Source organism: Oryza glaberrima, chromosome 8, assembly GCF_000147395.1.
Source record: "Oryza glaberrima chromosome 8, OglaRS2, whole genome shotgun sequence".
Lineage (NCBI taxonomy): Eukaryota > Viridiplantae > Streptophyta > Magnoliopsida > Poales > Poaceae > Oryza > Oryza glaberrima.
The window spans coordinates 18,754,167-18,824,511 of record NC_068333.1 but is presented as its reverse complement, the minus strand read 5'-3'; the positions used below and the strand labels follow the sequence as shown (position 1 = coordinate 18,824,511).

General features: G+C 41.5%; 5 protein-coding genes, 1 long non-coding RNA gene and 1 pseudogene across 8 annotated transcripts; 4 read left to right on the top strand and 3 right to left on the bottom strand.

Annotated features, from left to right (window-relative positions):
- Positions 1-4,249: 4,249 nt before the first annotated feature.
- Positions 4,250-9,563, bottom strand: LOC127782958 (uncharacterized). 2 transcript variants are annotated; one of them, XM_052310252.1, is made up of 11 exons: positions 9,307-9,563; positions 8,243-8,323; positions 7,618-7,702; positions 6,433-6,507; positions 6,313-6,349; positions 6,130-6,213; positions 5,801-5,861; positions 5,615-5,721; positions 5,455-5,520; positions 5,166-5,316; positions 4,250-4,648 (listed from the first exon to the last, which is right to left on the bottom strand). In XM_052310252.1, the coding sequence occupies exons 1-10, from the start codon at positions 9,356-9,358 to the stop codon at positions 5,221-5,223; spliced, it is 744 nt and encodes a 247-aa protein (XP_052166212.1). In that variant the 5' UTR covers positions 9,359-9,563; the 3' UTR covers positions 4,250-4,648; positions 5,166-5,220. The 2 variants fall into 2 exon arrangements, with proteins under 2 accessions (XP_052166212.1, XP_052166213.1); XM_052310253.1 differs by lacking the exon at positions 8,243-8,323.
- Positions 9,564-12,213: 2,650 nt separating this feature from the next.
- On the bottom strand, positions 12,214-27,914 carry LOC127781784 (protein ENHANCED DISEASE RESISTANCE 2-like). Its single transcript, XM_052308827.1, has 22 exons — positions 27,584-27,914; positions 26,547-26,621; positions 26,328-26,381; positions 26,176-26,241; positions 25,031-25,089; positions 24,845-24,921; positions 24,026-24,151; positions 23,379-23,413; positions 22,484-22,584; positions 22,287-22,382; positions 21,723-21,787; positions 20,451-20,522; positions 19,368-19,535; positions 19,082-19,284; positions 18,911-18,977; positions 17,825-18,000; positions 17,202-17,303; positions 16,402-16,449; positions 14,428-14,571; positions 14,225-14,320; positions 13,394-13,495; positions 12,214-12,536 (listed from the first exon to the last, which is right to left on the bottom strand). The coding sequence occupies exons 1-22, from the start codon at positions 27,854-27,856 to the stop codon at positions 12,450-12,452; spliced, it is 2,292 nt and encodes a 763-aa protein (XP_052164787.1). The 5' UTR covers positions 27,857-27,914; the 3' UTR covers positions 12,214-12,449.
- An 8,722-nt stretch (positions 27,915-36,636) lies between these two features.
- Positions 36,637-42,193, top strand: LOC127783292 (ATP-dependent 6-phosphofructokinase 5, chloroplastic-like). Its single transcript, XM_052310533.1, has 14 exons — positions 36,637-36,915; positions 38,068-38,421; positions 38,526-38,607; positions 38,908-38,981; positions 39,172-39,283; positions 39,832-39,927; positions 40,012-40,113; positions 40,212-40,286; positions 40,490-40,630; positions 40,724-40,840; positions 40,929-41,033; positions 41,149-41,229; positions 41,479-41,607; positions 41,730-42,193. Exons 2-14 carry the CDS (start codon positions 38,114-38,116, stop codon positions 41,895-41,897), a joined length of 1,590 nt encoding a protein of 529 aa, XP_052166493.1. The 5' UTR covers positions 36,637-36,915; positions 38,068-38,113; the 3' UTR covers positions 41,898-42,193.
- A 1,399-nt stretch (positions 42,194-43,592) lies between these two features.
- Positions 43,593-45,462, top strand: LOC127782803 (uncharacterized; annotated as a pseudogene).
- Positions 45,463-45,647: 185 nt separating this feature from the next.
- Positions 45,648-47,560, top strand: LOC127782351 (uncharacterized). Its single transcript, XR_008019165.1, has 3 exons — positions 45,648-46,052; positions 47,122-47,178; positions 47,448-47,560. It is a non-coding gene; the product is annotated as an uncharacterized LOC127782351 (long non-coding RNA).
- Positions 47,561-48,151: 591 nt separating this feature from the next.
- LOC127782348 (probable arabinosyltransferase ARAD1) lies at positions 48,152-51,308 on the bottom strand. Of its 2 annotated transcripts, none has more exons than XM_052309519.1 (3): positions 50,919-51,308; positions 49,569-50,770; positions 48,152-48,852 (listed from the first exon to the last, which is right to left on the bottom strand). In XM_052309519.1, the coding sequence occupies exons 2-3, from the start codon at positions 50,598-50,600 to the stop codon at positions 48,340-48,342; spliced, it is 1,545 nt and encodes a 514-aa protein (XP_052165479.1). In that variant the 5' UTR covers positions 50,601-50,770; positions 50,919-51,308; the 3' UTR covers positions 48,152-48,339. The 2 variants fall into 2 exon arrangements, with proteins under 2 accessions (XP_052165479.1, XP_052165478.1); XM_052309518.1 differs by having other exon boundaries at positions 49,569-50,650.
- A 6,853-nt stretch (positions 51,309-58,161) lies between these two features.
- On the top strand, positions 58,162-59,820 carry LOC127782350 (zinc-finger homeodomain protein 10). The gene has a single exon (XM_052309520.1). The coding sequence runs from the start codon at positions 58,304-58,306 to the stop codon at positions 59,381-59,383; it is 1,080 nt and encodes a 359-aa protein (XP_052165480.1). The 5' UTR covers positions 58,162-58,303; the 3' UTR covers positions 59,384-59,820.
- The last annotated feature ends 10,525 nt before the right edge of the window (positions 59,821-70,345 follow it).

The window sequence follows — 70,345 nt, the reverse complement described above, 5'->3', positions numbered from 1 at the left end:
GATGGAATTGGAGTTCAAATGGAGCAAGGAAAGGCCGTAGAAATTCAAGACCAAGAGAAGAAATTCAGAAGGTGGAGGAAGAAAGGCACAGAGAATATAGTCCTCGATCGCAACCATGCGACCCAGGACAGGCTGGGGTTCAGTACCTCCTGCTTCTCTCTCCATGGTCCCGCGATCGGGAAGGGCGCCATCCTCCTGCAGCTTCTTCAGCGACGTGCTGGTGGAGGTAGACTTGTCGAGATCCATTGCCGCCGGGGATCGCCGGAGAAGACGAGGGACGCTTGGAGGCTGGAGAGTTTTTTCACAATAGGCGGACTTTAAATTGGATCCCCAAAACTCCCTTAAATAGACGCACTTCTGACGGTGCGAATTCCAAGGAAAGGAGAGAGATGGCCGCCGGAAATTTCTGGGTCCGTTACGCGCGGCAGTTTTTCTGACTTCAATTTAAATTCACTCATGACCGTTGAGCTTCACCTGGCGTTGTCGATCACTCCTTGTCTCTTGATCCTCACACCGAGAACGACGATAACCTCAACATCAGAAGTCGCGATCGGTTTCACGAGTTCATTTAAACAGAAGTCGGGGGCTACTGTCAGGGTTACGAGTAAGGTATACCCTCTACCCTTCGATATACGTCATATATCGATATGGTATACTTGCGCGTATACGGACGTTTTCGGCATACGTTAAGGAAATTCATTATGGAGTTCACAGATGGAAGGAGTCCTACTCGGATAGAACTGGGTCGTCATTGTATCGTACCGGGTCCAATGTCTCCGAGTCCTACTTGGAGACCAGTTGACCTGCGGTATAAAAGGGACCCCCCAGGAGGACCTAAGGCATCGAATCTTACCGCCAACACATCCACCATAGCCTACGAAGCCGGAGCCTACAGGAGCCAAGTCGCCGGGTGATCTAGTCGAATCAACTTGACTACGATCTCGTCGGTATCGTCGAGTTCCACTATTTCCTTTGTAATCTGTGGTTTCCATCATATAATCCCATATCAACTGGATTAAAGCTATTACCTATCAAGGGGCCTGAACCAGTATAATCTTTGTTTTCTGGCTACTCGATGTCGTATTACGTAGATCCTCGTACTAGCGTACCCCAATACCCTCTATATCTGGTCTACAGGTATCCCCCGTCGACAACTATTACTATGAGTCTGAATAGATGGTATGTCATAATTTGTAGTATTAGAATGCACCCCATGTTCTAATTTGTAGGTTACTATATTTTGAGAGTTGATGGACATACCTACTCACACTATTAGGTTGTGTTTAATCTTATCCTAAGTTAATTTATTTTGAAACACAGAGAGTACATTTTAATATCTATATCTATACCTATTTAAAAAATAGGTAAGACTTCGGGATGATATTTTTCGTAAGTTATTTATCTAGCGTTGTCACCACGCGCCAGAGTACTTCGTTCGTGTAATTTGGTTTGATCATGAGTCCACCGGAACAATTAATTATCCGGCCTTTGCCCCTGACTCTTTCTAAATCAATCGATCTACATCCTAGGATACCCAGATACGGCTCACAAGCCACGTATCCATATCGGATACTTCATCGGATACGGATACGTATCAGATACGCTCCGATACGTATCCCGTACGTATCCCTAATTACCACGATATAAAATAAAGAAAATTACTTGGATACTTCTCCGATACGTTCCCCATACTTCTGAACTAACGAACCCACGCTCGCAGCACAGAAGCGCAGATCGAATCCTCCTGCAGCGCCGCTTGCATCGCTACCAGGGGCACACTGCACAGGGCCTCCACGGGTTGGCCGCCGGGTTCCGCTGCCGCTCGCCACCTGAGGAGCAGGGCCTCCACCGCCAGCCGTGCGTCGCGTCGCCACCCCTGGTCCCCTGGGCGCAGGGCCTCCACCGTCGGTAGTCGCGGCATCTCCGTCACCAGGCGCAACTTCTCCGCCGGCTACCAAGCCCAACGCGTACAGTCCATCATCACCGGCTATTTGGTTCTTTCCCCTTTTACCGGTTGTTTTGTTATGTGTTTTTCCTTGTCATTTAGATCCGGTGAATTTTGGAATTGGAAGCTTAACCACTTATCTAGCACTAGTATGTACTACTAGCGCGGCTACAGATTCATCAGGGTCACTTGTGACCAGGCATGGGAGCATATTATTTACGAGGGGCAAGCTACATGATGAGCTTGATCTCCTGGGATAGTACTATTAAAAGATCTGGTGCATGAGACCTGTCTGGGATGTAGCTCTTTCAACCACATCGCTGGCTATGAATGCAAGCAGCTCTTGAACTTCTATTGAGTTGAACTTATATCCGGAACAAGTTTTATTCTAATTATCTCTAATGATGTCATGTAATTTGTATAACTCTATTTGCAGGCTTATAGTTATTTATGTGTTATGTTTTTCCTTTGTATTTTTTATTTTTTTAAATATATATAGACGTATCCCCGTATCGGTGATTTTAAGAAAATGACGTGTCATATCCCCGTATCGCGTATCCGTATCCCCGTATCAGGGTAACATAGTCTACATCTATGAATTAGGTTGTTCTCATGTGGGCTGGCTAGGCCTGTCTTGCACTGGGCTATGAAACTATTTCTATTTCTAAACCCCAAGGTGTGATTAATTACTTAATCTTCTAGGTCTAAGGTTAATTGAGTAATTATCCTTTCTTAATCTAATTTTGGTTCGATGGATCCATATAAGAGCATATTCAAGGCCTTGGTAGAGGCTTTTAGAAACTATTATCTTATCTTATAATAATAGTTGAGACGATAAAAAAACTTACATAATTAATACACTAAAACAATATTTCATTTTTTTTCTTTCCTTTTCTTCATTGTCATACAACGAAAATTCATTTTATAAGCGTTAAGAGTTGATATTAAGCCGTTGTAATGCGTAACAAACACTATGTTTCTCTCTTTCTTACATGTTAGCAAAGTTACCTTGTTAACAACTATAAGAATCTAACATGTACTTCAGCTTAAGATTATTATAATCGATTATTGAGCCAGATTACTATAAGCTAGATTATAATAAGCCGGCATAGAATAAGCAGTTAGCTGTTTGTTTCTCTGGATTATTAGTTGTTTGTTAGCTGTTAGCCACCTAATAATTAAAAAAGCACCTTTAGAGTGGATTACTATCTTATAGATTGTAATAATATATCGTAATGAGCTATATGTTTATTTCAGTTTACTCCTAATAATCTGGATTATAATAATCCTAAGCTGAATCAAACAAGGCCTAAGTCTATTATTGGTTAGGTTGGTTGGATTAATTAGCCTGCCAATGTTATGGTCTGATGCTAACTACCTTCATCCATCATCCTACTTCATTACATATCATTTCCTTTATTTATGCTCTCCATTCTGGGAATTATGTAATAAGTGCTTACTTTATTTATGCTCTCCATTCAGTGAATTATGTAATGTAATATAAGTGGTTGTAGATTTTTTAAGCAAAGGCTAGGAATTTTTCTATTATCTAAAATATCATTTATTTATTTGTCATCTTACATACTTTAAAGAAATCACAGGAAACTATTCGTATCAAATTTCTTTTTTTTCACCAAGGACGATGGATCCCACGCAAGTTCACCGGATTTCACCCATTGCAATGCACTAACATATTTTTTAGTTAAAAAAGAAAATAATACATCTTAAAAGCATTAAAACATATTTTTCACAAAACCTTTGGTATAAACCCAGGTTTTACTATTTGTTTCATTGAATACCAGATTTAAGATAAAATATTTCATAAAACACATGTACAACATTATATCGTTTATTTAACTAATATATTTTAATCAATTATGGTTTGATTTTTTATGTATATATTTTAACCGATTGCCAGGTTGTTAACTATTAGGATTATCAAGTTTTATGAGTGCAAAATTGAGAATACATGAACGGTAGAAAATGCATGTGCACTTAAGAGCCCACTAATGTGAATTCATGTAAACTAATCATATATAATAATAAAATACGAGTATTTTATATAAATATAAGGTTTTAAATAAATGTTGTTTTAAAATATAAGGTTCCTCAAAATAAATCACAATAACTGAGGTTGTGTTACCTACGGATGCCCCAACACCTAAGATTTTGTGAAATTTACTCTTACCGTTAATTTGCTTCTTTGAAAATCTGCAAGTGTGAACTTTGAAGATGGATGCTAGTATGCTATCCAACTGCTTTACCAAAGAGCCAATAAGATGAGTCATTTTCATAGTCGGTAGCTGCTGATGAATAAACCTATACAGAATGAAATATCCCCTAAAATAACGGGGGTACACAAATAAAGGACATGGGGGTGTCTGTTCTTCTAAGCAAGGGAGAAGAGGTAGCAAACAACATAGCTACACATGCCTTTCTCAGCCAATTTCCATGCTTTTGAAGCTATACCTAAAAAAAACCCATCCAATGCAATAATAGCATTGAGTCTCACAAATATAGAGCATATCCAAGCAAAATTTCAAGATGACATCTCTTCAAACTTTTTTTTTCTAGCTTCAAAAATGGGGAAAGAAAAAGACAAGATAAGAAGGCGATTGAATGATCATTCTGAAACCAGCCTCCACCACAGAACTACGAAAACTGAAATTGCATCCTTCAGAGGCCCCCCAAGGTGCTGAAAGCCTGAAATATGTATAACAAAAAAATGAAAAAAAAAACTGGCTTATTAATATAGAGAACTATGGCCAATTACATGCAATTCAGTAATAGACATTCATGCAATTACAGAATTGTTTCTTTTACTAGCTGCCACATATCTTATTCCATGCACCTCAAAGTTATCCTTGCAAATTCACCATTTACTCTATGCAAGCTCTTAAATAATCGAGAGGGCAACCTTTCTAATACCTCTGTCAAGAAACAACAATAGATAAAACGGGAATGAATCGTGGACCATGGATTGCATATCCTACCACACTTTTTAGTTGTTTTTTTTAGATAAGGGTATTTTTGCCTGGCTTCTACATCCAACTGGAACTTAGCCCTGTAAACAACCCAATGTGAAATTCACTCCAATGGAGATTTGAACTCAGCACGTTGGGATGCTACTCAGGTCACTGCAACCAATAGGCTACATGCCCTCGCCCCACATTTTTTAGTATAGCAAAAATTTGAGTAAAAGGGTAGGCAGTTCACTTACATTCTTGAATACTACATTTGAACCACATCTTCACCAGCACTTGAATAAAAGAGAGCTAACTTTTATTTTCTCGTAACCATTCAACAAAATTGTCCAAAATAAGAGGCCAAGCAAGGTCTGAATCATAATTGTCAAGTGATGGGAAGTTTATCTGCAGTAAAAAAGGATAACATATCAGCAGTGATGAAAAAGAAATGTGTAAATTTGGTACGAGCACTTCAAAAGCATGTTTTAGCCTCCTGGAAAATGAAATAAGCAGGGAACAAAATAAGATGGTATGAAACATGACCTCATTGCAGAAACGAAGAAAGCCCATCCACTGGTCCATGTTTATCACCTTGTATTCACTTTGGTGCTACACAGTTTCAAAACGGTAAGCTGTTAACCATTAAAAGTCCCACAGAAGAAAGGGACCTACCTAATGAACCAAAAGTATAATCAATCAATACCTTGAGGTAGTTAACAAGTTTGTCAACCTGGGGGCGAAACTGCAACCCCAATACTAGATTCAGCAGCTCACAAGCAACTGGTATTTCTATACACTTCTTCTTATCCTCTGGCCAAACAAAACCAAAGATAAGTTTTCTATGAAATGAAAATCAGTAAAGTGAGTAAAATATATCAAGCAATAATACCTGTCAGGCAGTAACGAAAGGCATATGGATAGAAATCCTGGAAATTTGATGGCCTTGTAACCTAGATTTGTAAAGCAGATTACATTCAATTACAATATAACCAAACTCATCATCACTTATAATGACAAAATTATTTTAATACAATCACAAGTTGCAACATTGGTTATCGCATAGGACAGTATTCCCTAGCAATAGCATGATAAACTTGCAAGCCTTGCTACTGAGATCCTATCCTAGAAAACTCTATATAGGACTAACCACCGGTAAAATATAGCACCTTCCAAATATATTTCAGTATCCATTAATATATTTGAAGTGAAAAAACTCACTTCTTGCACCAGTTCTGGAAATGCTTTCTTCAATTTGTTGATAGTATCAGCTCGCAGAGCTTTCAATCCTGACCGCCATTCATCCTGATAACAGAATTCCATCAGTCAACTCAAATGGTCAGTATGACACTACTGGTAAATATTGGACTATAACAACTAAAACAGCGCAGAAACAATGCATACCAAAGTAAAATACCCTTGCTTTTCGCACCCCATTTTCCTGATAAAAAAATATAAGGCTTTTTATTAGATATGTCAACCAAAGGGTTAGCATTTATCGAACTCTATAAAACAATGGCATACCATGCTAACATCAGAATCCGGACATCTGTATGAGGAACTTCAAGGTGAGAACAGAGTGTTTCGATGCCTTCTGGACTGTTGAAATGGACAAAAAAAACAACTTACTGAGCGTTCAGTTCATACGTGATTTCATCAGAGCAGGAAATAAAATATGTAGGCAAAAAATTGACAGAATAAAGTCGATATAATTAAGCCATTTTAAACAAACCTGTATCCATTAAGTACAATAAAAAGCTTGAAGCATGATCTCAGGTAAAAGTGACAGTCATTAATATGACAAACAGTCAAGAGTTAGGAGGTAAACCCACCGATACAAATATATTTGGAAGAGAAAAACAAGCATCCTTGTTAGCTGGAGTTTGATTTCAATTGTTAGAGTGAACTCCACAGCATATGTGCTAAAGAATCCAACTCATCATTGTGTTGAGTATGTAATATTCTCAGGGAATTAATCACATTATGCCACGCCAATTCCCCAAATTCCCAAACGTCTATATTTATGGCAACACAAAATTAACTTGATCACAGTCGGTTAATCTGGCCCTTGGATATCATGTAGATTCGTGCTGCGGCTATCAATGCTTGCATTTAACGGTCATTTGATTTGCTAAGTCTGTAGCTATTCGATCTGTACTACAACCCTGCTGCCCCTAGTTATACATTAGTTTCTCATTGAATTTGCACTAGCATCTTCTATTTACATCTACTTACATATGTAATTTTGGGACTTACATTGTAAATACACTCACTAAAATTACATATGCAATGTAATTTAGGGAACTATTTTCTTCATGTTTTATATGGCGGCATAAATATAGGTAGTCCCATTCCCAAATTGTGCAAAATTAGTTGGTACATGTAACTTATGGTTCTACTGATTGTAGCCACCTAGCTATTACAATTAGAGTCATCATGTGTCACTGTATATGTTTGTATTTTAGTTGCACTTGAAATTTGAAACCATTTTGTAGAATGTTATGTCTGCCAATCAGCATCTCATTTTGTACTTAGCTGTCAAAATGCAGCAGTATCAGCAGTAGAGGACACTAAGATTGAAAATACTAGTTCAGCATTTTAACAAATTAGTAGAGCATGAAAGATAGCGCATCTACAAGACAGAAGATGGCCGTGATGAGCAGCAAAAAATAATGCTGGCAAAAGAGCAAACATGGGTAAAAAACATACTCAATCATGCCCGATGAGCTGTCAGCATAGGTATAGAAAAGTTGGTCGATCCGTTCAATTTCCTTTGAAACTCCCCTAGTTGTACCTGATATGATAATGAAAGCGCGTTAACCTAAACAGACATATTGTTTGCTGAAGATCACTGTATATCTCTATCTCTTAATGGTACGAAGATAAGACACACCATATATTATTATTGCAGAACTTGCGACAACAAAAGATATGCATGCATTTGGTAGTTATATTATTTCATAATAATAGCCTTTAAAAGAAACAAACTCAGGGAAACAAACAATAGCTTGACATATATCAGTTAGCTGAATAACATTACAACTGCTGCAAGATTTCACTAAACAAGTAGGAAGGTACATAAAAATGCTGCCAAGTCACATGCATATGCAAGAATTACTCCAGAGTTTAAAAATGAGTAATCCAAAACAGTCTGTAAAGGTAAGACTGACAACATATAATTCTGAAATGTCCAAGACAATATGTATTCACATATGTTTGTGTAGGAAGATAAATCATCCAGCCACACCCACCGCAACATTATTACACCCAAGATGGATAAATACAAAAAATTAGATGAGTAATAACAGAAAGAAAAGGAATCAGTTCATCTCACCACATTGTGCTTTCCTGCTGGTCAGGTTTGTACTGACTCCTTTTCTTTTTCTGTTTTGTTTTTCATTTACTTGTACATCACCTAAATATAACCGTTTGTTTAGTATTCATTCAAGTATGTATACCCTCAGAAAGAGAACAAGGGATTTCCTAAGCTCACGCATTTGAAAAACAGGAAATTCCAACAAGCATGTCAACCCATAAAATGCATGAATCAAAGCCAGCTAAGACACAATTAGAGCTAGTGACAAATTTTACCAGGAACTTCCACTAACACATGATTGCACGGACAACTACCCAACCAGTCAAAACAGGCTTTTAAAGTAACATCATAGGATTGAAAACTCTTAAGGCAGTGAATTCTAGACATCATCTCATTTTTATTGGCAGCCTCTTCCAATCTTCAGTTGGCATCACAACTAATCGCTGATATTGGTGTTCATCTCCATTAATTTAATTATTTAGGGCTAGCTTCTTCAGATAGAAGAAAGTTTTTGCACTTTGTTTTACCTCATAACACTTGAAGTGGTTCACATATGGCCTAATAACCCTAAACCCCTAATAAACTAACGTAATTGTAAATTTGCATCATGGAAACATAACGCAGACCGTAATATTTTATAAACAGCTCAATCTAGGCTTGCTTACAAACAGGTTCAGAGCATGGCCGGCCACCCTGCCAAATTTTATCAAGTTCACTACAAAAATAAATCCGTTAACCCAGGAGCAAGCCTACATCGAATTCCACATCCCCAATCTACACACGACCCCCATCCAATCCAATCTCGTACACGCGCGATCCAAACCCCAACAGGCCAATATGTCATCAATCAACACGCCATCAACGCAGCATAAACCTAGGGCATGGCAGGGCAGAGTCCATCCATCATCAACTCGAGATTGGATCTTCCCCCGAGGAGAAGAGCACAGAACCGACCAAATCTCGCAGCAGGCAAAGCAATCGGGCCCCGGGCCCGGCCCGACCCGCCAGCCCCGATCATCTCAACAAATACGAGAGAGAAAGAGGGGGGAAACGGAGGATCCGAGGGCGAAGGAGGGCGTTACCGGCGGTGGCCGCCGCGGCGGACGACGACGACTTCTTCGAGGAGCGCCTCATGACGGCGCCGCGCCGCGCCCCCTCGGATACTCGGTTGGATCCCCCCTCCCCTCCCGGAGCCCTTCCCCACAGCAGCCTCCTCCTCCGCCGCCGCCGCCGCCTCCGCCGCCGCGCGGGTGGAACGCGCAGGCCTCGCCGAGCTCTCGGCTTCGGTTGCGAGTTTCGAGTTGGCTGTCGAGCAGAAGAGAGGAGAGGAGAGGAGGGAGGCGGAGGTGTGGGCGCAAGTGGACCCTCGACTCTTATAGGATTCGGCCCGGGGGCAGGCGGGCTGGGCCCCACGTGCGGGCCCGGCCACGACGATACCTGTGGGCCCCCACTGCTCCCCTTGGGTTTCCTGGATTTGGTTTTTGGGATGTCGAGAAATCGGATTTCCTTTCCTTTCCATTTCGCTTTGGGTAGCTGACCGGCCTTGTAACATCCATTAAAAGAAACGCGTTGACCATACTTGGAATGTCAAGAGGCTGGATTTGTAGATATGTATTTTTATTTTTTCGACCGAATTTTTTATTTGTAGTAATATTCTTTTCCAAAATTAATTAAATAGTAATTCTAAATAGGGATTCTGAGAAATAGGAAGGACGCTAGTTAGAAGAGCGTCCAGATGCGGACGCTTGAGAGAATAGCGTCCATCTTGGGACGTAGTTTGTAACAGCGTCCAGCTGTTTGGGCCAAACACAGCATGGGCCTGTGTCCAGGTGCATGGGAGCACACAGTAAAACACTTATCTAATCCAAATCTTTGAGCATCCACGTGGTGTTTACTGTGTAGGTTATAGTCCATATAATTTGTTTAGAATGATCTTATACTAACAGATATTGAACAAATTTAGTAGTTAATATCAGTAGTATGCATATTGGCTTCGGTCCTTTAATAACGCAGTAGTCTTATAAATCTATGGATAGTTTGTAGCCATTTTCAACCAACAGATAATGTCAACGAGCTAGCTATCACGAAATTCCAGCAGCAACACGACATGACAACAATAGTGTAAATAAAAAAATCCAGGGTTTTTCCTCAATTGCATTAGCATGCATTTCATTGAATTATGGTGGATTATCGAATCATAAAAAAAAGGTCGAATAGTATATGTACAAAGGAGGACGAAATCTCAAAGAGGAAACCGGTGAGAAAACTGAAAATTGGAAGGAAACATTGACATACCCCTAAATTACAAGAAAGGACTAATTACACCTCAATTCAGTATGCAACAGAAAGAAATACCTATGCAGACTCCCTCCGTCAGATTATGCATTTGCCTTTTCTTCTGATGGTCAACCAAGCAAAGAATTTGCATTTGCCTCCATGTATGTGTTTGTAGGTAAGATGTGTTGTTCTGTTGTACTAGGTAGTCACTCCAAATAAAGGTCCACCGCACTCTCACTGTTTCTATGACTGTTGAACCGTGCAAATCAGTTGGTAAATAAATATCTTGAAACGAATTTCAATCTGAAACAAAAAAAAATCAGTTACAGTGAAACGTCTAAATGTCATTCGATATAGTTCCCTGAATTTATATACAAAATGTCATTCTAATAATCGCTTTGTGGAGATGATAAACATGCAAAAGACACAGGAAGAGCCAAGCAGCAAGGAAGAAACCCTGTTTACTAACTAAAGGTGAAGGGCAGCGCTGGCCACAAACATAGCTCCGCAAGAACGATGGCATCTCGGGCATCGATGAGAACGCCGGTGGCTGCGCCTCAGCGCCTCTCACAGTCGAGTTGCCGATGGCCTCGCACCTAGGACTCTATGATCGACATCCTCAACCAGACAACGTGGAGGTGGGAGAACGGCGTCCGCAGACCGCAGCCTATTGGCGTAGTGCCGTAGTCAGCGTGGAGACGACGGTGACGGCCGCCTCCCACGCTTTCACTTAATCCCTCCCTGATACTATGGCGGCGGTGGCCGTGTCGCGAGTGCGCCCTACGAGGCTGATGAACCGATCACTGATCAGTTGTTGGCCTTGGGCCGTAGCGAGAGAGGACGTTGCTTTAAACCGCGTCCAATCTTGGACGCTTTACATAACAACGTCCACAGCTGGACGCTATTAGGGAGGGAGTCCTTCCTATTTTTACAATTTGTAGTTTAGATTTACCACTTATTTAAATTTACTATTAATAATTATTATGAATAAAAAATCGGTTTTTTCGAGCATTCGTATTCATGCGTTTTTCTAATCTAGTCCTCAACAAACACTCGTGTTAAATAGTTTGATTTAGTTTATTGAGTCGATCATTATCATGAATTATTTATTTAACTATAGAATAAATTTAATAATAAATAACCTAAAATAACTATTCTACTATGTTTGTTTTTGTAAGTAATATACCGGTACAAAATAAATTGTATTTTTCGGAGCACGGAGCACATAATCCGTTTCAGTAATCCGAAGAATAATCTGAAAAGAACACGGCAAGTATCAGCTGAATCCGGATCTCAAATCGACCTAAACGTAAGCCAGCAGGCCAGAGTCCAGACAATCGTCTGCTGCTGGCTGCTGCACGCGAGGTGCAAGACCAGAGGCAAAACAGAATTCTCCAACAGGGGGACAACCTGTATGTGACTTGGAAGAAGAAGCAACACAAACCTTGACTTCCTTTCAGACGTGAACACGTATCCAGTTGGGATACGCCACGTTGCCGAGTGGACCAGCCAACTTTGTTGTTGACTGCGATGTTTTCTTTTCAAGACCTCCTGGACTTCTCTTGACCAACTATTTCAAGACCTTTTGGCCACAAACTCCATGTCCACAAGTACCTTGGCACAGCTAAACAGACTCCACAGTTGTGAAGTGGCAGCATGCCAACACAACACGAAAAGGAGAAGTCCAGTAAGGCTCACTGGGAATCCTTCGGTTGCTGTCCCCAAACTGGAGATAAATAAACGCTCATTTCCTCTATTTGTATGTACGACAGCATCATGTCTGTAATATGTAATCTGTACATGTGAAATTGATGCTACCTTCTTTTTTACAAATGGTATGCAACCACAGATAATAAAGATAATTGCAGAAAAGCAGATCTGCCAAAAAAAAATCCCACCTTTTCTGTGGGAGAAAAGGATAATTGAGCCAAGAAATATAGAACTGACTTTAGATGGGTACTGCAGAGTCGGGATTCGCACGATTTAGGCGAACTGTGCCAAGAATGTATTCAGGCAGCTCTTTCTCTTCCTTTGCCTGAAAACATGAAACATATTAGCACTCCTGGTGTTACAGTCACATCTGCACCCCTGACTCAACAAACCCCCAAAAAATACACTCTTTTTCATTAGAGACCGTGAACATTGTTAGTTGAGTAGACTCCTACATGAAATCGGAGTCTTTAACATTTGCAAGCAAAGAGTGGAACTGAAGGCTAGGCATATGCCAGATATGGAAAATACCATACTGAAAAGGCGAATTAGCCTTAGAAGGGGGTTTGCATTGAGATGCGCTATAAAGCACATGAGGAATTGTACTGTGATAATGTCCTTTTGCTATCAAATGTTGGGCAGGGGTGGACACAATCGACGCAAACCGAGCAACCAAGCCGAATTAATCGAGCAAGGGAAGTGCTTTAAACATTTATTTGTGATTTCTTTGATTTTTTGGATCTCCTGAATTTGGTCGGTCACTTTGGTCATGACCGAAGAATGAACCGAAATGACCAAAACCGAATAGTTCGGTCTTCATTATTTTGTAATGCATTTTTGTCTTCATTTTTAGATGACGGAAATTTTCGAAAGACAGAAAGACCAAACCAAAATTTTTGATCTGGCTGAATGGCCACCCATAATGTTGGGAATCTCCAATAGAGTAAATACAGGATGTTGTGCAACTGCTGTTACGTTACAATCGGGGTTGCACAGGATGTCAGAAAATCAACTATTGTTCACACTATTGAACTCCAATAGACACTTTAGTCCTAAAGCTTAGCTAGAAGTAATGGAGGTATTTGTAGAATCTTTATTTGTTTAAATCCACTTAGAAATAGGAAATATATGAAAAACAAAAAAGCAAACTGTTGTTTCAGGTCTGATTTTGCAGGTTCATACCTCAATTAGAATAGCAAGATCAACAACAAGGCCTGTGACATATCCCAGGACTAGACCAATAATGCTCCGTGCAACGGATGAAGAACCAATGTCAACATCTATCTGCAAAGTAAATTTTACTTGTAAGGTCACCGAGGATTTTTTTTTAAAAAAAAATAATACTCCCTCCGTTTCAAAATGTTTGACACCATTGACTTTTTAGCATATGTTTGACCGTTCGTCTTATTTAAAAAAATTGTGAAATATGTAAAACTAAATGTGTACATGAAAGTATATTTAACAATGAATCAAATGATATGAAAAGAATAAATAATTACTTAAATTTTTTGAATAAGACGAATGGTCAAACACGTACTAAAAAGTCAACGGTGTCAAACATTTTGAAACGGAGGGAGTATAATATAAATATAGTACTCGGTTTTTTTCCCAATTTAAAACAATAAAATTATAAAACTGAGAGATTCCCGATTATGCAAATCTTTAAGTAGCTTGAGTTCAAATTTGAAGCCACCATGCACAGTAGTCCTTCCCTCTGCTTAAATAGATACTCCCTCCGTTTCAAAATGTTTGACACCGTTGACTTTTTAGCACATGTTTGACCGTTCGTCTTATTAAAAAAATTTGTGAAATATGTAAAACTGTATGGGTACATGAAAGTATATTTAACAATGAATCAAATGATATAAAAAGAATAAATAATTACTTAAATTTTTTGAATAAGACGAATGGTCAAACATATACTTAAAAAGTCAACGGTGTCAAACATTTTAAAACGGAGGGAGTATTTCAAAAAGGTTCAAGATTCAACAAAGCCAAAGTTCACTAGATCACCTCTAGAAAGTTATCCTGGCGAAGGTAATTGCATGTTACTGCTTTTCCCAGAAGACAAGCTTTTGTTCCAACTGCACGTTTTACCATCCAATAACCCTGAGATCATTTATAGTTCAATTCACATCAAAAGTTTGACTTATCACCAGTTTCACAAATCAATTCACATGCAAGATAATAAGAAACATAAATTAAGTAATGCATACCTCAACAATGCTTGGTATAAGTTTAAATCTGGCATCTCGGAACGCATCGGTTCCATCAATGAATCTTCCCAACAGAGAATCTTTATTCACGGGCCTTTCTGCTGCGTAGTACATGACCAAGTTATAGTTTGGCTTCGCTGGAACCTACATGTTTAAGAGTTAATATACTATCCATCCTGATCATCCATATAACAAAGATGATATCCTCCTCCAATCAAATAAAATGTGATAGTGTGGAACACAAAAATATACTAACAAATTAACTGCAAACTAATTTCCGATACTGGAAGAAAAAACTACAAACCTAGTTTCCAGAGCTTATGGTGTTAAGTCGTTGAGATTTTCTGAATGATAAAATATTGTGCATAGAAGCTCAGAGCCATTAGATAGTAAAGACATGGTGTACATGAGACCCCCAAGGTCACTTCCAATGGCCCGGTTTCATGAACCAACCATTCCCTTTTGAGCCCACATTCATGTGCAAACGACATCACATTAATGAGAATAGTGAAAATGATGGTACACACAAGAGTTTTTCAGTGGTGATGAATGGGGAAAAAAAATCCAGAAAAGTGGTATTTGGGCATATGTTGTATGGAGGATGTCAAATAGTAAATCATCATGTCTATTACACACAAAGTCTATCAATAACTTGGTAGAGGTTACCCATGTGTTTCATGTGAAATTTGGTACATGTCTGCATGTACAGTATCTCTGAAGGACAGAAAAACCTACTGTTTATTCTGTTATATATATCACTATCTATTGAGCTGAATCCCGTAGCTTTATTCGTTTTCATTTAATCGGTGTCTGTTACACCATTAGTTTAATTAGTAGAGTGTTGTCAAATAGACAGTGCAAGACTCGTGTCATGCTCCTTTTAAAAGCTCAAATGCATGTATGCAATGGACGGACGAATAATCCAAAACCATACCATTTCTTGTGTACACTTGTGATCCACCTCTAAATGTTACCTTGGTTGGATAACCGTTTAGGCTTGCCGGTAAATTCTCCATTGACTATTTATATAAACTACTCTATAGTGGAGAGTCCGTACGTTACAATAAAAAAATAAGTGGTTGCATTACTTCTTTAGAAACTATATGAGCAAAGATTTTTTGTAGGACATCTTGATCAAAATAGAAAAATGTTGACCATCTATCGATATACTACAGAAAATTTCTGTCCAATAGAATTATATTTTGATTTTGATTTTTATTTTTTGAACCTTTTCATTTTTTTTATTTTAAAAATAAACCCTTCCAAAACGTATTTCCAAAATTTGAACCTTTTGGCCACGCCAACCTGCCTGGCGTGGCAAAACAACACTAACACGCTACCTACAGCGGGTGTGGCGGTTTTGTCTTGCCACGCTAGCGAGACCGGTGTGGCCAAATAACACTGTCACGCCATCGAGACCAGCGTGGTAGTATTGTTTTGGCATGCTAGTTCGGCTTGCATGGCCAAAAGGTTCAGATCTCAAAAATAAGTTTAGGAAGGGTTTGTTTTTAAAATTAAAATTTCAATTTTTTTAAAAAAAATCTTCTATTTTGGTCTACATCAAAACTGAGGATTTCTATGTTGAACAAAAACAAACATTAGTCAAATGAAAAATATGATAATGCCATGTCAGGAAACGTGAGTAGCATACAATATCTAGACCAAACATTATGGATTTACAATACAATTAGAAGTTCCCAGGTTCATGGTGGTAAACTTGCTTAAGCTCTGCTCTCTGACCCCTGCCTTCCAATACAATTAATAATTACATAATATAATAGAGACCTAAATATAATACTTAACACCTCCTTTAGAAAATCATAAGCAGGAACATATTCCAATCCATGGATCAAATCACTACAAGAAGTTCACTCATTGAAGGACTGCCATATTTGTAGCTATAGAACTTTTGACTGTAATTTTGAACTACCTAATTCTCAAAATAACAAATTAGTTAATATAACCAATAATTACCTGCAAGTTTATGACCAGTATGAAGGGAATCTTCTTTGCAGCTTCTGACTGTAATGTAAATATGTAATGATCAGAAAAATCGGCTGCAGTATATGGTCATGTCATAAAGTTCAGCATTGCAAGCAAGTAGACAGCATTGCAGGCCCTATCTAACACTTCAATGTGTGTTGAGTTTAAACTAGAGTTTTGCCTGTAGGTTCATGAAAGAATAATGAAGCTTACAATGATATTAAATAAGGACTTAATCTCTTCAAAATAAATAAGGTATTAATCTTAGCCAATCTTATTGATGAAAATGAAATATCATCATAAAGATAATATGTAAAATCAACCATTCAAGGTCAAACTAGTGCTAAACAGCTGTTCTTTTAGCTTAATTGTAAGATTAAACCCCATCCAGAAATAGAAGCTTACCATAGTGGAGATAATTAATGCCTTATTGGTACGGTCTAAGATTTTGATTGAATTTTATATGCTTGTGATTAAAAAAAAGATAGATTAGAGGCTTAAGAGTAAGGGTTTGCAGCAAAGTCACAATCCACAAGATAGTCTAACACATATGACTACTAGATTATGGATACTGATATTAGAAATTTTGTTAACAAGGACACTGAAGCTTTGGATACTTCTATTGGTTGTGCCAAGAAAAAGAATGAACAAGGAATGTACAGTTTTACTCTAGCATGACTGCATCAATACTTTGAAAGGCATATTGATTCTCAGTTACATAAAAACATGATAGAGAAAAAGCTGGTTGCATTACTTTGGGATATTGGTGTTGGTCAGGTAACCTTTTTTACCTGAACGAGGCTCTTGGGGTGTAAGGCAACTGAATCAAAACGCTCATCAGCCTTAAACCAATCAACAGCAATAAGCTTTAGAAGGGGATCACCTCCAACAACCTATGCAAATGCCAAATTAACACCATTTGATAGGTCAAATTATGAAACAAGGGTATTTCTCAGAAGGAGTAATATAATGTCTTAACCACAAAATATTCAGTGTTATCTTCATAGCCAATTGGGACCATATTCTCATATGGCCTTGTCACAAAAGGATGATTAAACATAAAACTAGTCATGCATCTTCCCCGCATAGCGGTTTCAACTCAATAAGGCGCATAACCAAATGCTGGGCTGGTATCTGAATTTTTTACTGGTTGGTCTTTGGTAAGAATACTGATATACCTTATTACACTTCAGACTGGTCAAAATAAACTAACTTATCCACACGATAATTATTATTCTCCTGACATTTTCTAAGAAGTTTTGATATACACACCATAATGTATAGAATAAAACCCTTCTACTTCTTTGAAGCACACCATTATGCCTTCTAACTTTTTTCAACAAACAGAGAAATAAAAAATGTAGGTTATGCAATTCTCTAATTAGTGGAATAGAAATGTAGTACTCTGTCCTACCTTAGTGTAATCTATCAGGTAAGTCTTTCCTCTTATCATGAACTTCTCTCCACCAGGCTCACTCCAAGAGTTTGGGTCATTCTCACTTTTCGCTCGTCGAAGGGTGCCATGGAAATGGTTTGAATCAATAGTTACCGGAGTTGAATTTGTAACCAATTCACTCTTCTCAACTGAAGCTGCAGGAGAACATATTAGAAGTAAAATCATAGTTAAGAAGGACAGCTTCCTCTGTGAAAAAAAAGAAAAGAAAAGAAATTCAAGGACAGCGAAATTTCAACATGATCTCTGGATTTGAGGGTACATGGTTACAACTATAGCAAATTAGTGATTCTTACCGCCCTTCTGTGTACCACATTTTTATCACCTATGTTCTCCTTCACTTGAAACAAAAGGGAACAAGTGAACAAGCTTTAAAAAGACAAATGCCCATAGGATATATCATTCTTTAGTTTATCCCATATGCTTTGTGGTAGTACTATTTTACTTGATTAATTACAATTTACAACATATCACTTTTTCTCCTTCTCCAATGATTACCTTAAGATATCCAAAATGACTGAAATGAACCATGAGAAATGTTGTAATGCAAGCTAGCAACTTGCAGTTATGCATTCTAGCAGGTTAAAGAGTAAAAGATGGCGTGCTGCAATTTCCTTCATTTTCAAATGATTGTCACCATTGACTCCATTGTTCAAACTTTAATCATAATTCTTTTTAGTAAATTTATAACTAGTGCAAAATAAAAAATAAATATTGTAATTTTTATGCATGGCACACCTAACAGTATGATTTTCCTTCGATCTAATTAAATATATTAGATGCTATAATTGGTCGGATTTTGCATAGAAGAGTTAACTTGACAGTTATTGAAAAACATAAGGAATATTAACTGGCATAATTTTTTTTACAAATATAGACAAAGGCAACAGAGACATTGCATCCACTATAACACAGATGTGCACACTTTGTGTATAAATGTCCTTTTTGTGGTTGAGAAACTAATGGTAAATGCATGTATTTTTTTATCAACATACTGTCTACCAGTGCTTGAAGAGTTGAAATGTCTCTTGTGTTTACGATTATGACCTTTAGTCGGTTTCATAGCAAGACCTGCAATAGCCCATGAAATATTCTTGAACTTCACTTTTCCAGCCTGCACAGAAATTTCATAAGGAAACCAAGTCTCAATTTATTACTGAACATAATATAATACATAACAGTCTGATTGCATAACGCTGATAAACAATAAAATATCACCTTAGGAATCATATCATCATCGTCATCACTATCCTCATCTTCAAAGGATTCGCCTCTAGCAAGTGCATCATAGAATTCATCATTAAGTTCAGAATCTTCCAGTTCACTCTGGATGATCAAAGAATCAGACTGTTTGGGCTTCACTACTGTTGAAGGCAAATCAGATGTCAAAGCTGGATTTGCTGCAAAGTATTCTCTTAGACCTGGCCATATGAAATACAAGGGCATCATTATAATGTCCTAAATGGAAATAGTATTCCTTGCAATAAAAGCAAACCTGACCAACCTGCTACTTGGCTGAGCAAAGCAAAAGCAATACTTCTGTCAAAATTCTCGTTATGTCTTCTCTTCCATCTATCCCAAAAACTTGGGCTCATTTCCAACATATGAGTAACAAGGCATTTCGGAGTTGATGATCCTGGTGGGTTCAACCTTCTTAGTTCCCATGTTGAGGCTGAAAGAAATGTTGGAATTAACAAATTACAATAAAATGTGAAACCCTAATTTTTTTTCCAGTTTTGAGAGTGATGGGCAAAAAGTTCTTTTTTCTCGAAAATGCAAGAGCCATGCATTTCATTTCATTAAGAAGAAGAAAGAGTATGTACAATAGAGTGATTCACAAGAAACACTCTAGAGGGAAAGGAAGAAAAAGCCTCGCCGAAGAGATACGCAACAACTCTCACAGGAGCTAGGCTCCTAAGTGGGAAGTGACCGGGCCAAGAGTTCATGGAGAGCTCTTGCCCCAGCAGCACCATAACAAACTCTCTCTTGCCACAGCATCCAAAACAGCAGTAGTGCTAGGCGTGGCATTGATATCCACCCAAGTTATACTACGACATACTCAAGTTATCTATGAATAGGCTGGTGTGATATTGCTATCCACCCAAGTTGATTACAAGTGATTCATTTTTTTTTCTGAAATACTCATCTATGCAACTACTGCAACATACTCCTCCGGTCACAAAAGAATGTCGTTGTCGACCCATGCAGTCAAAATAAGTTTACTTTAACCATAATTATTGTTTAGAATATAATAAATTTTGGGCATATGAAAGTTGCATAGCCAAATTTCTAATAAGAAAGGATCCATCCATTAATTGTTTGGAGAAGATGAGAAAGGATGGTAAGTAATAATAAATGAACGCATATGATGAGAGAATAAATGGGGGCATGGTACGACAAAACTTAACTAACTGAGAACATGGTCTGACCAAAATTTTCTGAAACAGAAAAATAAATGGTTATTCCTATTCTACCTGCTTCAAGTCATCACAAAACAAGCTGATGCTAAGATACAGGACCAACAAACAACTCAAACTCACTGAATCATGCTAAAAATACAAATAAAGGTATGAAAGATGAATCTTACAATTGATTTTTGTACGCTTGTAGCCATGCCTTGGAGGTTTGTTCTTGTGACTAGCAGGAATCTGCAAAATGGCTGCACCAAGGGGGGAAAATGAACACATAACCAACTCATTTGAACCATAACACAAAGTATATTGTGGAAGACGGCTGCTATATGTGCTGTTAACACACTTGACAGCTAGTTGCCCTATACATAGACCACAGCATGATTTCTTATGTTCAGAAAGCTTGTGCGTCAAACTGGAAACCTCAAGGTTCTAGGTATACTTAATTAATTTATACCTAGAACCTAAGGCTGAGTTCGGCACCCAGAGTTGGGAACTCACTCCCCTCTTTTTCCGCGTGCACGCTTTTCAAACTGCTAAATGGTATTTTTTTTGCAAAAAAAATTATATAAGAAAGTTGCTTTAAAAAATCAAATAGATCCATTTTTGAAAAAAAAAAGCTAATACTTAATTAATCACGCACTAATGGACCGCTCCATTTCCCGTGCGGGAGGGATTCGCTCCCAACCACAAGTAACGAACATAGTAGCATTTAGATAGCTGGTCACTGGTTCATAAAGATTGGGCAATGCTGATGCAGACCAACCCATCAAATTTATACATCAATTTGATGTGACTTTTGTGCACTATCTCATGTAAAACATTATCATGTCACAGTTCTTTCAGAAATATGAAGGAATTTGGTCCTCAACTGATATCAACTCAACTACTTCAAAGTCAACTCCAGTAAAAATGTATTCCTGGAAGCACTGGCCAGCACAGTCCTATCAATCTTGGTCGATATTTTTTCCCTAGGGCATCCTCTATAGCCCTACTGACAAGTGTTAGGAATCAATTGATTCTTTGTAGGCATCCAACCTTCCTATCAGATTCCTCAGTCCCCATTTTGCTAGTGATTACTAGTATTCACTACTGATGGACATGCCCCAAGGTGACCACCACCACCTGCACCTCACATCTTAGCACACCGGATTATGTACCCCTCCTGCTGTCCAAGTTAACCAATTCATTTCCTGTTGTTAATAGCACCTAACAGAACATAACAACACACGGGAAAATCAACTGATACGTCATAAGATCTAGAAAATTGTCAAGTAATTTGTATTCAAAGTTGATAGGTTGAATTCATTACATCATATTTCAATCTAGCTAGGTGAACCTCTAATTATATATTTTAGGACCGTCCATTTAGGAGTGTCAAAGAGTAGTAGTAGAGATCTAAAATATATTAAAATAAAGCTGTGATATAATAAAGACTTAGTACTTACTATATGCCCCATCTTGTCCACGAAACCATTGTCTGGAAAAAACAAAATCCTTCTTTGTTTTCCACCTGAAAACAGTCTCCATACTTAAGAGCTGAATTGACATTTTAAAAACTGTTCAATCAGGAATAGCAACAACTCTTAGCTAATATAAGCTGAAGCTTACATGTACAAATATAAGCAACATGCTTCCTAAAAAAAGCATGTCCTATATCAAGCTTAAGTTGTCCAAATTCCAAAAGAGGTCTGTTTGATCATGTTCAGACAACCCTTGTGGATACCATTGGTACAAAAAGAAAAGCCTAAATATGTTTAACTAGCAAATGCTTCCCCCAAAACAAAAACAGCTATAAGCAACATGCTTCCTAGAAAAGCATGATCTATGTCAAGCTTAAGTTGTCCAAATTCCAAAAGAGAGCTATTTGATCATGTTCAGATAATCTTTATGAATATAGTTGGTACAAAAAAAATGCATAAATATGTTTAACTAGTACATTAATTTATAATGTTAAACATTTATTTCACCGTATGCAGGGAATAATGCAAAAAACATTGAATTAAAAATACCAGCTTAAATATCTAGGTTCATAGGTTCCATAAACCACGTCATAGTATCCATCAATTGTTTCTACCAATTCCAAATCGGCAGTCAGCATATCCCACCTGCACAGGATAATTTCAGTAGAGCAAGTTGTCAATATATTGTAGTACAACTTGTATTTGGTTCCACTGTAAGTGTAAGGTGCAATCAACTGCTAGCTTACTCATATCGCTTATGCTTATCAGAGCTGAGAACCACTGCAAATACAGTATCAGGATTCGCCCCAACCACACCAACAGACTTAAGAAGTACCCCTTTTCCACCCTACAAAAGTTAGGAAATGATTTGTATAGATAAGCTTTTATTCTAAAAACATGTGAATGAAAGAGAAATGGTCCTATTTGGCTCATTCCCAAAATCAGCCATTTTTTTAAAAGAAAAGTTTATATTATGAAAGCTTGGCCAGGAAAATTAGTAGCTTGTGGTCAGACCATAATTTGGCAAAGAAATGAACAACAATACCAACAGGCGCAGACTTTTGCAGCAAACCCAATGTGATCAATCTGACAAAATTTTGGCAACTACTGTCTTCAAACCAAACAGTCACTGAAGCAGCAACTTTGCTGGGAGGGATCACAACTCATTGGATGAAAGATGATTATCCACTTCAGGCATTTCAATCATTGAAGAACAGAACTACCTTGCTCTAATTTTGTACTAGGGTACAAATGTTTAAACTGTTAAAACTGAGAAACAAGTCTGGGCAAATACACACTATCATTATGTATGGAGTATGGGGTTGTCTGACCAATATTGGCTGCTGCATAGTTGGACATGGAGAAACCATTGTTACGTGGCTTGCTCCTTGCTTAATCATTATTGCATCATAAAGAGTGCATGTCATTTAGGGGCAAAGACAGATCAACAACCTAGTAACCAACAAGAACATGGACCATGAGAAAATGGTGTTCCTCTGTTCTTCCCCTTTCTATCTCCCCAATTCCCCAGCCATCATCTCTGGCTCTTGCAATTGATCCCTCAGTCATCCAGGATCATAACAAATGGGGATAGGTTCATCTAACTAGCAAAGCTACAGCAATATGTTATACATTTCTTACCTTTGTGTTTGCAATATCTTCAAAAATTCTTATACCTGCAAAACAATCAAACACAAAGAAAATAAGTTCATGATAATTTGGACATGATTAGAGAGATTTCAAATTTCATCATTATATATGCCCTAGGAATTGAATAATAGACATAAAGGTAAATAATTCCACTTGGTCATGCTAGTTAAACCATGTTTAGATATCTTGATTGGCTAGCTATTTTTTCTTAAATCAAGTTGCAAGTTGATGTATGTATCGTGTTCCAGAACATATGGGATAAAATTGACTCGGTATCAATTTAATTTATCCGATAGATGTTAGGGGTACAAACTGAGTCTCAAGGTCATTAGGACATAGTGTCAACTATTATCCTGTGCACTTAAGCAATGAACTCAGAACTAAAGTTAACTGTCCAAGATACAATGGTGTCTTATAGTTCATAAAAATAAGTGACAGTTGGTCATGTCGATTGCCAGGTGAAGTGTAGATTCAGTAATTCACAAGAATATTCTTTTTCAGCAAGAGAACTTAAAAAGATGTTTTCTGTAACTTCATCTAACATAGATTAGAGTAGACATCCAAAAGGAACAAAAGAGGAATACACGCAGATTAACCAGATTAGTTATAAGGTGCCAATAGGAATAGCGTAAGGATACCATTAAATGTTCGAACATATCTCCATTCGTGTGCTTCAAATGCATCTCCAGAATCGCCTCCAAAGTTTGTATTAATTATCTCATGGCTTTGAAGATTTGAAGACTGCCGCAAGAGCTTTTCTGGCCCTGTAATGAAAAACGTAAATAAAAGAATTGTAGGTAAGTAATGGATCTATCACATAGTTAGCACTTTCATGTAAAACTTCAAAATTGGGCTAACTGAAAACTATCTGGGTCAATTTCTTTCTGTAGAGTTAGTCATATGCTCATATCCAACTCTTCTGCAGAGCTTCAAAGTCAAAGTGGGTTGGCATGCTGGCTGAGTTGACAACAATTGGACACCTCACTTTTGCAGAGTAAAGAGCCCACCAATTGAAATGTTTCTGAAACTGAGTAACATCGGTCCTCTATAAAACAACTCAATCTGACTAAGCCCTAAACTCTGTTAGAATCGAACTAGGATGCCTACAAAAGAAGCCCAGTACTTTTTTTTCAAGAAAATTAAATTGATAAATAAATGGAAAAGGATTAGCAAGTTGTACAATTTACCGATACCACATTTGGATTTCAGATCTTGATTATCACCCTTCTGGACACTGGACAACCAAAATGTTTTTTTTTGGTTTTTTTTTTTTTTGGGGGGGGGGGTGTGTTAAACTGATTTATGGAAAAAAATAAAGTCAAACATTCTTGGTTTATTTAGCCAAGGAATTGAGTGAATTGTCTAACATTCAATATTGAGCTGTCTCAAAAGTTATAGAGTAAAACTGTAATCTAATTATCATGGTACAAATTAATATTGCATTTTTGTTATCTTACCTTTACCAATTCGTACAAGTTTCCCCAAGCCTTGTGCATATCTCCTTACACGTGGTCGATGCCCATCAAGATTAAGCCTCCAGGTGTAAATAATTATATGGCGTAAGAGCTTGGCTTAACAAAGAACTGTAAATTGCAAATTGGAAAAGAAAAACTAGGTATCATCTCACAAAGAAGCTCCCATACTCGTTTTCATTCTGGGATCTATTCCAACTAACCCCTCTCGTCATCAGGTCATAATCAGCCTGTTATGAGAAATCAGGATAAAAGAATCAAATGAAATGTAGCAGAAATTATTAATTGTATCTTATCTTGATTTAAAGAGGGTGTTAAGGGTGATATTATTGGAAGGTTCTACACCCACCTCCACTCAAGATCTTTTGTGACTGCAAATATATAGGCATGCACATATTATTTGTACGAATTTTATAGAAAAATGTCGCATCACTGCATACAAGTATACATATGTAGTCAATTGGTTTCACATAAATATGTATATAGGTTTCAGATTTGAATATAATTATTTATTTATTACATCTTGTAATTTACACTAATATATTTATTTGGGACTTGTTGCAACACATGGACATGATGTGACAATTGGAACCAGAAGTCATACCTAAAACAAAAGGCCGGTGCTGTCTATAAATTTGAAACTCAATTTTCAAGTAAACATTTTTGTACAATGAATTATGATAATGGTTTTACAGCAGCAATAACAGATAGCCGGCGGAGATTTTATTAAGGACCTATCTGAGTAATGAATTATTGAAATCTCTATTCCCCGTGACAAAAACAAGTGCTAACACTCAGGGGCAGGTGCCAGTGCAAGAGTGGCACATGACTCAATGAGCTTATTTGTTAACATTTCAACATTTCCAAGATTTCATTCTTCCCTTGCCTCCCTCGTGCCAGCAATCATGTTTATTGGAAGCAAGCTCGATTTCAAGAGCAGCTGTTTAAAGTTTCTACTGCTGCAATGCCAATTTTCATGCATCCCTGTCATAATTCTTAAGTATTTCTGGTTATTGTACTGTGATGAGCCATTGTCTCAAGGATTTGAATACATGTTAAATTTTGGTGCATAAATAAATAACTTCAGTGGTATGCTATCACAACCTGAATGCCAACAACACAATTAGGAAAAAATAGAAATATTTTTTTAAGATTTCTTTGAGCTGAACGCCATAAATACAGTATTTCCAGTTTGGCAGTTACAGGTAACTGAAGTTAGCCACATTTTCATAAAGGGTGTAGAAGATGACCCCAAAAACACATAATCTACTTTACACCGACAATAACAGTTAGCATTTTATAGAATTATTAAATACCTGCTGTTTTGCCTGCTCAAATGCTTCAACCCATTTCCTAGCTTCACCGGGGTCCCCACATGCAATCTAGTAAAAGGAAAATAGTAGTAAACTTTTAATCATTATATAGGAGCATTGTTTACAAATATTCAAGAGCATAATGAGCTGTGCACCTCTCCTTTCTTTGTTTGATCCAACCGATTGTAAAACCGCAAGACATACAGTTCCTGGGTTTTGAAAAAAAAAACATATTTGGTTATTTATAAAGGCAACCACATGAGACATTTAGAACAAAACGTTTTAACAAAAAGACATGATTTATGCTGCACTAGAAAAATAGGGACATAATATGACAGTTAAATGTTAATCAAAGGACAGAACTGGACCATTACCCCATGGCTAGTAATCCGGCGACCAAGCTCCTCCACCATAAGAGTGTGACTTACAACACCCTTTCGGATAGGTTGCTAAGATAAAACAAGAAGAGGTAATAAGATTCCATATGCATGTAATGTCCAAAAAACCTCAAGAGAAAAAAATTCTGCAAATAAGGAATCACTTTGTGATGTTATGTCAAATGTAGATCTACACATCTACCCAATTGTCTTGCTACCTTGAGGCTATGTAGGGACAACAGCCATAAATCATTTTACGTATATATTCTAGCAAGATCAACATAACCATTTCTTAAAAAAGGTTCATATTATCAAAACTACAACTCAAAATTCAAAACAACCCAAACGCTGACAAGGCACATGCACTGCATCCAGCCCAAGCATCGGTCCTAAAATTGCCAGCAACCTTTTTCATCCTTAAATTGCAGACAGTGTCAGTCGTCGGTCAGTAACTGAACAAATACAGAAAGCACACACAGCTTAGCAGTTTACTCTAAAACTCCCATTTTCTACTGGTTGGATTTCAGAATCATTGGTAAGCAGACAATATATAAGCGGGGTTATAAAGCAATACCAGCAGAACCAAAGAAAACCTGCAACCCAGAACAGCCCCAAATGCAGAAACGATCAGTTTCTTACTGTAAATGACACGGTTGTCATCATCCAAACCAATTGAAGCCGCATTTTCGATAGCAGTCACATCTATCGATGCATCCCCTACATTACGCCAAATAAAATAAAAGGTTCGCCAAAACAAACCCAATTCAATTCTGACAAGGTCGAAGAGCCTCTGTGCAAAGCAACGGCGCAGTACAAAACCAAACCAAACCCAACAAAGAGTAAAGCAGCTCCATGCCTCCATCCATCCAACCCCCGCTCAACGCTGCAGCTCCGACGACAAGCTCTAAGCCGAAACCCTCGAGAAGCGAGAGCGATCACAAACACGCATAAGAAATCCAGAGACGAGACTAAGTGGGAGCAAGGAGGGAGGAGGAGAGAGAGAGAGAGAGAGAGAGTGGGGGGGGGGAACCGACGATTCCGGGGTTCTTGCTCGGGTCGCGCTTGTACATGGCCACCGTCTTGCCGCGGATGACGAGGAACCGGAGGTGGCGGTACTCGTGGCCGATGGAGTTCACGCCGAGGTGGTACACCCACCCGGAGGACCCCGCCGTGCTCCGCCCGCTCCCACCGCTCCCGCTGCTCTGGCTGCCAACATCCGGCGATCCCGCCTCCGAGAGCTCCACCTCGGACACCTCCCCTCCCGCCGCCGCCGCCGTCGCCGGCGGCTTCAAGGTGATCGTGGCCATCGCCGACAGCGTGGGGCGCAATCCGATGGGGGAAAAAGTTGGAAGACTGTAACTCTGGAAGGGAAGGGGGGAGAAAAGGACGGGGAATTTTTTCAGTGACGCGCCTAGTTTCTGACGTTATTATACGGATACTCTCCGAAACCAGCTCACATGTTCCCAAAAATTTTAAGTTGACCCTTTTTATAAGGGTTAATTAGATACATGCCATTAAAAATTTGCCAGATTTGAAATATGCCATCAGTATTCGCGTATTTGGAACCATACCATTGAAATTTTACACATATTCAAGATATGCCACTACCAACCATTTATGAAAAAATTTGGACCAAATTACCCTTCTTTCTTTCTTTTTCTCCCCCTCCTTTCTTCCACAGCTCAGAGAACTGGCGGCGGCAGAGCGACGGCAGCAGCGAGCGGAGCAAGCGGCGGCAGCGGTGGAGCGAGCGGCGCGGTGGCGGAGCGGCGGCAGCAACGAGCGGAGCAAGCGGCGGCAGCGGCGAGCGGCGGCGGCGGAGCGAGCGGCAGCAGCGTGCGGCGCAAGCGGTGGCGGCAAAGCGACCGACGGCAGCAGCGAGCGGCGCAAGCGGCGGCGGCGGCGGAGCGGCGAGCAGCAGCGACGTCGAGCAGCAACAGCGCGGCAGCGACAGCGGCGGTGACGGCGCCAGAGTAGAAGCAACGGGGAGAGAAGAGGGAGAGAGGTAGAAGATGAGGGCATTTTCGTCCAATACATGTAAAATACGTATCTTAGTGGCACCACTGAGATTACAAACAAATAGCAATGGCATCATTCCAAATATGTAAATAGTAATGGCATATTTCAAAACCGGCAAAATTTTAATGGCATGTATCTAATTAACCCTTTTTATAAACTTATTTGGCTGTGTTTAGTTCACGCTAAACTTGAAAATTTAGTTAAAATTGGAATGATGTGATGAAAAAGTTGGAAGTTTGTGTATGTATGAAAGTTTTGATGCGATGGAAAAGTTGAAAGTTTGAAGAAAAATTTTACAACTAAACAAGGCTTATAGACCATGAAAGAACTTCAACAAAAATAGTCCAAGTCTAATGCTGAGTTCTTTCCCTAACTTCTCAAACTCACATGTTCATACTCCTATTTTAAAATCTTATTTTAAAACTAGTCCATAAAAAGTTCATACTCCCTCTATACAAAAATCTAAGCATATATTTTTATCACCAAAATCAAGAAGAAATTAACTTTATCCATCATGTAACAAAATCAAGGAATTGTATCCATGTAGGCAACCAATGAGTAGTAAGATGACTTCCTATGTTCCGATTAACAATTTAATGTGGTACATGGATACTATAAGAGCAAGTCCAATAGAGTATATAAACTAGCTACAAGCATATGTGGAGGAGAGATGAGAGTAGAGAGAAGAAAAGCGGGTTACACATATGTAGCCAGCTACGGCACGAACTTTAAGATAATATGTGTATGCGAGGTGGTTCAAGTATTAACGGTGTAGAGACCGAGCGCTTGCTCAGGTGGCAAGCGTCGCCGGTGGGCACGCTGCCCATGAGCGTTCGAACCCTAGGTTCGACACTCGTGCTCGTCCGGGGGGATTTTTCCCCTCTTTCCTCGGTACTGACTCTGGTTGGTCCCAGCTAGATAATAGAGTACACACACGCATGTGCGTTCAGTGGGACTGCATGTTTCCCGTGCACTGAGGCCTAGTGCCTCCAATCTCATCCCTAGCGTGTGTTAGGGACGTGCACGCGTGTGTGTGCGTGTGTCGGGGTGTGTGTAAGTGTGTGTTCTGAGTTGTACCCTTCTAAAAGAAGTATTAATGGTGTAGTATATATTTATATAAAAGTTTTGTATGAGTAGGTTATTAGATTAGTAGTAGATGATGTAATTTTTAGAGTTAGCAGTTAGCTATATTATTAAACACGCTCTAAATATTACCATCTCATTCAGAAAAACCTGAAAATGAAATATAACTTAGGCTATGTTCGTTGGTGTGTGTTGAGAACACATTTCTAGCGCACGGAAAATGAGTAGTCCATTAACACGTGATTAATTTTGTATTAGCTATTTTTTTTCAAAAATGGATCATTATGATTTTTTAAGTAACTTTCGTATAGAATTTTTTTAAAAAAATACACCGTTTAGCCGTTTAAAAAAGTGCACGTGGAACAGGTGAATTGGGGGAAGTTGGGGAAAGAACTCAGCCTTATACTTGGAGTATTTTTCATGGTCTATAGTTAGTTAATTTCTTCTTGATTTTGGTGATAAAAATATATGCTTAGATTTTGTATGGAGGGAGTATGAACTTTTTATGGACTAGTTTTAAAATAAGTTTTTAAAAGGGGCCAAATGATCAAATTTTCGGTCAGATCTTCTAGTCTCAGATAGGGATGAAAACGGAGCGGATACAGACGGATAATGCTCATATCATATTCGTTTTCATATTTTTTACCGGATACGAAAACGAATATGGATAGCTCGAATACGGAAACAAATACGGATTATCTCAAATACGAATAAGAATCTAATATGATCGGACACAAATACAGAAATAATTTTTTCTCGGAACACGAAAACCAACTCAACTTCTAATAGAAACAAATATCAACATATATAATTAGCTCATTTTATATAAAATGAGGTATAATTTATAAATATTTTTTAAAATTTAAATAATATTAATAGTATAGACTAGTGTTAAGAGATAAACTACTATTAAAATCTATAAAGGTATATTGAAGGTTATAGAGTTAGAAAGAAATGGGGTATGTCTCATGGGTACTGCGGATATCCGAATAGCACTGTTCACCGGATATCCGAATTATTATCCGTATCCGACGAAAACCCTGATACCATATTCATATTCGTATCCGGAAGAAAATATTCGTATTCGTATCCGTATCCGAGAATTATCCGATCCGAAAGTTATCCATATCCATTTTTGTCCGGAGCGGATGGAAACTATCCGCTCCATTTTCGTCTCAGGTACTGTCAGCTGTCCCCGCCACAGCGGAAGCTGTGCTGGAAGCGAGCAAAAAGTAGCCGTTAGCTTCGAGGTCGCTTCGTTATTCTGATTTAGTCCTCCGGTTTACGCTTTTAAAATTAAAACAGGTAGTCACCTGGTGACGCCGGTCGCTTCCTAGTTTCTTTTTTTTAAGATGACAATACTTGAATTTTGACCGGGTTTTCAACTCCAGTTATAAGAAATTTCAGTGTACAAAATGAGTTTAAACTTGTCTTTTAAGAGCAGTACTCCTATGTTTGAAGGGTTTTTTTTTTTGTCTATTCCAATTTGTAGGAGAAGTTGTCGATTATCGTGAATTCAAACACATGATTTTTTTTCTTTAATAAAAAATATAACAACATGATTTTCACACGAACAATTCAATTTCCACCTAATTCATAAAAAAATCATGCATTTCCACGGAGGCCTTAGCTTACAGGCAATCAAAGCGTAATATAACCTATTTGTGGAAGTTTATTTATAATTTGGGGATATGGAAGTAAGATTGGCACCAACTGATAACTAGTCAAAGTTTTAGTTGGCCATTTGTTGGACAATCGGACTATTTCTAGTCTTTGCCGATAGGTTATCTTGTCTTAATCCAGACCATCTTACCTACATCCATCCGAAAATTTAGATGCTTACTAATTTATTGGACGCGACTACACCGAGAGTGCTAGGACGCGACTACACCGAGAGTGCTAGCTGAATAGTGCTAAAGAGAGACACCCTTCTTTCCAAAAAAAAAAAAACCTACTAGTACACTCAATATCTATGTATTTTTTTCCTTCTTAGAGAAATTTCTCTTAAATTACTTATCCGATTACGCCGTTATGTTCGTTGCAATTAAATCTTTACAACAAGATCTCACATGATTGTATTTTGATGAAAAATCACAAATTACTTTTATGATATGTCTAAATTAGTTTTAGATTTCACTAAGTTACTTCTTAAACTATAAAAGTAAATTCAGTAAGTCTAAAAGTAATTTATATACATTATAGAAGTAACTTACAACAAAACGAAGGTAACTTTGGCATGTTATTTGAAGTAAATCCGTTGTAGAGATAAAAACATGACTCTATCTAGAAATTAAATTAAGGGTTTGTTGGAACCATGCCACCCTATATTTGCAAAATTTGAGATATGCCACCCGTATCTCAATGACATGTAGGACCCACATGAGTAAATGATATGTTGGTCAGGGTGGCATATCACAAATTTTGCAAAATTTGTGTGGCTTGGTTCAAATTGTCTCTTAAATTAATTAGCACAAATTATGGAATTAACTAAAAAGTCATATTTTATCCCTACAACGAATTTACTTCTAACGTCGTGACAAAGTTACTTCCGTTTTGTTTTAAGTTACTTTTAGAATATATGTAAATTACTTTTAGACTCTATTGAATTTACTTTTATATGTCTAAGAAGTAATTTAGTCAAATCTAAAAGTAACTTATATATATATGATAAAAGTAACTTATGTATATATGATAACAGTAACTTATGTATATAATAAAAGTAATTTACAAATATAAATATCTTTTCATCGTAACATAATCATGTAAAATCTTGTTGTGAAGATTTAATTGTAACGAACACAATGGTGTAATAAGATTGTAGATCGGATAAGTAATTTGAGAGGAAACTTTATTTGAATAGGAAAAAGACACCCACGTGAACTATATTTGAAAGGAAAAAGGCACCCACGTGGATGGACATCATGACGACGTGCACAGTTAGACGGCTCTGAGATGCGTCGTGCTATAGAGCTAAACCGAGAGCGCTCTCGAAATAGATTTCGTGTAATTTATTACTACTAGTTAGGAATAGTAAAGATATACATTTTTTATTTTGAGGGAAAGTAAAGATAGACATTGCTCCCTCTTGTTGACATAGTAGCGTCGCAATGTTGGTTACAAAATACTAACAAGGGCAAAAGAAATACATTTGTTTTGCATGATGTCCTTTATTTTCCAGAGAAAATTTCAGTAGTTGATGTTACTGTCTCTGCATTTTCTCTTAGGACGTCGATTGAGGCGCGTGTCAATGATGCAGCTTGGGTCAAGTTTTATAGCCATCACTCTGTCTGACCTGGATGACCTATTTAGTATCCATTGCCGAAATGCTGGTCCATCCAAAGTAAGGACAGTGACGAGCTAACTGATGTACACCAACCATGTTCGACGCAAGTAGTATGATGAATGATTTCAAGAGGAGCCCAAAGTAGGATATACATGTACTCCCCCATCCTAAAATGTAAACATTCCTAATGGATCTATAATCATATATTAAAAATTTAGATAAAAATAATTAGAAACATGTTGTATTTTTTAAAAAAAAATTAGAGAACAATATTTTTTACCCGGCCTCTATATTCAACCGGATTATATTGGTTTAAATAAGAAAGTATGTGAAGAAATTAAATAGAGAATTATTGTGTTTTTGTTGAGATGAGGGGATGAGTGGAGAATAGTTTTATTCTAAAACAAATCTTATAAGTGATAGAAATAATATCATTCTGAAACGGAGGGAGTACGTTGCATCTTTAAATATTTGTAAAGGACACAAATTGAAAATTTGGAGTAGCTTACCTAAGAAAACCAAACTTGGGAAATTGTCACCGAGCGAATAGTAATAGGGCCATAGTGTATCTGTATGGGAACAAGATCCTCTGCAGTCGGAACAAATGACTTTTGTCTACAGTCGATGGATATCTGGCCGTTCGCTTCCATCCAACGGTAACCAAGACTGCTTGCGCTGCCCCCACTTGGCTCGTGGGCCGGCCCAACGTCAGCAGACGCACGTATACAACGTATAGAGCTGCGGCTGCAGTAATTTTTGGCGCGAATCCTCTCTGTTTTGGCGCCGGGTTCACCTTTTTGGCGCGGTGAAGGTTCTGCGCCGGCGATCGGACTTATGCTGCCTCCATCGACAGACTGGTGCCAAATCTCTGCACTCATGTCGTCTATTGCTGTGCACTTAAACTTGTGTTGTTCTAATTTGATTTTTTTCTGTCCTCCCGTATTGTTGTGTACCCCAACTTGTGTTTTGTTGCTGGAATTGATGGATTGAAGGAAAACTGAACTGGAAGATTGAAGAAAAATCAACTTAGCTTGCATCAGATTAAAATTTGCGTATTTAAGATGGAAGAAAATAGGTGCGTAATGTCATGGTTGTTTCTTTTTATCCATAGGGGGCGGCAGGGGAGGCGGCCACGAAGCCGGGGCGTCGCGGTGGCAGAGAGGGAAGCGCCGGTGAGGTGAGGAACGCCGTCGTCACAACCTGGGGCGGGCGTCTGCAGTGAGCTCGATGGCTTGAGCACGGTGGCAGGGGACGGAAGGTCAACTGCTGAGGTGAGAACTCTGCTGTCGTGGCACGCCGACGGATCAGGGAGGGGAGCGCCGGCGAGGACCTCCGAGCGTAGCGGTGGCGTGGAGTCAAACGATGCGCCGACGAGGACCTCCGAGCGTAGCGGCGCCGCGGAATCGAACGATGCGATGCGCTGCGGCAGAGTCGAACGAGCTGTCCAAGGGTCCCTTAGCTATTGGGCTGATATGGGCCTGGTACAAAGGCCTGTGTTTCCACAGTTTTCTTTAATCACGGTTGGATAGGAAATGGATGGCTCTGATCAGCGCTGGAGAGACGAGTCGTTCTGCCTGACTTTAGAGGATCTGATTCCATCTGTATGATGGTCACCGAGTGAATAGTAATATGATTTCAAGTAGGAATATTTGATTTCCCCCCTCCATTCAACGTGGGTACAGCCCTACACAATTATTTTCCTTGTATAATGTCTCCTCTAGTCCTTTTTGAATGGAAGGAGTATGACTTTAGAGGGATTTTACGGAAGTCGAACTAATTCATTTGGATCTCTATAAAATTTTGGCATTACAAAGAAGTCCTAAGTATGGAGCACAAGGGTTACTCACTAATTTTACAAGAAACGACACGCACAAAGACTAATCAATCGGTTGAATTGTATCTCGTATACATGATTCTGCTACTAGCTTCTTCCACTCTGTTCATCACACACCCTTGCTGGACCCATTCAACTGGACAACTGCAACACCGGCCACCCAACCGTGCACCGACAAGTGACAGACGACACAATCAGCGGGTAATTCAACCAGTTCCCACGTGCCGGTGCCCGTGCCACTCTGCCACTTCCGGCTGCCAATAATTTGCCCATTAGCCTCTATGCTAGCGTGGCAAATGTTAGCGCCATATTATCTGGCGCTGGGACGTTCGATCTTAGCCCCAGCGTGATTGGCGCTGAGCCCACGACCTATTTTATTAAATTTTTTTGCAAGGTTTAGTTACGAAATAAGTTTTCTAAAAGGACCAAGTTATAAAAAAAAGCGGAAAATTCCACTATCTACGAACCGAGTAGACGTGTATTCGTATTAACATATGAGTTTTATGTACTTGTGTGCTAGAATTGTACTCCCTTCGTTCCCTTCGTTTCAGATTATAAGTTGTTTCAGCTCTGATGAAAGTAAAACTACTTTAAGTTTAACTAAGTTTATAAACAAATATAGTAATATTTACAACACTAAATTAGTTTCTTCAATCAATAATTGAATATATTTTTATAATATATTCGTCTTGGGTTGAAAATATTTTTTTAAAATTTTGGTAAAACTTGAAACTGTTTGATTTTGACTAAAGTCAAAACTATTTATAACCTGAAACGAAGAGAGTACTTTAAAAAAGAAAATCATACACTTCTTACGTATAAACTTGCTATATTTTAAGACAGACTACTGTCAGGGTTACGGATAAGGCATACCCTCTATCCTATGACTTATGAAACCGATAAGATATACCTTCATGTATACGGATCGTTTCCGTATACGCTGTTAGGAACTTGTCTTAAATTATGGAAAATATCTCTATGAGTTAAGAAATTGCCGAAGTCCAACTCGGAAGGGGTAAAATCTTTGGTGTATCGTGTCGGTTTACATATCCCTAAGTTTTACTTGGGGGTCAAGATATTACATGGTATAAAAGGGACCCCTAGGGGGAGGTGAAGGGCATCGCATCTCATTGTCTACACACCCACCAAAGTTTACGAAGCCGGAGTGCACGGAGCCAAGTCGCCGGGAGATCTCGTCGTATCCCTCGACTACGATCTCATCGGTACCATCTGTTTCGACTACTCTCTTTGTAATCTGTTCTTATCGTCATCAATCTCACATAAACTGGACTAGGGCTATTACCTGATAAGGGGCCTGAACCAGTATAATCCTTGTCTTCTATTTGCTTGATGTCATACTATGTAGACCCTCGTTCCAACGTACCCCAATACTTAACTCATCCGGTCCGCGAGTATCCCTCGTCGACAACTATAACTAGAGATTATTGACTCGGAAGTCGCTGATGGGTGACCAGTTCCCCTCCTCTAGTCTCCTTAGAGCAGGTACAATAGCATACTATTAGCCATCTATAAACATATTTTAATAAGATAAAAGATAAGAGAGAAGAACAACGGGCTATAGATCTGTAGCCAGCTGCAATACGCAATGTGTGTATAACAGGTGGGATCATATACTAATAGTATAGTAAGTAACTATTGTATGAATTGGCTATTAGATTGGCTATAGACAAATTAAAGCTAGTAGTGGATTATACTATTAAACTTGTTCTTAGTATATACTTTACATACACATACGTTTAAAGCTCAGAAGTTGTATAGCTATAATCCCTTCCCATCTGGGGCACAATTTTTTTTTTTTTGCTCGGCCCAACCCAATCCAAAAGGCATCACCGGTGAGGTCAACGAACCCCAACGGCATCACCGTCGCATCGCATCTCCAGATATCCAGCAGCATGTGCTGTTCCCCGGCATCTCTCTGCCCACCCGGCCCCACCACTACTCCCCCCCTCCGCCGGCCGCCGCGAGCACGCTGCGTAGAAGGGAGAGGAGCAGCGAGCGAATACTACAGCAAGGCCACCACCAGGAGCCTCTGCTCCACGCCATTTCCCCACCGGAGTCCCGTGCTCCGGCCTCGCCGCCGCATTCCCGCTTCTCCCTCGTCGGCTAGAGTCGCCGCCGCGCTCGTGGTACGTTGCTCACTTGACCTCTCTCTCTCTCCTCAGATTCGCGCGCGAGTCGTGGCCGTGGCTGCGCTCGATCGGCTGCCTATACGCGCCGCGGCGGCGCGTGGTGGAGCCGCTGCTCCGGCTCCGGAGAACCGGGAGCCCGTTTGGACGGTAGCAAGCGCTGGAGCTGTACGCATTACTGCAAATGGCGGTCGCTACCTGCCGGATTCGCCTCGCCTAATCGCCTGCTTCGTTCGACAAGCGGATGGGGCTGTGCGATTCCGTTCACTGTAGATGCGGCACTGTAGCGGTAGAGCTCGCTCATCAGCTCGCCGATTGGGTGGCTCCAGTCCAGCAGCGCCACCTCACAGGGCAAATCGCTGTGAATCCCTGACTTTAATGGGCTAAAGATGGAGAATCCGCTTCCGTATTGGCTGCATGTGCACGGGATAATAAAAAACTCTCCTGCTCTGATGGGCATGTTAGTTTTTGTCTCTACATTCGGTGTGTGCGATTGTAAATAGTGGACGCATGGGCACCGCACTGCTGGACTGGTATTTGTCCGCCATGATTTGGAGTTTTGTTGGATTGTGTAGACGAATTTGGGTTAGGTTTTTATATTATATGATTCCATCTCACGCGGTAATTAGTACTGGTGCGTGGTCATGCAGTGTTGTCAGGTTATGATGTGCTCTGGCTTTTTATTTACACTTCATCAGACTTCAGTAAGTAAAGGTTCATGGCCTTAGTTATCTTAGGGAATTTTGATTATAGTGTTGTAATCTGGAATCCCAAGTTGTGTGATAACCGTTTTGTTTATTTTCATTGTTTTTTATTATCCTGTATCGGAGGGTGGTGAACTACTGCCTCTAAGAATGTAATTTAGTTTAGTCAGTGAGCACAGGAGCCTTAGTTTTCTCAACTAATTGGCATTGCTTGTTAGGAGTTCGCCAAAAGTTGATTTAGGACATAAGGGGTTTTCCCACTTTCCCAGAGCTTGATTCACTGCTAAACTGCACTCTCCTGAGTTTCTTTGTAGCTTCTTAGCCATCATCTAGAGCTGGTTATTGCCTTTTAGTTTCTTAAAGTTGATTTTTACTCAATTTCTTAAAGTCTGTTGATGGTATAAACTATGAAAAGGTAAATGCACAATTTGCTGAATATCTTTTCCAGACTGTTGGACGATAACCACTTTGAGCTGGTGCACATCCTTATCAAGATGGCTGTTTCTTTAAAATCAAGTGGCAGTTTTTGTAGCACACCGCCTCAGTGGCTGCATTCAACAAGGGATCGAATTTTATACGGTTATTCTCATTCAAATGCCAAAGAGTGCACTTGCAAGAAAACAAAAAGGCCTGCTCCACTGTGTGTTAAAGCTACTTCCACGAAAGTGGAATTAGATTTCAATGATCCATCTTGGAAGCAGAAGTTTCAGGAAGACTGGGATAAACGTTTTAATTTGCCACGTATTACAGACATATATGATTTGAAACCAAGGCCAACCACATTCTCACTCAAGAAAAACAGGTTTTTTTTTTGTGTCTTTAACTGAATTGGCTAGCTTTCCCTTAAGCTGCTAAAGATGTGAACAATACTTTCTTATGCAACACTGTCTGCTATTACTCGGGCAGAAGTCCTGCAGGTGATGAAAATGGTACACCTATGGATAAATGGAATGGTTATGTGAACAGCGATGATCGAGCACTTTTGAAGGTCAGTAAGCAGGCAAAATTAGCAGGCAGTGTTAGATTTTAATTTTCTTGTGTTTAATTTAAGTAGGATTTGTATCTAAATCATCAAAGTTCAAAATGTTTGATTGCACAGATTTTGAAATTTCTATTAGGTTATGGAGGGAGTTATATTTTGTTTTACAGTGTACTCCACTGTCTCTGCACTTACTTTTCTCCAACTAACATTTGGTATTTAAAGCAGGATGCAGTTCATAAAAGAACACCTTTACTTTTGTTCATTGCTGTGTATGCTTTGCACTTAACGTAGTGTGCTTGCTTTTAGGTGATAAAGTATTCCTCGCCTAACTCTGCTGGAGCAGAGTGCATTGATCCTGACTGTAGCTGGGTGGAACAATGGTATATTTCTCATCACTTATGAGTTAGTAGCTGTTTCGATTCTGCTAATATACATTGTTTCTTCAAATATTTGATTACGTATTACATCATATCAGTTTCCACCTTCAGCGTTTAACAGTTGTTAATTGTTTATTAGACTTAATTCGTTATATTCTTAAATGGTAAGTCATTGATAAATAGTTTTATGTAGGGTACATCGTGCAGGCCCTCGTAAGGAGATATACTATGAACCAGAGGAAGTAAAAGCTGCCATAGTTACTTGTGGAGGGCTCTGCCCTGGTTTGAATGATGTCATCAGACAGGTCATTGTCTTTTAGCATTGTTCAAACATCTTTGAATTGCTCATACTTCTACCTCAAACATTTGATATGAATTCTGGTAGCTACATCCATTTTGGGATTAGGGTTATGAAGCATGCATATGAATTATCAGCAATAGTCAATACCCTCTAATTGCTTCACTTTTTCTTGGCAATGTCTAATTGCTGCACTTAGCTGCAAAGAAAATCAAAACACCAAATAATTAATTGCACTTCATGTACAGGTGGTTACACATCAAACATTGGTTTTTTAAAAATGCAGATTGTGAAGATAAAAGTGGGTAAAAATGCACCACTTTATGATACTGTATTTCTGTGTGTCCCTTGACCTTGAATCAGAAATATGAACATTCCTTTCATTCGAAATCCCCATGCTGTTTTTAGAACTATGCTCTGTAGTCTATTATGTACTTTGATTTCAACTGGTATTTTTTACTTATGCCTAGAATATGTGCTGATTCCTTCTGCAATTTTTAGCAAGAAATAATGTTGCATGTATGACTTACAAATCGATTTTGTCCGCGTTTGCAGATAGTATTCACTCTAGAGACCTATGGGGTTAAGAATATTGTTGGGATTCCATTTGGTTATCGTGGATTTTTTGAAAAGGGCCTAAAAGAAATGCCAGTAAGATACTTTCCTATATTCATAATTGTCAAAAACTCACTACTCCCCAATTTTTTTCAAATTTCATTTGATAGCATCATCCAGCTTTCACGTCATCTGGTGGAGAACATAAATCTTGCTGGTGGAAGTTTTCTAGGAGTCTCTCGTGGAGGAGCTAAAACTAGTGAGATTGTAGATAGTATACAGGTAAGCACTCTGCACTGCAAGGTTTGATGCTGTATTTGTTATTCCTCTCCTTTGAGGGAGGCTGAACTGTTTTCAAAATTATTATCTGATTATTGTAGGCCAGAAGAATTGATATGCTTTTCGTGCTTGGAGGAAATGGTACCCATGCAGGAGCAAATGCTATCCATGAAGAGGTTTTATGTCTTTAATTTTCATTCACTTCATCATTCAATTTTTATTTCCCAGTAAATCTTTCAGGACCCATTAGGCCTTCTTTTACGTGCAAACTAAAACAGAGGCCAATGTACCTATGTACAGAAGAATTTGCATAACATATTCCGTGTTCATCCTTCTTTGTTATAAAAAAAATTATATTCATTTTTCTCCACAATTGCAGTGCCGGAAGAGAAAGCTAAAAGTTTCAGTTGTAGCAGTTCCAAAGACCATCGACAATGATATACTTTTGATGGACAAGACATTTGGTTTCGATACGGCTGTTGAAGAAGCTCAGCGGGCCATTAATTCTGCATATATAGAGGTAAGTTAAATTACTGATATTAATTGTGTGTTAACCTTTTAGAATCAGTTGTAGAGATGAAAGTTCAAGGGAATAAATCACTACTATAATTAGGCACGAAGCGCATACCATGGCATTGGTTTGGTCAAATTAATGGGAAGAAGCAGTGGCTTCATTGCAATGCATGCTTCCCTTTCAAGTGGGCAGGTTGATGTCTGTTTAATACCAGAGGTGTGTAAACATTACACTGTATTATGTTTGAGACTACCAATTCTCTTATGTACGATCTACCGATAAAAGCTTACTAATATGAATGAAGGTTCCTTTCACGCTTGATGGAGAATATGGTGTTCTACGACACCTTGAGCATTTGTTAAAGACCAAAGGATTCTGTGTTGTTTGTGTTGCTGAAGCTGCAGGACAAGTAAGCTAAACTTCAGAGTGATTTCTTCATGACTTTTTGGCTACTTTTGTTCCAGATACAGCTGGAAGCACGTGAGTCGAGAGCCTATGATTTAGTTATTCTACGTTCGTTACAGGAGTTATTACAAAAATCAGGTGCAACAGATGCATCTGGAAATGTGATACTTAGTGACATCGGTGTTCATATGCAACAGAAGGTGTGTATGCGATAACCCTCTTTTACTTTGTGCTCTGATGCTGTAGTTTTAGAAGCGCATGGTTGTGCCACATTTTGTTGTTAAAATAGGTTTGCCTTACCGTCTCATTTGCTTTTTCTGTACATTCGTAGTAGTTCGGTTCTATTTAGATAGTTGAACCCAAGGCTTCCCTGCTTTTGTCTTCCCACGTTTCTTTTCTGTATTGTCAATCATACCATCATAATAGATAACATCAGTTACAATTTTCAGATTAAGATGCATTTCAAGGACATTGGTGTTCCTGCTGATGTAAAATACATTGATCCGACATATATGGTTCGGGCATGTCGTGCCAATGCATCTGATGCAATTTTGTGCACTGTACTTGGACAAAATGCTGTAAGTCGCTTCAGGCATGCAGGCCTCTGACATCTATCTTTCGAAGTGTGGAGGACTAGAGGTAGCATTGCTGCCCATGTCATATGGTTGGTTAAATGAAAACTGCATGATGGTGCCTGCAGGTCCATGGAGCATTTGCTGGGTTCAGTGGCATCACTTCTTGCATCTGCAACACGCACTACGTCTACCTCCCCATCACAGAAGTCATAACAGCACCGAAGCGCGTGAACCCTAATAGCAGGATGTGGCACCGTTGCCTAACGTCCACTGGCCAGCCTGATTTCCATTGATCAATTCTTTGAAGGTTCCAGCTCGAGATGATTTGCTATTCTTTCGGTGATGTGCTTCACACAATCACACTACAGCACGAACTAGCCTAGAAGATAGTCAACACAATAGTGATGCTGTTATAACACTTGTTTGCAAGAAAAATTTCATGGATCAATGTGATTATTCAAACTCCAAAGCCATAACTACGGTGTACATCAGATTCTCAGTTCTCACTCTGGAGTCTAGCCACGGTTCTTGTAGTAGCAGTGTTCTCTGAACTGTTTCTGAAGAAGAAACTCTGAATTTTGATTTGGTTTGCTGTTTCTGCTTCTGCTATCTCTAATGCAAAATTCAGGCCGGTTTGGCAAGCCGGAAGAGATAGCCGGTCTGGTGGAGTTCCTGGCCGTCCAACCTGCTGCAAGCTACTACTCCATCCAAAAAAAGACAAACCCTAGCTAGAAACCTAGACACGCATATGTCTAGGTTTGTAACTAGGATTGTTTTTTTTTTTTTTTGACGGAGGGGGTACATCACTGGGCAGGCAAGCACAACTGCAGAGATGTTCTTCAGATGTGCGATCAAATGAACATGTTTTGAGAGATTAAGTTGCCTAATTGTGGTGTCTTAGATACAACAGATCAAGGATGCAACTAAAATTGTACACGAGCCCAAAATGACGTTTCTCTTTCGTGTCTTCACTGAAAACTAGTCGACGACTCGGGTTTACATCCTTTACCATAATGTCGCTATTATTATAGACACTGACACGTGGGATAATAGCAGAGTGGAACCCACGTACCACTGATGATGGTGGTAGTGACATTATAGTAGATGATCCTCACCCATGACGACTCCCTTCAAGAATCAATTATCCATCTACATTCATTTGGTTTTCTGGTTGCAAAGTTGTCTACGTTGATTTATCAGCTTCATTTGGCATTCGGTTGAGTTGGTTTATTGAGCACCGTCCAGGCGAGTAGGCGACCCACCCCAACTTCGCCGGCGATCATCGCCTGCACGAAACGGTGAACTCGCGCACGAATTTCCCTTCAACAAATTCGGCCACCTTAATTCATGTCGACAAATTCAGTCCACAATCGAATTCGGCCCACTAATTTCTCATCAATAAATTTGGCCCACCAAAAACCATGACTGAATTCAGCCCATGAAATTCCCTTAAAAAATTCGGTTAACCACGGCCACAAATAAAATCGGCCCATATTTCCCGTCAATGAAGTCAGCCCAAAAGTAAATTGGCCCAAAAATATTAATGGACGAACTTCGCCCACAATCTAATCTTCACACCTCAACGAAGTTAGCCCACGAATTTGGACCACTTAATTCTCCCAACAAATTCAACCCAAGGGCAAATTTGACCCCACTGAATTCATGTCAACGAATTCGATCCAAGAGTATATTTACCCCACGTAATTTCCATCAACGAATTCGGCGCAGCTACGAATTTGGACCACCTAATTATCGCTGACAAATTCGGCCCACCAGCGAATTTAACCCACCTTTTTTCTGTCAGAAAAAGTACACCGAAGGTCCCTCAACTTGTCATGGAGTTACAAGATCGTCCCCTAAACACAAAACTGTGCGTCCCTCAACTAACAAAAACCGTTCATTTGAGATTCTTTAGTGGTTTTGACTCCGGTTTTATCCGACATGGCGGCTAAGTCAGCATGGGACCTAAGTGGGCTCCACGTATCAGGATGCCAAATCAGCCTCCTCTCTTTTTTGCTCTCTTCTCTCCCTTCCTCATCTCTCTCTCTCCATTCTCTGCGGTGATGGCGGCTACGGGCAACGCGGGGCTGAGTGGTGGCCAGCGGAGGTGGCGTGCGAGCGCGCGGCGGCGGCGACGACGCTCGTATCCCGTCTTTCCCCTTTCTTTTTTCTCTTTTTTTTCTTCTCTTTGCCGCGGGGAGTAGCAGCGGGCGGCAGCGGCAGCGGCAGCCGGCGGAGGCAGCGTGCGAGCGCACGGCAGCCGGCGGAGCAGAGCGGCGGCGGGCGAGTGCGTGGCGGAGGGTGCCGCCGCCGCCGCCGCGCCGTCACGAAGCGACCGGGAGACGCCGACGCGGTTGCCGACATGCCCAGAAGGAGGCCGGGGGAGGCGGTACCGGTGCACTGGCTGCGCCACGCCATGTTCGACGCGGCCGGGGACGACGGCGCAGCCGGCGGCGGCCACGGGCGCTTCATGGACAGGTTCGTCTCCGCGCTACACCACTACTCGTGGGCGCGTCGTCGCAGCCGCGTTGCCTTGCCTTGCCGTTCTCCAGGGCTTGCTCCTGCTGCTGCTCGCGAACTTTAATCTGAATCAGTGAACTTGCATTTGCATTTGCGCAGGCAGAAAAAAATCAGTTACTTGTCTAAAACTCCGAAGTTACTAACATGCATAGCATTCATGAACGAATTCAGTTACTCCCTCCTAAGTCATTCTATCATTTCCCACATTTATATTGATGTCAATGAATCTAGATAAATATATTCTAGATTTATTGACATCAATATAAATGTGGAAAATGCTAAAATGACTTACATTGTGAAACGGAGGAAGTACATGTTTAAAACTTTGTGTATTTGGGTTGTTTTGTTATAGACTGTTTTGGAATTGCACAACTGAAACTAAGGTAATGATAAATTTTCCACATCTTCTTGTTTCAAATGGATGAATTGAACAAAATTTATTGTGCTTGCATTTGCAGAAACAAGAAATTCCGTTTCTTGTCAGAAATTATGTTGTTACAGTATGAATTGACTTGCTTAACTAGATTGAATTTTGACGACGAACGGATCAACAGTGAAGAGGAGTCTACATTCATGGTTCGTTCCCATGAAGATGTACAGGTGCAAAATCTGCCGTCCGTTCGTCTTCATCGACCTCCTACGCCCCGTCCCAGTGCAGGCGTCGGTGGGAGAGTGCGGCTATGGAGAGGCGGCGGCGACAGGTGAGCGCGGCTGCAAATGGGGAGCGGCAGCGCCGACGACTCCGCGCCGCTCGGGCTCTTCGTCGTCGGTGGCTTCGTGCGCGGGCGGAGCAGAGGTGGGGGAAGCGAAGCAGAGGGACGGGGGGCGTGGCGGGCAAGCGGCTCCGAGCAGCGGCTGGGATAGGGCCAACGGGAGGAACCCGAGTCGTCGTCGTGCTCCGTGTCGCGGACTGCCGCCCGTCGCACCAGCCCTCCTCTCAGCCGCGCTCCTCCCTCGCCGGCCACCGCCCGCTGCCCGTCGCACCGGCCTCCTCCCCGCCACCGAAGGCTGCGCCGGCCCTCTTCCCTGACCGGCCACCGGACGCGCCTGTTGCGCTGGCACTCCTCCTGTGCTGGCCGTGCTCCTCGAGGGGAGAAGAGTGAGAGAGAGAGAGGAGGGGAAAGAGGGAGGGTGCTGATGTGGCACCATGACATGTGGGGCTTACGCTGACTCAGCCGCCATGTCAGATAAAACTAGGGTCAGAACCATCTGAAGGACTTGAAGTGAACGGTTTTGTAAATTTAGGGATGTCAGATATCTGGTTTTACGGTTAGGGGATGATTTTGTAACTCGATGACAAGTTGAAGGACCTTCAGTGTACTTTTTCCTTTTCAGTCACTCAATTCGGCCCACAAATAAATTTGGCACATTTAGTTCCCGTCAACGAATTTCAGGCCTCGAACGAATTCTGACGGGCCAAACATTAATACGAGATAATCCGAGGGCTTTTATGAGAAACTACCTCCAATGGACAACTTCTGCCTCGCTGACCGGTGGGACCGCTTGCTCCGGTGAAGCGCCGGCCAGAGGAGAGGCGCCGGCGTCCGCGGCCGCGGCCGCGAAGAGCTTCCTCGGGAAGCACACGCCGCCGAACTTGCGCTTCCTCCTCCTCGTCCGTCGCGACGGCGATGCGGACGGGACAGGCGCTCGGCGTCGGCGTGGCGGCGGAATGCGTCAGCATGGGCAACGGGGATCGCGGGGGAGGGCGGCGGATGGAACTCCTGGCCGTGGCGGTGGAGGCGGAGGTCTAGGAGTGCGTGGACGACGAAGAGAAGGAGGTGGTGGCGGCTGAGAGGAACGCGCTAGCTGGGTCTACTCCGGCGGCGGAGGCAAACCGCCGCGCGCGAGCCGCGAGTTTGTGCGGCGGCAACGGAGGAGGAGGACGACGCCGCCGCCGACTGATTGCGGTTGTCCCATTGGAGATTGAGGTAATCACTGATGATGATTTTCTAATTTAGCCTATGATGATCTGAATGCGCCCTGATACCTTTTAGAACTGATCCAATCCGATCAGTTTGGATCTTAGTGCTTTGCAGAAGAAATGCCACTGTATCATTGATAATAATGCTCTATTTGGTAATCAGTAAAGCATCAACATTGTGCTTGTCATCATAATTCGTCACTAGCAGGCTTGCATCATAAATTATTTCAGAGAAAGCCTAGATTCGATTGCTGATAAAATCCTCCAATATTGAACTTATTGCATCAGGCAACTGCTGCTCACGTTGTGCAAAATATTAAAAAGCAAGTTCAGAGAACGAAAGCTCTGTTGTAAGCCTTGTAGCAACAAAAGTATTAGATAATAAACGAACAATTTGTCTCTTATTAATACATATTTCGTCAACACTGGTAGCATTATCCTCCTGATAAAATATCAGCTCATCAGCAGAGAGAGAGAAAGAAAGCAGCCTCACGGCCTCACCCAATGGATGGCTGCTCTTCCTTTTTGTTCTCTGCTTTATTTACTCTTCAGTGCAAAGTTAAAGAACAAAGCCCCTCGAGCTGGAATTGCTTGGTTAGGACCCTGTGCATTCCACCAAGCAGCACCATGCGAACTCACTTCTTTTCTTGTTTAAAGTAAAGAGAATTAGAGCTTTAGTAGTGCCCCAAGCAGCATGCTATCATGTGTGTGGGCGATATAATATTATAATGTGCAAAGAGGCAGCTTAAACTTGAATGAAGAAAAGAAGATTGGACGTTGCAATGGGTGATCTTTTCTGTTTGCTGTTCTTTGAAACTTCGGTTTGAGGGTAAAAATCCATGGATCAACAAGATTTAAAAAAAGGGGGCATCATTTAGGACAACTACTTAAGAGAAAGGATCATTTAGCACAATGAACTAAGTATCGATGTTTTCTCTGTTCCTTGTTAGTTTGCATGGGGTTGGGAGCTTCTTGATTCAAAGGGGAATTTCTAAAGCATAAAGCAATAGTTCTTGAGCTTGTTAAATGCCCTATCCCAACACTTCTCTTCTTTACAAGGGTTGCTTGGTGTGCAGGACAGGGACTAGGGGAGGAGACCAGGGAACCGGTGTAAAGATTCTTAGCTTCCCAAGGTTTATGTCACCATCTCTTTATTCATGCCTGTCAGAACCTTCTAAAACAGCCTTGAATTCCCCTCAAGCGGCATGCATATGATTGTGACAGAATCTAAATTGCCTGCTGCTATTTCTTTGGACCCTCTCAGCTCATATATAGGAGCAGCAATTGCTGCTGGCTTCCCTACAAAAACAGGGAAAGCATTGGAGGGGAAAGGGAAATGGCATTGTCTGCCAATAGGCTGCTAACTGTTCTTCTATGCTTGTTGCTGTTATCTCATCAGCAGAAGGTGTATGGCTTGAAAGGCATTAGTCTTGCCTTCGGAAGGGAAGAGGATGAAGTGCCCGAGAAGAAGCCGCGGGTGCTTGCTCAAAGTAATGCTGCCAATCTCAACAACAATGGCGGGTACTCAGCAAGTCCTTCATCAGCTGATCCCAACAGAATGAGTGAAAGAAGGGTTCGGAGGGGTTCAGATCCAATACACAACAGGTGTTGATGCTTCATCATGTAGGGAGGATCAGAGACAACAAGAACATCATCCAAGATATGATGGATCAGTTGATGCCAGGCGCTAAAGGTTTTTTGGTGCTTTCTACTTGTTTTTAAACTTGTCTGTTTGATGCTTCTTTTCTATTTCATTTGTGTTTCTTAATTATTTCGTAATGGATATATCTGTAAAAAGTTTTTAGTGGAAAAGAATGACGACGTACTGCAGTAATCAAGTGTGGTTTTGAATGAAAAAGTGTACGCGAAATCTCCATATGTTCATGTTTTAGCTTAGCTTTCCAAAATATGTTGCTGTCACCAACATGTATCCTGCGTTTGCTTCTTTTCCGTTGGCTGGTTCACAATAAGGTTAACATCAAAAGCGATCGGTGCAATTTGAACATTTATAACCTTATCACATCTTATTATCGCCATGTTTGTTTGAATCATGTAGATTACTGTATTTCCTCAAATCATTATTTCTTTCTTTGGGGATAAAAGAACTAATAAGAATAATATAATTTATAACTAACTGTCTAATAGTTACCTCTTGGACAAAGACTGGCTGCACATAGTCCTTGCAACTTAGATTGCAAAATGACCATAGAACTTTACCAGCCACATGAAAATTATTGATCAAAAACTGCAACCTATAGCTCTGAATCTCCTCCATGCTTTGCTACCCTAACCTTTTATGATTCAGAAAGTGTCCTCTGATATCTACCACGCTTGTGAAGTTGCAGCTTCACCAAATGCATCTTCCGAGCTACAGCTCCCCAGATCATCTGAACAGCGTCACCAGGCTGCGAAGGGTACTGGTACTCGAAGTGGTGTGCAACCTCCTTCAGCCTCCTCCACATTGCCGTCCATTCTTCCTGGGAGATCCCCCTGAGGAGATGCAGCAGGAAGCCCCTCTTGACGGCGTCGGAGGCGCGGACGAACACGCAGAAGTCGGAGTAGTCGAGGACGTCCTCGAAGGGGAGCTCGATGTCGTCGCTGATGATCACGGGGACGCAGTGGCTGACGATGGCGTCGAAGAGGCGGTTGGAGGAGGGGGTGTCGCCGGCGATGTTGAGGCAGAACTTGGAGGAGGCCATCCCCTTGGTGGCGCGCCTGATGCCGTTCTGACGGACGCTGCCGTAGGTGAAGTGGACGTCCTTCTCGTCCTTGATCAGCTGGTACAGCCTCTGACGAACCCTTCCACCCTGAAAAGAACATTACAGTTTGGCTGAAAAGTTCAGTGCAAGTGTGCAACTCACTTAGACAGTGGCAACTCAGTGTTTTATACCACCTATATTTGACCATAGTCCTTTAGAAGAACTTGCAATGGTTGAGCCCTAGACTCTGGTAGAAAATAGAGTTTATAAATTAAAGTTTGAAGTGGCTTAATCCTCTTATTTTGGTTTAAAATTAAAATATGAACAAAATGTCTCACACTACTAACCATAATCTACCAGTAGCTCCAACTCCAATTTACTTTTGGAGCTAGAAAAAACCCAACTCCAGAAATCTTTTGGAGTTGAAACTGTAGCAATCAGGGGCATAGATTTTAAATCAACTCCAAATCATGAATAAGTATTCCAGAACGATATATTTTCATGTCCAGAGGAAATGGTGCTTTGAGTCGAAGACAAACTTATATCTTTCCTATGATTTAATTTTTAAATTTTGTGTGAGCAAAAATCATTTTCCAAAAGTCAATAGCGTCGTGTATTTAAAAACGGAGGAAGTACTACTTTGATTTGGTGGAGGAAGTAGTAGTTTGATTTGGTGGCGAACTTACATCTTTACAAAAAGACGCGAATATTAGGAAAATGACCTAATATCAAATAATTAGAAAGGGTGAGACTTCGAATCCAGGTCATCTAGCACACCACCTTGTGGAGCTAGCCAGAAGACCCTGGGTGTTTCTCGAACTTACATTTTTCCTATGAATGGCGCCATGGAAGTAAGCGAGGATGGGGCGCTGCTCGAACCCCGGCGAGTCGCTGTCGCCGAGGGAGGGGACGACGTGCTTGTACGGCGCGATCACGTCCTTCCTCAGGTTGGCGACGTCCGGCGGGTACCTGCCGAAGTCGGAGAGGACGAACATGGCGGCGCTGAGCCGCCGCCGGGCGTCCATCATGCTGTTCGGGTGGTGCGGCACGACGAGGTGGTCCGCGCCGCCCCACCGCCGCCACTCCTCCCGCCTCGCCAGGTACCTCACCAGCTCGCCCTGCAGCTGCCTGTCGCTCCGGCCGCCGCTCCCATGGCCGCGGTGCGGCGGCTTCGACTGCCGGTTGTAGCTCAGCGACGCGAAGAACGGCACCAGGAACACGTCGGCAAGGCTCGCGTTCGTCACCCTCACGGCGGTGCACGGACGGCGGCGGCGGTGGTCGCCGGAGGTGGTGGAGGAGAGGATGTCCAGGGTGAGCCAGTACTCGACGCTGTGCTGCAGGTTCAGGCCGCCCGGGTAGCGCGGCACGGCGCGCGGGTCGCCGGCCACGTCCGGCCACGCCGCGCCGGCCGCCTTGCCGTCCCACCCCAGCATGCCGAAGTGGAACTCCGGCGGGAGGTCGTAGAGGTACACCCTCAGCAGCGCGCTCTCCGCGTCGCACGTCGCCGCCGACGCCGCCGTCGTCGTCGTCTCTCCCGACGACGGCTGCCGGGTGATCATCGCCGCCGGAGTACCCACACCCACCTCGACGGCGCCGCGCGACGTCGCGTTCCCGCCGCTCGCTGGCATCTCCGCTTGGGTGCTGCTTCTAACAATAATGCCATCGTTGTCGTCATGCTCGCCGCCGGCGGTCGCCGCGAGGACGGCGCCGTCGATCCGCGAGCTGACGAGAGCCCAGCAGGAGAAGGCGAGGAGGGAGACCGCGAGGAACACCACGTAGCGCAGCAGCGCCCGCCTCCGGTGCTCCGCCGCCGGCGGCACCGCCGGCGATGGCTGCATCTTCCTCTCCGCCACCATCCACGACACCAGCGCGCGCGAGCAGCGCAAGAATCCAGCCAAACTCACCGCTGGAATGAAATTCGCCCAAAACAAAAAAAAATAAATTCAAACCCCGAATTACTTACTGCCAAAGATCAAATCAAAGAAACGAGCTGCTGCTCCATTTCAACAACACCCCTGCTCCCTCTCTGCAGATCGATCGATTGAGCCGCGGTCGTCAGTTAATTCGTCATCCAAGAACGGATTAACTCGATCATGGCAGGGATCAGAGGAACTAAATCTATATATATTCTCTAACCAACACAACAACATTAATAATTATAACTAAATTTATACCTTCATGGAGCACTGGTTTCTTCTTGTGCGTGGTGGAGAATTTGCCGGCGTTGAAAAGGCGGCGTCTTGACGAAAGATCGATGAGGAGGCGCCTCGTCAGGGCCATCGTCTTCTTGACCGGCCTATGCTGCGATGCATGCCGCTGTCTTCGTTCTGTTTTTTTTGTTCTTTTTTTCATTTTCTTTTCCCTGATGACATCTACTACTAGTTCGCTGTTTCTGTTGAAAGATTTCTGCAGGGCTCGACGGGAAAATCGGATGGGAATATGGGGATCGCAACGGACTTTGTCAAGATAAAATCAGTCAGATACTCGCGGCACAACTGTGAGCCCGTGTACTCTCCTAGTAGTCGTCAACCGAGTTGGAATTCGCACATCTAAAAAACAAGCAAAGTGTACTTAGGATATCGAGACTTCGAGATCATTTTGATAGAGTACATGTTAAGGATCAGTGTTTTGATATTAGACGTCAGTCCAAAACTCTAGTATTCCGGGAACACGGCTTCATGAAGATTTATTTGGTTAGTGCTTCTCAATTAATTAAGTTTGGCTCACCCAACTAATGTTGGCTTTGACATTGCTAATAACGAACTAGTACCGAATATTTTGAGAATTCTCTTCTTTGTTTTGGTCAGGAATTGAGTTTCGTTGTGGCATGTGATTTGATGGCGATGAGTTTCTGTTCACTATAAATTTGTTTTAACAAACACACGCTCACATACTAAACACCACACTCATATTCATACACGCACGCGTGCATCTCCTAACACGGCTCAAAGAAACATAGACCAACCACATGCATCTGTGGGGTTTTAAATTTATCATGTGGTTTTGATTTAGAAAAAAAAAGTCTACTACCTCCGTCACAAGGTCATAAAACAAGTGCAGTTTTACACTGTTTATATCTAACATTTGACCGTTCATCTTATTTAAAATGTTTTTATGATTAGTACTTTTATTGTTATTAGATGATAAAACATGAATAGTACTTTGTGTGACTAATTTTTTCATAAATTTTTCAAATAAAACGGACGGTCAAACATTGGATACAGATTCCCATGGCTGCACTTATTTTGGGACGGAGGTAGTATTTTACTTTTCCGAACAATTTCACCGAAACTTAGTATATTTGTCTCTTCCCCTCAACCCATCCCTATCCTTCTCACCAATCACCTCCACTATACTTATTGGCATAATAATGATCTGTTTGGTAGAGCTGTAACTCCTAAATTTAGCTACAATAGTTGTGTCTGAAGTGGAGTTGTAAAATAGCTTAAACCCAGTTACATCTCTCTAGTTCATTTTGTGAGAGCGCTTCACCAAGCTCCGCTCCGATTTTAGGTGGAGTGAAACTATTTGGCTGGGCTCCAGCTCTAGGAGAGAGAGAGAGAGAGCTGGAGCTGTGCCAAACAGGTCCTAAACCGTCAACATTTCCTTTCGACGTGCTAACACTTATACTATGTCCAAAGAGGTGATGTTTGTGCAAAAAAAAAAACTCATCCGTCACATTTTAAAATGCAGTTGTGGGTTTTCGTGTCCAACGTTTGTCTGTCTTATTTAAAAATTATAAAAAAATTTAAAAAATAAGTCACGCATAAATTACTATCCATGTTTTATCATCTAATAACAATAAAAATATCATAAAAAATTCTAAATAAGACGAACAGTCTTGTACATAAAAATCCATAACTAAACTTAAAATAGGACGGACAGAGTATTTAAGTCTGTCAAGTCCATCTTTGACGTAGGCATCAGCATCACTATCCACGTGAACTGGCACAATCATGTACACTATGGAAAAAACCAAATCTATCGTGATTTGCAAGAGATTAACAAAAGCTAGAGCATGTGGTGCAAAGAAATTACATGAGATATTTTATGGTCTCGAGAGATACCAAAATTTTTAATATAAATTTTAAGAAATAGTAAATCTTACATAAAAAATATGATACCTACTTTTTCAATGACTGTAATTCACTCAAGAAACAAATTAAACAAACTAGACAATCACAGAGTAACTGGTCATAGTGTTTTGGAAGATAGTACTAGGACCGAAGGAGACACATGCTGTCCAAATTCGTAGGATTACAACGCGTCATATTATGTGTTAGATTTATTTTTTAATAAAACAGAGGAAGTAAGGTATTAGTACCTGACTTGACCGATGGCTTCTTCCTCCTTCCTCTTGACCTAGGCAAGTTGGGGAGAATGGCGTTAATGACTTGACCGATGCCTTCCTCATTTGGTAGCTGACGACGTCGGCCTTCCCGCTGCTTCCTTGTTTGGCATGAGTAGGCCGGCGAGGTCCCATGCCATGCCCTCGTCGATGAAAGTGGCGGCAGCATTAGGCTTCCTCGTCGACGCGTCTGAAGAGAGGAGAAACAGAAGTGAGGAGCGGGAAGGGAGGGAGGTGAGGTGGAGGGATGAAGGTTGTCACTTACATGTGGGTTCTAGTGTAGTTTTTCTTTGTTTTTGTTGCTGACTGTAAGCGCCACATTCGTGTTCTTTTTCCCTGCTGATTGGATTGCTATGTACTCCCTTCATATTTTAATGTATGACGCCGTTGACTTTTTGACAAACATTTGACCTTTTGTCTTATTCAAGAAAATTATATAATTATAATTTATTTTATTGTGACTTGATTTATCATCAAATGTTCTTTAAGCATGACATAAGTATTTTTATATTTACATAAAAATTTTGAATAAGATGATTGGTCAAATGTTGGTTATAAAGTCAACGACGTTATACATTAAAATACGGAGGGAGTGCATGGAACCGCTGTTGAAACCCGTTCAGGGAGATAATATGAGGCGGATTGTTGAGGGAGTAAATATGGATGTCTTGTTTTCCTTTGCCATTTGAGCCAGTGTACACAAAAGTTGAAAACGGCCCAACACGGCCCAGTAAAAGGAACGGGCGCCGTGGGCAATGGGCCGAACATCGTTGGGCTTGTAGTAAAAGGAATAAGTTCACTTTAGATCCCTCTATTTGTCGTCCAGTCTGATTTTCGTCCCTGAACCGCAAAACCGGGTACGACCCATCCCCCAACTTACGAAAACCGGGTAAACGAGGTCCCTCGGCGGTTTTGATAGCAGTTTTGGCTGACGTGGCGCCTACGTGGCTAATTTGACTCGGTCTTCATCTGATGTGACACTTACGTGGCAATTTAATCTGAAAAAAAAAACCAGTGAGACCCACATGTCAGTTTCACAAAAAAAATAATAAAAATGGTGGGACCCACGTGAGCCTCACATGTCATCCTCACTCCTCTCTCTTCTCTTTGTCCTCTCTCCCCTCTTCCCTCTATCCCTTCTCTCTCTTCGGCCGATGGAACAAGGCGAGCGGCGGCCGGCAGAAGCGGGCGACGGGCGGGGCGGGGCAGTGGCCAACGGCGGGCTAGGTCAGGTCGCGGCGCTCCAGCCATTCTCTCGCAGCGCCTCTTTCTTTGCGGGGAGGGCGGGCGATGGCGGCCTCCATCTCCCCCATCGTCCTTCGGATTGCCGGCGGCGGCGGTGGCTAGCCCCGCCCCCGCGGCGAGGTCCGTCCCGCCGGATAGCATGCGCTCGGTGCTCCAGGCCTTGGTGTCCGACGAGTAGTACAGGCACGCCGTGAACCTACGACGCTTGTAGAGGACCAACAGGCGGAAGGCGGCGGAACCCGGTGGGAGCGGATCGGCGGAGTCCAGGAGATCGTCGGTGGTGAGCAGCGCGCACGCGTAGAGCCCGGGCCTGTCCTTTCCGGAGAGGACGGGGAGGAGGATGGACATGTCACCGGTCATGGGGTTGCATACGACGAGCTTAATGTTAGTTAAATCTTGCATGCATGTAGCTACTAACTGTTAGCTATCGGTTTCAATTCTGTTATTGCATTGTGCATGAGCTTCCGATCCGTGGATGCCATGCATGTAGTGGTAGTCATGCCGACCTTGGCGATCGGAGGCGTGAGCACGTTGTTAGGATCGTGGGGATGGACGCGATTGTACCGCGACGTGGGAACGCATCCAATGCGCTCACCTGCATAATGAACGGGAGAAAGAAAACCAGAAAAGGTGCAGCTTCATCGCATCACAAAACTCAGCGCGTTTCCTCGTGTTCGCGTGTGTTTCCACAGCTTGTTCGTCGATCACTTAGGGAAACCTGTCACTTAAGGGCGGCGGCACAGGAGGCGTGGCGGAGCTCGACGATGAGGATGCCTTTCCGTGATGCGACGAGGCGGGAGTTCTTGAAGAGGCCGGGGTTGTCAAGCTCGCCGCCACCGAACCTGGAGGAGGCCGAAGGCAACGGGACGAACCGAGGCGGCGCGACCGAGGAAGACGAGTCGTCCTCGTGGGTCTGTTGGAAGAAGCCGACGGCGAGGTCGCGGATGAGGCGGCTAGAGGCGGCATGGAGCGGCAGATGTACACCGCGTTGCCGGTGACGAGGCAGCGCCACCACCTGCAAGTGGCGCGGTGCACCGGACGAGGTCGTGAAGATCCAGCGAGCTAGCCGCAAACACGAGGAGGAGGACCTGACCTAGCCCGTCGTCGGCTGTTGCCTCGCCCCACTCCGCGCCGCCTGTCGCCCGCTTCTGCCGCCGCCGCTCGCCCTGCTCCATCGGCCGGAGAGAGAGAAGGGATAAAGAGAAGAGGGAGAAGTGAGGATGACATGTGGGGCCCACGTGGGTCCCACCATTTTTTCCTCTATTTGTGTGTGAAACTGATATGTGGGTCCCACTGGTTTTATTATTTTTTTCAGATCAAATTGCCACGTAAGCGCCACGTTAGTGCCACGTCAGATGAAGACCGAGTCAAATTAGCCACGTAGACGCCACGTCAGTTAAAACCACTATCAAAACTTCCGAGGGACCTCGTTTGCCCGGTTTTCGTAAGTTGGGGGATGGGTTGTACCCGGTTTTGCGGTTCAGGGACAAAAATCAGACTGGGCGACAAATAGAGGGACCTAAAGTGAACTTATTCAGTAGTAAAACGTTGCAGTAGACGAGAAGCGAAAGAAAAAGAATCGCCCGCGCAGATGAGCACGCCGCCCAGGGTTTGCAAAACCGTCGGTAAGCGCGCGGTTACGGTGAAAAAAAAACCACGGTAACTTGCTTAAATTCGAATAAATTTAAAAAATAATTTAAAATTTTGATAAATTTTACACGGTTTCGTATGAATTGTCACGGTTAGGCCGCTTGGAGTAGTGGAGTAGTAGCAGAGATGAAAAAACACGGCGCGTTTTCAAAGGGGAAGGAAGCAAGACGTGCTTAGCTTCGATTTGTTTGTAATTGTACGCCGAGGCTCGTCACAGCCTCACAGGTCGCGGTTGCGGAGTGGACCGAGTACCCGATCTGAGGACAGTAGTAGTCGTCTCGTCACTGCAAGGAAGTGATGAACCGTGTGCAACAAGTGCAGCGTGCTGCTTCCCCCCCTTTCCGTTCCACTGGGACCAAACCAAACCAAACCAAACCACAACACGTCCGTCCGTCCCGTAGTCCGGCCCACTCGTGTTGTTGTGTCTCCTCCGCGTCAACCACTACACCTGACCAGGCAAAGCCGTACGTAACGTACCATCGCATCGCATCACATGCGGCGCGATCTGTTCGAATTTTCGCCGCGTTCCCCCCCCCCCCCCCCCTCCCTCCACTGCATTAGCACTGGTCAGACTTCCTCCGCCCATTTTAAACACAACCTCGAGTTTTTTTTTTTAACTTTAATTGTCTATCTTATTTAGATTATCTTTTTTAAAAATAATAATCTTAAGTCACATATAAAGTATTTTTAGTGTTTTACCATTTTATAGCAATAAAAATACTTATCGTAAAAAATTAAATAAGATAGATAATTAAAGTTAGACAAAAAAAAAAAAGGGTGGAAGGAGTATTACTATTCATCTCGGATTCTCGGGGGCAGAGCAACGCATGCAGATGCAGCCGTCCGTCTCTCCTCTCCTCCCTCCCTCCCTCCTGTGAGCGTCATCATCCTGACCAGCCAACATCACCGTAGCAGCAGTAATGATCAAACGAGCATCTCGCGCACCCAATTTATTACTCCTCCTCCTCCTCTCTCTCACACTTGTGCCTTGCAGTAAAAGCCAAAGCCTCTTCTGACCCCCTACTCCCCCCTACCTATTCTCAGACTCATCAGTGCCTCCCAGCTCAAAACGTGGCCTGCTACACTGTACACTTGTACCCTCTCCCCCTCACGCCTTGTCACGTCTCGCTGCTTCCGTTTTTTTTTCTCTTTCTTTCTTTCGTTCAGGTTTACTGTTCCCGTTTGAATACAGTGAAGATGAAGATAAATTTACAATCCACAAAGAAAAATCATTAGCACGTGGTTAATTACTTTTAATTATTATAAATTTTAAAAAATAAATTTATTTGATATTTTAACTTATATATACAAATTTTTTATGAAATATATCGTTTAACAGTTTAAACAGAAATCAAGGAAAAGTCTAATTCCTTCATCCCATTTAAGTGTATTTATCGTTTTCGTGTTCAACGTTTAATTGTCCGTTTTATTTTAAATTATTTTATTAGTACTATTTTTATTGTTATTAAAAATTTATAATTTTTAAATAAAATAGACGATAGAAACCATAAATAATGGGGGCGAAGTATAATGTTAAAGGCCCCTTTGATTCGCAGGATAGGAAAAACATATGAATAGAGAAAACGCAGGAATTAAAGTACTCCCTCCGTCCCAAAATATAGCTATTTCTAGCACAGTGTCTTGTCCCAAAATGAAGCTATTTCTTCACCTACCTCCTCCTCTCAACCAATCACAACCATTCTTCTTCAACTACTTTCTTTTTTCAACCAATCACACACTTCCTCCAACCATTCTCATATACTTTCTTAATACCCGAGCCAACCTTAAAAATGGCTTTATTTTAGGACGGAGGAAGTAGTAGGTTTCTCAAATCCTACATGAATCAGCAAACACAGGAAAGACAATAGAAGTTCTTTCATAGTGCTATGAGAAAAACAAAGAAAAGTTCATAAAAAGGTCACGCCTCTTGCTATTTTTCCTATGAAATGTGAATCATAGGAATACAATCCTATGGAAAGTTTCCCTTAATTCCTATGAATTAAAGGGACATGTAGAAAGAATACATAGAAATTTAAATCCTATGAATCAAAGGGACATATAGGAAAGAATCCATAAGAATTTAAATCCTATGAAAATCCTTTGCTAATCTTATAAATGACAGGGGCCTAAAAGATGATACAGCTCATCTTAACATTATTTATCTCACTCTCTTTCTAGCTCGGTTTATTCTTATCTCCTCGCCTCCACCTCCTCACCTGTAGTTTTCCTCTCCTCCTTCTCCTTCTCCCATGGATGATAAAACCCGCGCGGTGAGCTGAGTTGATCTCTCTCTCAAGAACCGAGCGTGCTCTGGCGATGGAGGCCGTCGTCGGCGTCAAGTACAGGCCGGTGGTGTTCCCCAACGGCGGCGCGGCGGCGGCGGCGGCGGGGAAGAGCAAGGCGACGCCGGCGTCGGCGACGGCGGCGGTGTACAGGGAGTGCTTGAAGAATCACGCGGCGAGCTTGGGCGGGCACGCGGTGGATGGGTGCGGGGAGTTCATGCCGTCGCCGGCGGCGGATGCCGCTGATCCGGCGTCGCTCAAGTGCGCCGCGTGTGGGTGCCACCGCAACTTCCACCGCCGGCTCCCCGAGGCGCCGCCCTCCCCGCCTCTCCTCGCGCTGCCTCCGCCTCCGCCGCCGCCGCCACCGCCACCGCAGCCGCCGCAGCCTCAGCAGCATCTGCCGCGGACCGCGGCGGTGGCGGTGGCGCCGCAGCTGCTGCTGCATGGGAGCCACCAGCGTCGCGAGCAGTCGCCGGAGACCGACCGCGTGCGCGGGCCCGGGCACCACCACGACGACGACGCCGCCGCCGACGATGATGATTCCGAGGACTCCGAGATGTCCGACTACGACGACGACCGCTCCGCCTCGCCGCTGCAGGCGCCGCCACCGGTGCTCTGTCCGGGGTACCTCCCCTCCGCTACGCACATGCTGCTGTCGCTTGGCTCCGCGTCCGCCCCGGCCGTGGCGGCGTCGAGGCCCCACGCCGCCGCCGCCGCCATGGGGCCCCAGCCTCCGCCGGGCGCCGCGACGTCGGCGTCGAGGAAGCGGTTCCGGACCAAGTTCAGCCCGGAGCAGAAGCAGCGGATGCAGGCGCTGTCGGAGCGGCTCGGGTGGCGCCTCCAGAAGCGCGACGAGGCCGTCGTCGACGAGTGCTGCCGCGAGATCGGCGTCGGCAAGGGCGTCTTCAAGGTCTGGATGCACAACAACAAGCACAACTTCCTCGGCGGCCACAGCGCCCGCCGCTCCGCCGCCGCCGCCGCCGCCGCGCCACTCGCCCCACCACCAGTGCTCACTGACTTCAGCATCAACGGCTCATCCACGCATGCCGCCGCCGCCGACCACGCCGCGGCAACGGCGAGTGGCGGCGGCGGCGGCTCGCCGCAGTCGACTTAATCAAGACTAGTAGCACAGTCGAATCAAGGTTGTCTCTTTCTTTTCTTTTATTTTTTTTCTCTTTTTTTGTAGCCTTTTTCCTGTCTAATTAACCAACCCTAATGGCTAATGAAATGACTCATCAGTCAACCTAGCAAGTAGTAGTAGCAGCAGCAAATTAGCTTTTGCTCTAATGGTGAGGCCCAAGCAAAGATTAGATTCATAAACAAAAATGTGGCCTTTTTTTTTTTGGATCTGATGAAGAGATGTCAATGGATGATGCAGGGACAATTAGTACTACCACTAAGTACAGTGATTACTAGCTTTGTTCTTGAGCTAATCTGGGTGTGCATGGATAATGATGATGATGATGTGCTAATCGGAGTCCTAGGTGGGGTAGTGTTCTAGTAGGATCTTATGCTGTCCTTGAGTGAATATAATTTTTTTTTTGACGGTTTCTTGCTCTGTGTCTGCCTTAATCCCTGTTTGGTTCTGTCCTGTTCTTATCTGTGTGTAATGACTGATTGGTGGTGGGGGATGAATCCCCTTTTTTGATGTTGCAGGTCAAATTCAATTGTTTCATTAGATCTCGTAGTGTTGTCATAGTCAATGAGACATGCTTTTTGACCACTAATTGCATAACGGAAACCATAAAAAATGTAACGTTGCCAAAGATATTTGTTGTCACAAATGGCTACGCAGTACTTCATCCGTTCTATAGAAAACCAACACCAATTTCTAGCTACGAACTTAAACACATTTAAGTCCATCTGCGGTCACCACCAAATGCCACAAATTGTTGGAATTTGGACTGGAAAGCAAGTAGTAAATTGGATGGTTAACGCGTGGATAATGGAGGGGTAGTACATGAAGGTTGTGTTGTTGAATAACGAGTGATTTGTGATAATTATTTAATGGTGCAGACGATCAGATTAATTAAGGGTACTATTACAAAGTTGGAAAAATTGATTGGAAACTCATACATAAAGAGTTAATGAAAAAACACACGGTTTATAAGCACAAAAATTATATGCGTTAATCCATTGTTCCATTCCTTAGAAAATAAACAGTGCCAGAAATAAAATAGTAAAATAATAACGTTGGAATAAGATTTTTCATGTTGGCTGACAAGAATAAGACATTTATATTTATATTTTTAGCTTAAAAGAAAATAGAAAAATAGAAACTAAGAAAAAGCCTTAAATTAGTTCTATTTAAGATGTAAAAGTCAAAATAGATTGTGTTTTTATATGCCATGAATGCTCGAAACAAATAATCCGTGGTAATAATCTATCTTTTTTTTAAAAAAATAAACATTTCCAACTTGTTTTGAATTTTAAATTATTTGATTTTTCTCCCAAACACTTGATTGTCTGAAAATGTATTTATTGGAATGCAAATTTTGCTATAGGACACTTTGACTTTGTGGTTTTAGCCGTAGGATACTGCCTGACGTACTCCATAAACGTGATAATTTATCAATGGACACCGCGCCGATTAGAATAATAATTTACGGTTGAAGTGGAGAGAAATCGTGTGAAATGTCAAACAACTACCCTTGGACTCACATGTCAGCTCTTCTATGTCTCTTCCCTTCTCTCTCTAGTTGGCAATAAGACAACACTTCGTACTACTCTTAATCAGGAATAGTAGAAAATATAGTAGATTTTTAGTTTTATCAAATGGTAACACAATTATTTTCTACTAACTTAAATTGTTCTCTAATTTTACACTCTTAATCAGGATTTACAAAACTGTATGGTTAACATGTGTGATAAACTTCTCAAATTTTAAAACCACGGTATACCCCGACGGTAACCACGCGTTTACCATCATAACCCTCAAACAGTAAAAGATAGCGGTAGACAGTAAGTAGTAAGTACTCACAATATAGGTAAACGGTGAGTAGTTATAGATTTTAACTATTACAGCATTCACAGTATAGGTAGTAAGTAGTAGGAGGATAAGAGTGGAAATATAGACAAATGATATATCTTATTATATATGGGCAACCCATATGTTTATTGATGACTTTTGCTATTTATTTTCTATGGACTACTTTTAATATGTGATTAGGTAACTGAATATATTATTTTATGAGTTAATTAACTATAAACTGGTTTTAAAGTACATTGTAGATACCCTAGATGACTCCAATACAATAACAACTCTCATGACACCAATACAATAACAACTCCTAGCTGCAGTAGGCAGAAGTACTGCACGACTACTCCAGGAGAGGACTAGTGCATGATGGGACGGGGTAATGAGTCCCTCGGACGCTTTTGAAGTTTTTGTCTCGCTGTGTTGGTGGAAAGCGCGCATTGACGCCGGAAAGGGAGCCGCTGTGCTGCACTACAGCAGCTATCGGGTCAGATCATGGCACTGCTCCCAGTATAACCCTGCTGTGTGCCTGTGTGGTTGATGCTTGATGGAACTGAAGGTGCACGCACGATTCTGTCCAAAGTTCCGGTTTTATGATCAACAGCTTGAATTATTATGATGTCCATGGTTACGGCCCATGCACCATGAGTATAAATTTTGAATGCATGAATTTTACTCTATATGTTTCTATAAATTTGGTTTTAAGTCTGGTTAAAGCGACCGGTTTTTGTAAAATCGTTGACTGTCGGCTTGTAAGGATTACTCGGTTTTAGCTAGAATGTGTACGGAGTTGACTGAAAGTCATTCTTTTTTAAATAAAGGCTATGTTTAGGCCCACGTTGAAATTGAAAGTTTAAAGAAATTAAAACGATGTGACAGAAAAATTGGAAATTTGTGTATAGAAAAGTTTGATGTGATGAAAAATTTAAAAGTTTAAAGAAAAAAAATTAGAATCTAGGCCAAAATCGATGAGGAGCGATTTTCACCTAAAAAACGAGAAGGTAATCCCTGCTTTTAACCTCGTCTCTTGAAACAAATGTCATAGAGGCTCATTAGTGGCTACATGGTGCACATTTGTTTTTTCTTCTAAAAAAATAATAATGTAATAAAGGATTATATTCTTGATGCACACTAGTCACGTGCCAGTGCATTGCAAATATAGGATTTGGTGAATGTGGTTTTTTTTTTCTCTTCTCACGTATTTTCTCTAGATTGGGCAATTTGTTTGGTACACCCAGCAGTTTTTTAATACATGGGATTACATATTTTTCTCTTGGTTGGTTGATTTTTTGGGTAGACATTGGAGGAGGGAAGGGAGGGATAACGATCTTTTTTTTAAAGAGAAAATCCAAAAATGCCAATGATAAAAACTCGATTTCAAGAAATATCATTGTTGAGTATGAGTTTCATGAAATACCATTGTACAAGCACTTTTGTCTTAGAAATATCATCGTCGTTAGGGTTCCAAACAATGTTTCGTTAAGTGCTATAGGATGAACAGTACACTTAATGGAACGTAATGGACAAAACCCTAATAGTGATGATATTTTTGAGACAAGATCGTTTGTACGGTGGTATTTTATGAAACTTGCTATTTCTTAAATTTAGATGTTTGTCAATCATATTTCTTGAAATATTTTGTCTTGTTTTGAGGTAGTGTAGATACGCAGCGCAGTGGTGTGTCTTTTGTGTAATTGCAAAGAAGAAAAATTAAAGTTGGACTCCTTTTGGCTACTGGGTTGGACTATTGAAAGTTCAGATTGGTGTTTAAGCTTATTATAACTAAGCTTAGATGCATGCATGATCTTGCTTTACTTTAACAACTGCCCTTGATAGGTCTGCAATTCCCCACAAGATTTGGTTGCTTGGTTGGTAGGGTTCATGGGATCCTAAGCCCCTAACAAATAATAGCATTGTCCACTGTCATGGCATGATGGCAATATTATACTCCCTCCGCTTCGAAATATTTGGCACCGTTGACTTTTTAGCACATGTTTAACCGTTCGTCTTATTAAAAAAAATATTATGAAATATGTAAAACTATATGTGTACATGAAAGTATATTTAATAATAAATCAAATGATATGAAAAAAAAATAATTACTTAAATTTTTTGAATAAGACGAATGGTTAAACACGTACTAAAAAGTCAATGGTGTCAAATATTTTGAAACGAGGGATTACAAACCAACTCAGATATCAGTTCCTCCTCATCTCTACTCTTGTAGTTTCTCCACCTTTACCACATTGTATATATTTTAACACCTACCGTAAGCATGATGCTAAGATTCCTCCTTTCCCGATTTGATCACTTAAGCATGAATCATTGAGTAATCACAACGGTTTCCACAACAAGTAGTAGTAGTATAATTGTTTAGCGTTGCAAGAGACAACATGCATCTGCTCTGGCATAATAAAGTACTCCAGCTTTTACTAACCTCTTATCTATTCTTTGGGCTAGTTTGGTTAGTTGTTTTTGACTTTACAAATGCTGCCTTCTTGTGAGCAACTCTAAACTGTAAACTTCCTTATATTTTATTTGGCCAAATTTGCTACAAGACAATAAAAGATTGTGGTATTTGGTGTGAGACACCCGAAGATTGTGAATCTTTTCATGGACACTGTAAAAAACGGTAATTAGCTGCTGGACACTCCTCCCATTATTTTATTATTTTCGACCAAAACAGAGAAAGAAAGAGTGGTGTAAGTACCAAAATGCCCCTGGACACTATTTCTCTTTTCCTTCCAGCCGAGTAACAGAGGAGAGGGAGAGAGTAGGGCGTCAATGCTCCGGTGGCCAGGGATCGGCGACGTTGGTGGCGGATAATGTTCCCGGGCGACGCGCATCCGGGGAGGGTGGTGTCAAGCAAAGGGGGAGAAGGAGATGGCCGGAACGGCAACACAAAGAGCTCAGCTCCGGCCGGCTATGGTGGTGGCGCTGGTGGCCTGACTCAGAGGTGGAGGGAAAGGGGAAAGGGGAAAAATGAACTCTCCTCGGTGAGGCAAAGCCTATGGTGAAAGGGAATAAGAAGGGGAGCAACGGAGGAGGAGATCGGCCGACGGTAGATGGTGGCTAGTCATGGCAAGGAGAGAGAAATTTGGCCGACGGCGACGAGCACCAGGTCGGCACCCTTGACCAGCCGGCCGGAGACGCCGAGCACCAGGTTGGCGCCCTTGGGCAACCTGAGGTCCTCCCGGAACGCGCGGCCCAACGCCGCGTCCGGCTTGAACTGTGCCTCGTCGACACCGTTGAGGATGACGTGCACGCGGCGGTTGGGGATCTGGTAGACGTCGCGCAGCATCTCCCCCGTGGTGTCGCTGATGGCCACGTGGTGCACGTAGCTCCGGAAGAAGTGCATCTCGGACAGCACCCGGTACACCGACTGGGCCAGGCTGTGGTTGGACGCCGGCGACATGCGCTCGTCGTCGCCGCGGGTGAGGTCCTGGTATATCCTCGAGTGCAGCGCCTCGAGGGATATGCCGTGCCACGACACAACCAGGTTGGGCACGTCGTGCGCCCAGCAGTGGAACATGGCCACGCTCTCCGAGTGTATGACGTCGAACGGGTCATTCTCGGCCTCAGCCTCTGTACAGCTTCCACGCCTCGTTGCAGCGCCACACCCAGGGGGTGTAGGAGGAAGAAGATGAACAGAGAAAGAGAGAAAGAGGGATTGACAAGTGGGGCCCATGGGCAAACTTGTCTTTAACCAATGTTTCTCTCTCCGTTTTGGCCGGAAATAATACAATAATGTGAGGAGTGTCCAGCAGCTAATTACCACTTTTTTACAGTGTCCACGAAAAGATTAACGATCTTCGGGTGTCTCACAGCAAAGGCCGCAATCTTTCGGTGTCCAGTAGCAAATTTTGTCTTTTTATTATAATATTTTTTGAACTGCAAAACAATGTTTTTTTAGAGAAATTGATATATACCAAAGTTCTTTATAAAAATCAAATAAATTCAATTTTCAAGTTTATAATTGATATTCAATTAATTATACCCTAATATCTTGTCTAGATTTACCTACCAACAAAAAAAACTCAAGCAAGATGAACATATGAACGCAGCCTAAGCCTAATTGACATGTAAGCTTTCTTTAGTTATGATAAGCCCAATCGGTTGGCCTAATAAGCCGAAATAAAGGTTAAATTTAAATTTTCAAACTTAATTTTAAGGTTGATTATAAGATATTTTTAACGTAATTTTTTTAGCACTGGCTTTTTAAGTCACTATGAACAAATATATAAAATTTTTACCTATAAATTAACTTTTATTCTCTAATAAACCGTTTTGTCTTAGTAGGGAATATAGGCAACCAATAAGGTTCGATGCCATAAAGTTATATATAACTCTATTTTGGGAAACCAAAGATTCTAAGAAACATCTTATGAGTAACTATCTAGTGAAAAACTAGGTAATCTCACCTTCAAGATTCTAAGGCATTGCTTTTTTTTTTTTCTGATTATGGATTTAGGATTTTTCACTTGCATACCTCCAAATTCTTAAATGGCGTAATTCGTGCAAACTTTTCTTAAAATACTTTTTTTCTAGAATAACTTTTCAACTTAGTATGAAAATCATATTTATTTATTTATTTTTAGAAAAGACTTTTATAGAATTATTTTAAGAAAGTAGGTGTATGACCTTTTCTTTTCGCTTATACTTATACTTATCAGCTAAATTTCCAATTTTTACTCTTAAATTTAGAGCCGATTTCGAGGTTTTTTTAATCGTAGTTTATTTTTCAGCATTTGTTTTTAGATCGTTAAAAATACATACATAAAAGTTTTGAAAACAAATTATTTTTGTTTGTAGATATATCATTTGGTTTATTTCTGGAATATCCCAATGGACCCAAACGATAGGCTGTTAGGTGGTGTTTGGGAAGGTTTAGTCCCTTTGACAAAAATTTTAGTCCCTACAGGAGGGACTTATACTTTTGTGAGCCCTCCTTCCCAAACACCACCTTAGAAAGCTTTCAAACCGAGGCTTTTTCTTCGGTTTAAATTATTATGACTGACCAGGGTTTACGATTACGACGAAATCTAGTTGGATTTTGCGAAATTTTGATGTTTCGACGAGGCTCGAAAGTAGAAACCGCCTGAGATTTTGAGGAGTTTCATGCAAATTCAAATTTGAATTGATAAAAAAAGAAAAAAAATCAAAAAAAATCTTATAAATACTATGATATTCATAGAACCTATTGTGATATAAATTTTTGAAAAAAATAATGTATTATGTGTATTTACTGAAACTTACATCAGGAAAAAAATTTCAGCAAATTACCTCTATTACAAATTACTGATTGAAATTTTTCGATCGGAATTTCGCCAAAACCGGTCGGTTTTCGAGAACTTGTCGGCAAACTCAGAGAATTTGTATTCAAATTTTAGTTTATGAAATTTATGAAATTTTTCGATCGGAATTTCGCCAAAACCGATCGGTTTTCGAGAACTTGTCGGCAAACTCAGGGAATTTGTATTCAAATTTTAGTTTATGAAATTTATTTATAATTTATCGGTTTTTCACCGGATTTCACGAAATCCCGAATTCCGTCAGTGCCCGAAATGGAAGGGGCTCTCGGCTATCAAAAGACAAATCCGTTTTCTCTTGCCTACTACTAAAATCGTTGGCAATTTGGAAGCGGGTAGTACTGCCAAGGATGCAGTACTGTACAGGATTTGGGTGACCTGCAGAAGCAACGCGTCCTCTCAGCCGCAGCGTGGCAGAGAGTGAGTGACCAGTGTCACAGTGTGTGATGGCCTCTAGTTTGTTGGCTTCTGGGATTTGGTTTCGAGCTGGCTGTCAGCTGGATGCTGACCTCCGATAATTATAATCACCAAACCCCGGGCCACGCGATTAAAAGGAGATTCCCTTAGGCACAAATAAAGCCCAACCACTTTTCAGCCATCAGCCCTCTTTGACATGGCAAAATTTCCCTTCTCAAATCTTCCTCAAATAAAATCATCTCATATTTGGCTACAATATTGTAAGTTTTGGGACAAATTTATTGTAAAGGTTCTTGGTTCGTGAACTTGTGCTTTCAAAGGGTATTTGGAGATATGCCGTACTATTTGTAGAGCTTATTTATGTGTTAAAATTCAACGTACATGGATAGATTTTGTAGAACTACGAGATTCTTTTGGTCAATATATCTCTACTATTATAAAAATTGAAGATGTTTTTGCCGGTATTTTGATACGTCATTTGTGCTTGAGTCGGTTTTTAAGGTCGTTCGCTTTTGGAAATACAGATCCGTGTTTAAATCGGTTTTTAAGTTCGTTCATTTTTAGAAATACATATCCATGTTTGAGTTTAATTTTAAGCATATTCGCTTTTGAAAATACAAAAGGAATCGTATAAGAAATCTCTTAATTTTAAAAAAAAACTTTGCATGCTAAGTTGAGATGAAAGTCAGACTCCTAATTGCAACTCATGATTTTCTAAAAAAAATATATTCAAGTGAATTCCCACAGAATTTTACCCTAACTAAACCGTATAACAATAATAAAATTAAAATAGCATTCACCTATTGCAACGTACGGGCATTTTCTAATTTAGTATAAAATTGGATTTGAGTACATCATATATATCGTACTATGATAAATACGTTATTGATATTAGAGTCTGTTGATGCTATGTTAAATTACATCATAATTTTTGTTGTAGATTTTTGTTCATTTGGAAATGTGGTGAACAACGAGTATCTTTATCTCGATATTTTACGTGCAATACCTAATTTTTTTTATTTTGGACTAAATTTTATGGCACTTTTTTGAGTTATTATTCAATTGTCTCGTTGCTATGTGTGAAACCACTATGCAAAGCATTACTTTATGGTCCCTGAGGAACACAAATAATTACATTTTTTTAATACTGTGTTCGCATGTGGGAGGCAGAAAACCTGGTACTACCGCTGCCCATGGACCATCCAAAAACCCAGTCTCCAAATAGTTTTAATTCTCCAATGGAGTTTGTTGTCCCCATTGATTGTCATCACCCATTTGCAAGCCAGATGAGATGAAACTCCATGGAAACTGTCATATGCCCGTTTGGACTGACTGAGGCTACTCTGGTGCCTCAAACGTGGCATGTCTTGAGAGGTAGGGGCCGCTAGGAATAATTACCATATTATCACGCTCATGTGCCATTCGATTAAGAAACCAACGTCAATGATGTCTGAAATAATGGTATGATTGTTAGGGCAGATACAACAGCGGACTATTAGCCAGCTATAAACATATCTAAGAGCAAGTTTAATGGTAGAGTTAACTGCCGGCTCCAAAATTCACCACATCATTTAAGAGATAACTAAACAACGGTAGATACAGCAATTGGCTACACCCATACTTTAACCAAGGCATCCTGTCAGGTGTTGGTAACTTCTGCATGTTCAAGTTCTAATTTTCGATTGGTTGTCCCGAGCTGCAGGGGGTAGGCCCCCGGTGTTAATTTTGGTAATTAATGACAAGCGCTAATTATGGACTAACCGTTTTCTTTGAGCTATACATTTTAAGTTAGGTCCACGTCGAATGTGCGCATGGATGATTATCGATGGATTAACATTGACGGCGCAAAGCAAAGGGAAAGAAGATGGTAAAACTAGCGCTTTAATTTAGAATTGATCGAGGTGTAGGGCGATCAAATTTGCTAGTTTATTTTTAGTTTCGCCGTACTATTAAGAGGGGTAATGAACTAGCAAAGAGATGATTTTAATTGCCACATTTGGTCATTATGCATTTAGACTTGTGCTCACATTTCACACACGCACACTTCACTGGGTTCGGCCTGACCAGGGGTGGCGGTCTGACCGGCCGCAGGAAGGCGGTCTGACCGGCGCATAAGGCCGGTCTGACCGGAGGCACATGCGCGGTCAGACCGGCCCCCTGGAGGCCAGGATGGTACTGCTCGGGATGGCCGATACAGAGCCGACGGAGCCGTATTCGGTCAGACCGAGCCGATAGCGGTCTGACCGAGCAGAGGCCGGTCTGACCGGCCACCCGATGTCGGTCTGACCGGCTAGGCCGATGGGGCCCTCTGACAGGGCTACAACGGCTAGTTTTCTAGCCGTTGCAGAGTAGCACGGTCTGACCAGCCGCATACCTCCGGTCAGACCGGCAGAGCACAGAGTTGGGGGATTTCATCCCCAACGGCTAGTTTTGGTGAGTGGGAGTATAAATACTCCCCCACCAGCAGCAAGGGGACTCTCTTGGCACCCTATTCAATTGCATACACCCCTTGCACCTCTCTCACACTCACTTGAGCTTTGTGTTCATCCATCTAGTGTGTTAGAGGGTTGATTAGCCAAGAGTCAAGTGCATTTGCTTCCATTCTAGAGCTAGTGTGGCACTTGATCATCTCCACGCCGGGTTATTGCTTGTTACTCTTGGAGGTTGCCGCCTCCTAGACGGCTTGTGGAGGAGTTGCCCGGTGACTTTTCCGAGAAGATTGTGGAGGAGGTCCGGAGCCGGTTTGTGAGTGGTTTGGAGTTCACCACCTTCGGAGTGAAGGAAGAACTACCCCGAGTGATAGAGGCTTGGGTAGTCCTCTCCGTGGGCCGGCTCCCGCCTTGCCCACCCCTTGACGAAGGGGGCGTGCGGTGGCTTCGTGGTTGAGCGGTGGAGTTGGGCTCGCCTCAACGGGGAGTAGGAAACCGGCGAGTTTCCGAACCTCGGTGAAAAATCTCTTGTCTCATTGTCTCATTTGATTGTCGCATTTACTTTTGTGCAATTTACATTTCTAGAGACATACTTGAGATCATATCACCCTAGGATTGCTAAACATTGACATAGGAGTGTGATTTACTTTCCTAGAGATATGATTGAGCCACTATCACCCTAGGTTTGCAAAACATAACTTAGTTGCTTAGTTAGAGTTGACCCTCACCAAGCCTAGCAACTTAGGTTAGTTTTGATTAGGTGTCATTTAATTTTAAATCGCCTATTCACCCCCCTCTAGTCGACATCTCGATCCTACAGGGGGCCAGAGCGCCTAGGCGATCGTGCTTGAGCCAGCGACTGGATTGTCATCCGCTTTGCTCTCTCTGCTTTCCCTCTCTCTCATATATGTTAAAATATTAGGTAAGCAGGCTATTAGTCTGCT

What these genes read in the sequence shown, in the direction of transcription:
- LOC127781784 (XM_052308827.1), bottom strand. Translation starts at nt 27,856, where the DNA reads ATGGCCACGATCACCTTGAAGCCGCCGGCGACGGCGGCGGCGGCGGGA. An exon ending in TGGACAAGATGGGGCATATA is followed by an intron (nt 20,523 to 21,722) that starts GTAAGTACTAAG and finishes CCCTTGGTGCAG; the next exon opens with CCATTTTGCAGATTCCTGCT. An exon ending in ACCCCAAGAGCCTCGTTCAG is followed by an intron (nt 16,450 to 17,201) that starts GTAAAAAAGGTT and finishes TTTACATTACAG; the next exon opens with TCAGAAGCTGCAAAGAAGAT.
- LOC127782958 (XM_052310252.1), bottom strand. Translation starts at nt 9,358, where the DNA reads ATGAGGCGCTCCTCGAAGAAGTCGTCGTCGTCCGCCGCGGCGGCCACC. An exon ending in CAGCAGGAAAGCACAATGTG is followed by an intron (nt 7,703 to 8,242) that starts GTGAGATGAACT and finishes TTATCATATCAG; the next exon opens with GTACAACTAGGGGAGTTTCA. An exon ending in CTTTCGTTACTGCCTGACAG is followed by an intron (nt 5,722 to 5,800) that starts GTATTATTGCTT and finishes TTGTTTGGCCAG; the next exon opens with AGGATAAGAAGAAGTGTATA.
- LOC127783292 (XM_052310533.1), top strand. Translation starts at nt 38,114, where the DNA reads ATGGCTGTTTCTTTAAAATCAAGTGGCAGTTTTTGTAGCACACCGCCT. An exon ending in ATGATCGAGCACTTTTGAAG is followed by an intron (nt 38,608 to 38,907) that starts GTCAGTAAGCAG and finishes GCTTGCTTTTAG; the next exon opens with GTGATAAAGTATTCCTCGCC. An exon ending in CAAATGCTATCCATGAAGAG is followed by an intron (nt 40,287 to 40,489) that starts GTTTTATGTCTT and finishes CCACAATTGCAG; the next exon opens with TGCCGGAAGAGAAAGCTAAA.
- LOC127782350 (XM_052309520.1), top strand. Translation starts at nt 58,304, where the DNA reads ATGGAGGCCGTCGTCGGCGTCAAGTACAGGCCGGTGGTGTTCCCCAAC.
- LOC127782348 (XM_052309518.1), bottom strand. Translation starts at nt 51,096, where the DNA reads ATGAAAAAAAGAACAAAAAAAACAGAACGAAGACAGCGGCATGCATCG. An exon ending in GAAACCAGTGCTCCATGAAG is followed by an intron (nt 50,651 to 50,918) that starts GTATAAATTTAG and finishes ATTTCATTCCAG; the next exon opens with CGGTGAGTTTGGCTGGATTC. An exon ending in GCGCCATTCATAGGAAAAAT is followed by an intron (nt 48,853 to 49,568) that starts GTAAGTTCGAGA and finishes TGTTCTTTTCAG; the next exon opens with GGTGGAAGGGTTCGTCAGAG.